Source organism: Dioscorea cayenensis, chromosome 6, assembly GCF_009730915.1.
Source record: "Dioscorea cayenensis subsp. rotundata cultivar TDr96_F1 chromosome 6, TDr96_F1_v2_PseudoChromosome.rev07_lg8_w22 25.fasta, whole genome shotgun sequence".
Classification (NCBI taxonomy): domain Eukaryota; kingdom Viridiplantae; phylum Streptophyta; class Magnoliopsida; order Dioscoreales; family Dioscoreaceae; genus Dioscorea; species Dioscorea cayenensis.
Genome location: NC_052476.1, coordinates 19520684 through 19592772, shown reverse-complemented (window position 1 = coordinate 19592772; position 72089 = coordinate 19520684). Strand labels below are relative to the sequence as shown.

Here is a 72089-nt window from a genome sequence, read left to right as displayed (position 1 = left end):
TCACAAACTGACTCTTTATTGAACTCAGAAAGACAAGGTAGATTATTTTTGCTAAAGACTTTTGCAACAACTGGAGTGGATGGATGACCCAAACGACTATGCCACCTTGAGAAGGATGGCTTGACCAAAAACACTTGCTTTGCCGATGCAGAAGGAAGGGAATAAAGACCTTGTTGGCATTTCCCCCTAAGAATCGTGCTCCTCGTGGCTCGATCCTTAACCAAAAAATATTTGGGGTGAACTTCAAGGAATACAAAATTATCCATGGCAAGGCGATGAGTAGATATGAGATTCTTTTTAACTTGAGGTACATGAAGTATATTCTTTAGATATAAATTACAGCTAGGGGTAAGAATAACAGAATGACCAATATGCTTAATCTCCATACCTGCACCATTTGTCGTGTGGATCTGATCCTTTCCCTTGTACTTTCCTCGAGCAGTCAACTTGTCCAGTTCACCGGTGAGATGATCGGTTGCGCCTGTGTCAATATACCAATTGGTATCTACTTTATAGGCGTGGGTGGCAGCAGCGACATGCCTTTCGTCAGGCACGTAATTTTGGTCAAAACGATGCCAACATTTTGAGGCCATATGTCCTATCTTGTAGCATACTTGATAGATGGGTCGATTGTCGACACGCTGCTGGTTGCTGCCGCCCATGTTGCATCCATCATTGCCGCGGCCATGTCCAGTACGGCTGCGGTTGGACGGTTTACCACGCCCACGACTCGCGGCATTCACCGAGGAGCCACTGCTGCGAAGGGCTTGCCTGTTCTCAAAATTTAACAGCTGAGAGTATAGATCCGTCATGGTGATGGGTTTCACCCTTGCCACCAATACGGAAACGACAAGTTCAAAATCATCATCTAAACCATTTTGTATATAAGCCACCAGATCTTCTTCATCCATTGGTTTGCCAGATGCAGCAGCGATCTCATCTCCTAAAGACTTCATCTTGCCAAAATATTCGATGATGGTCATATTACCTTTGCGTGTCGTCGAGAGGGAGAGTCGAACGTTGAGAGAACGTGCGCGCTATTAGGATGTGAACATGCCCTTTATGGCGCGCCAGGCTTCGACCGCCATCTTGGATGCAGCGATCTGGGTGAGCACCTCTCGTGACAATGATGAGAAAAGAAAGCCAAGGACCTGTTGGTCCGTAGCAAACCACTTCTGGTAGGCCAGATTGGGGATCATTGTCACCTTGTTATCTTCCTTCCGCTCGATCTCCGCTGGTGGAGCCATGGTCGTGCCATTGATGTGGCCGTTCAATCTTGCATCGCGTATAGCAGCAAGGACCTGCGCACTCCATAGCGTATGATTCTGCTTACCCAGCTTCTCAGAAATCTGGAAGCCAAGCAAAGGATTGGAGGCAGCGATGGCGGAGGAACATGCTATGTCGAAGATTGATCTTGATCTAAGAAAAGCTTTGATACCATGTAAAAACCAGAGGTCAGAAGCTTGATAGGAAGAACACCTTTTTGATTAGGCGTATACATGTTGATATTTATTATATCACACTATGACAAGAGAATATAGGTATATAAATATAGATGAGATGACGTGACTGGCCACCCTAATACATAGGAAACAAAGCTAACCATTCTATCTATAGCCATCCAAGTTTATCTCTATCTCTATCTATATTTGTTACAAGGATATATCTGTTATAAGGATATATTTAAATATCTAACAACATGCACCGCATTTAAATCTAAACCTTTCAATTATTTTCAACACGGTAATTCCACATATCACAACCGTTGAACCCTATTCCTACTAGCATTTACAGTACAAAATCTAAAAATAAAAACACCCCCAAATATCAGACTGTTACCAACTGCGGACGTCCGCAAAATCCTTTTCTCATATATATATATATATATATATATATATATATATATACAATAAATTATAAAGCTACATTCAAACAAATAATAGCAATATGGTAACTACGCTTTTAGTCTATTGGCATTGATATCCCTGCGTAGGGTATGTGTCGTGTTGAGAAAACAAGTTTGAATTTTAGCTCACTCTAGATGATAGTATAATTGTGTTGAAAGATTAACTCGAAGCTTATACACATTCATAGTGTGGGGGAAAAAATAATGCCAATATGTTAATATTTTTTTAATTTTATATAAAATAAAACAAAATCATAAATTATTTAATGGATCGAATTCTTCATTTGTTGTAGTTATGTGTCTAATTTTTTCTCTTGACTATTTATTTATTAATTTTATAAAAATAAATGAGCTACAATTTTTTTTTAAATAAAACAAAATAGGTTCCAAGAAATAAACATAATATGAGAATAAAACTAATATATATATATATATATATATATATATATATATATATATGTGGCTACAGGTTCCACCAGTGGTGAAAGGATGACTCGACAAAATAGATATAAAGTGAACTATTCTTGTGACATCAAGAAAACATCGGGGTTAATTATATGTTATAAATGGCATTAAAGAAGCCAGAATTTATAAACTCCTTGACTGGTTATTATTGTTTCACTTGGATCAATGCTAATTGAACTAAAAAAAGTTGCTTGTGGAGACAATTATTTTACATACAATTTAATTCCTTCTTGAATAGATTCATTATTTACAAAATATCTTAAATATGTAAAATATTACAGTGAAGTAAAATAAAATAAAACAAAATAAATTTTAAGATAATAGATTATTTCTTATTGTGTAAATATATATATATATATATATAATAGTCATGCTGACATAAAAAGATTGAGACTTTTGAAAGCAACACAATCCCATCCTTCAAGTTGCAATCTTTCATCATTTTTATTTTCCATTTATTTTTGCGTTCAATAATTGAATAGAAATTGGAAATAAATCCTTTGCTCGCCTCAGCCAAGTGACATGACTACATATACAATCAATAAAGATTACTCCTTTCTTCATGTGATCAGGTCTAAACACAAAGAAATGTTTTGCAAAAATCTCTCATGTCTCATTGTCTTTGAATTGACTACATTTCTCATGGTTCTTTTGTTTTTTTCTTGAGAAGATCAAATGGAGACATCACACTGATGTTTCGGTTGAAAAGATGAAGCAATTCTATTATTAACCTTGAAACATGCATGCTTTTATCATTATTTGAAAGTAATTTCAATATTTATTAATATTAATGTTATATTATTATGTTATTACAAAAAAATTTATATTTAAAGATAGACAAATGCAGATAGTTACATGTTAAGTATCATGTTATCATCGATGCTTATTATATATATATTTTTTAATGCTAACTAATCAAGAGAGTGGAAACTAGAGATGACACTAATACCCAAACCCGATCCTACCCGACCCGACTCGAGTTTTGACGGGTAAAACCCGATTTGACCGTGTTTCGGGTCGGGTTCGGGTAAAACCCGATTTGTATAAAACGAATGCGGGTGCGGGTATGGGAATTCTAATACCCGACCTGTATCCGAACTCGTACCTGACCCGAAATTAAAATTACTAAAATATTTATATAATATATATATATATATATACTAATATGTTATACAACTTAACAATTTAGAATTTTTTTATTTTTTTCCTCTTTGTTTAGTCTTGTAATTTTACAATAATTTTATTTTTATTTTATAAAAAAATTATAATTACTTTTAAGTTATTTTTCTATAAAAAAATATATATATTTTTTTATTAAAATTTTTAATATGTGGCGGGGGCGGGTATACCCGCGGGTACCCAATTACCCATCGGGTGCGGGTGTGGGTTGAGGTTTTTAAAACCCGTCGGATTTGGGTATACTAGCAGGGTAGCGGGTACGGGATAGGTATGGTAAAACCCACACCCGACTCGACCCGTTGCCATCCCTAGTGGAAACTCTCATTTGACAGCCCGATGGCTAACTTCAAATTACATGGGCTTCAATGGACTATTTTGACCAGCCCAATCAATTCGGCCTCTTATTTATTTATTTTTATTTTTTCAATGTTTGAATATTATATACCTTCAAATTTTGAAATTATATATATATATATATATATATATATTCCACTCAATTAATGTTTGCTGAAAATAAATGTGGGTTTCATTAGTGTAATATTTACATAGAGGACACTCATATGGAAGTCCAAAAATTTTGAATCTGCGAATGCCCTCCAAAGTTTGTTGGATCATCATCCAACGATCCCCATTCTCCCACCTTTGCGCACTCTCTCTAAATACCAACCTCATCAGTCCCTCTCAACCTTTTTCTCTTTCTTGGTTTTCACCATTTATGGAGTTTTATAATGTTTCTTAATATATATATATATATATAATCATATAGATTAATTATTTTGATAAAAATTTTATTACGACTAAGTATAAAAATAAAATTTTAATATTTGCTAGTATTGAAATTTATTTTTATTGAGTAAATAAAAAATAAAATCTATCGCAAACAAACATAAAAGGCTTATAATATTTTAAATCGCTCACTTTATAAAAAAAAAACTATATACATATACACAAAAACAATAAATTATAAGCGGGCAACACATTCAAAATCTATTAACATTGAGTCGTTGTGCAGAGATGATTAAAGGTTGAATCCTCGCTACGTCATGATCATTATATGTAATAAATAAAGCCCGTGCAGACTTAAGATACATACCTAGTCTACATTTGTCCCAAAAAAAAAAACTACATCCAAGCAAATAATGTCTATATACATGTTAAATATTTTTATAACTTTATATAAAACATAGATAAATATTATATTTTCTTGCTAATATATATTCATAATGAAAATTAAGACTTTAAATAATCAGTGAATAAAGAAGTTAAACAATTCGAAAAAATCTCTCATATGTATTGAAAGAATACTCTTACAGTATATATATACACCAAGGCTATCTATTGCTATCTAACTAACTATAGTAAGCTACCAAATCACTCCTGAAATCATGTACTTGACCAGAAATACATTCACCAAATATCTCCTAACCAAAAATACATCTAACCAAATATACAGAATATCTCAGGAATATTTCATAAGATATTTGGATATTCTCAATACTTCCCTCTCAAGTTGGCGCATGCACATCGTGAATGCCCAACTTGCCCATGAAACGTCGAAAATTGTGGACTATTGAGAATAAATCCACAACGAAACGACGAAATGGATGCACAATTTCACACACACAGAATTAGGGCAACAAACATTCACAAGAACACAAAAGAATATACGTGGTTCGGCTATCCAAGCCTACATCCACGGGCAGAAGCAATGAGAAAGTTCCACTATAACTCAAGAATGGAGATTACAAAGCTTCTCAAATCTTAGCCTAACAATGACTTCACAAAAGAAAGCATCAAGAAAGATGGAACAAGAAATGCCTTACAAACTTGGAGATAAGAAACAATCCGGATCCTTGAATAACCATCAAGCCGGTCTCAACCCTTCTCTAGTTAATCTCAATGCAAAACCTTCTTCTTCTTCATCATCTCAAGAGCTCTCATCTCTCCCTCCTTTCCAATTCCTTGAACCTCTTCGCCCTAATTTTCTCCTTTTTCAAGAAGATGGGTATTAGATAAGTTTAACAGGCTATTCAAGTGGGCTCAAAATGAATGGGCCCAATAGCTTAAAAGAAAAGGGTAAAAAAATGAGATGAGCTGGCCCATTAGCTTAATCAAATTTGGAAGACAATATTTCAACATGGACCCCCAAGTGCTTTGGTGAATATGTCTGCGGGTTGAGAATATGTTCTGACATGACGCATGACAACAACCCCAGCTTGCACCTGCTCTCGAACGAAGTGGCAATCGATCTCAATGTGTTTGGTGCGTTCGTGAAAGGCTGGATTTGCAGCGATGTGGATAGCGGATTGGCTATCACAAAATAGAGTCATGGACCTCGATTGTTGTATTCCGAAGGACTCAATAGAGTCTTCGACCAAAGAAGTTCACTTGTCACTGCAGCCATCGCCTGATACTCTGCCTCCACTGAAGAACGAGAGACAGTGCTCTGCTTTTTGGTTTTCCAAGAAATGGGTGAATTACCCAGCATAGTGAGATAACCTGTGACAGAATGACGTGTGATCAGACAACTTGCCCAATCCGAATCACATAAAGCATGTAGGTTCAGATCACTATCGGCGCGCAAAAGAATACCTTGCCCCGGATGACCTTTAATGTAGCGAACTACCCTTCTTGCTGCCTTGAAATGTTCTTCTCGTGGTGTATGCGCAAATTGTGAAAGAACATGTACGGCATAAGAAATTTCTACTCTAGTAATCGTAAGATAGATAAGACGACCTACAAGCCGTTGATATGCCATCGCATCTTTGACTATATCACCTGCGGCTAGTCCTAGCTGATGTCCATGCTCCATAGGAATGTCGGCTGGATAACACCCAAGTAATCCTGTTTCAGACAAAATATCTTGGGCGTATTTTCTTTGACAAAGAAATAACCCTTTTGGTGAACATGCCACCTTAATCCCCAAAAAATATTTCAGCTTCCCAAGGTCCTTGATGTTAAAACATTGGTGGAGGTATGATTTAAAAACAAAACAAGCTTAGCGATCATTGCCTGTCAAAATGATGTCATCAACATACACAATTAATGCCAAGAAAATAAAACCTTGGCGAAAAGTGAATAATGAATAACCGGCATATGATTGAATAAAAACCATATTGTTGTAGAACTGTTCTGAGCTTTGCAAACCAATTCCTCGAGGCTTGTCGTAAACCATAAAGAGACTTTCGGAGGCGGCAAACCTTGCCCTTGTGACCTGCAAGTAATCCCGGTGGCAGCTTCATATAGACTTCTTCATCTAAGTCTCCATGTAAAAATGCGTTGTTGACATCCATTTGATATAAGTCCCATCCTTGCGCCACAGCGACAGTCAAGAAAACTCAAATTGAAACAAGTTTAGCCACCGGAGCAAATGTCTCATGAAAGTTGAGGCCCTCCACTTGAGTAAAGCCTTTCGCAACCAAACGCGCCTTGTAGCGTTCCACGGTACCATCAGATTTGTATTTGACCTTGTAGACCCATCTACAATCAATTAGTTTCTTCCCAATAGGCAAACTCTCTAAGGTCCAGGTGCGATTCGCCTAAAGTGCCTCAATCTCTTTCGCCATTGCTTCACGCCATCGAGGGTTTTTATGGCCTCATCATAACTCCTCCGCTCCTCATTTGAGATAATGGTTCCCTAAAACACTTGATGACTTAAAGAAAAATTATCAAACTTCACAAAACTAGTTAAGGGATACGGGGTACCTGCGATGCTATCATGAAATGAGGACTTCGAGTAGGGGGGTCGGTAGTGCCATGATGAACAGTACTTAAGCAAATCTGATGCCGTCGTCGTTCCTTCAAGGATTCCCCAAAAACTTGATGTTCAGAGTTCACAAAACTTCCATCCTCATGATTTCTGTCCAGTTTTTCTCGAGGACATTTTTGTTGCTCCCAAGATCTTGCTGGAATCTTTTCACTTGCTGTTGGTTTTCTAAACTCCAACTTATCAGCCCCATGGTTCCTTTTGACATGTCGAGATGGTTGTAAAGTGGCTAAAAATACAACATAATCTTCGTACTTTGCCGGCATCTTGGTCACACGTCTTGGCCGAGATTCTATAGCTGTGAGATGTCTTCCAACTTCCAATATTAGCTTCCCACCATCATTTGAAATAGCCCCATTCAAATCACTTGCACTCTCAACAGGATTCCCTTCAAGATTCGGTGCATTTGTTTCCAAAGGAATACTACCCCTTAACTCCGAAGATGTGCCCTCTTCGTCTTCAATCTCATCATTCACCACATCGTCACTGATGTCCCCTCCAACTCTACAAGAAATGAATGTAACTTTTGGTGATCTCAAGGATGTGTGTTCATCAAAGGGAAATGTACCTTCATGAAAAACATCTCGAGAATAGAAGAACACATGTTTCTCTAGATCATATAGTTTCCATGCTTTCTTAGCATGTGGATATCCAACGAAAATACATCTTCGACTCCTAGAGGCAAATTTATCTCCTTCTTTATAGTATGCATAACAAAGGCAACCAAAGACATGTATGTGATCATAAGATGGGCGTACCCCAAAAAGAATTTCAAATGGTGACTTACCTTTCAATCTAATAGTGGGTGTTCGATTGATCAAATAGACGGCCGTCAAGACACACTCCCCCCCAAAAGTGCTTAGGTTAGTTTGCTTGAAATCGTAATGCATGAGCAACTTCAAGAATATTTCTGTGACGACGTTCTACCCTTTCCATTCTATTGAGGTGTATTTGTACAACTAGTTTCATGAATCATCCCTTGCTCCCTATAAAACTGCTTCATTGGGCCCGAATCGAATTCCAAACCATCATCACTTTGGATGCGTTTAACAATTTTGTTGAATTGAGTTTCAACGAGTCTACAAAAATCAACAAGATATGTGCTAGCCTCTCTTTTCTCCTTCAACAAATACACCCAAACAGACCGACTGCAATCATCAATAATAGTCAAATAATAATATGCGCCACAACTAGACGCTTGACGGTAAGCACCCCATAAATCACAATGGATTAGATCAAAACATTTCGCAGCACGTTTATTACTTAATGGAAAAGAGGAACGTGTTTGTTTTGCCCGAAAACAAGAATCACATATGAAATTTTCTTGAAAATGCAAACGACCAACTTTAGGAATAAAATTTAAATGTTAACTTGCTTGATGCCCCATACGCCGGTGCCAAATTACTGAGAGTCTCCATTTCCAATCTTCAAAGCCGTATGTGACCTTGTTGATCTGAAGTTGTAGGCCCTTCTAAGATGTTTTTACCCATTCCAATCAGAAATCATCGAGATGTGGTCCTGTATCACACAAAACTGATTTGTAAATAAAATTTGACAATTTAACTCTAAGGTCAACTGAGGTATGGAAATTAAATTGCATGCTAAATTCGGCACAAATAAAACATCGAATAATGTTATTTTCTCACATAATGCCACCCGACCCTTCTTGGTTGCGGTCGTTGTTGTTCCATTCGGTAATATAACCTGTATTAGAATTACCTCCTTTACGTCATGCAAAAATGCTAAATCACCTGTCATGTTATTCGAAGCACCGCTATCCAATATCCAAAAGAATTCATCTAAGACCTTACTAGAAAGCCATTCGGAATTCTCATGTTCCAAGAAAGTTAACAACCTTTGAACTTGATCTCCCATCAGATTTAGAGTCATGGAGTTTCCATCAGAATGATCCCCAGTTGTGGATGGCCTTCCAACAGTATGAAGGGCTGTTACACGACCCTGGTTGCGGCTCTTGTTGTTCCCAGGAAAAGCACCACCGCGGGGAAGAGCCTGGTTCTTTTGATTTGGCTGATTTTCCCAACCATGTGGTCCCATCCACCATGGTGGATATCCGATTACCTCGAAAACAATCAGATACCTCGTGTCCTCATTGGTTGCAATTGGAACAATGTCGTTCTCCTTGGCCACTGCTTTGCTGTTATCCGTGAGTGGGTGGTGCTGTTGCTTTCGGTTTTGCCATTTGAGTGGTAAGCGCCACCACCTCGACATGCTCTTCTTGTTGTCTGATATTAGTACGGTGACTTTCTTCCTTCATAATCATCGAGTAAACCTTGCTAATGTTCGCCAAAGGATCCATGTTTAATATTTGTGAACAAGTGGTCCCGAAAGTAGCTTCCTCCAACCCCATCAAGAATTGATGAAGTTTCTCCTCTTCTCGCTCACATGCATACTCACGAGCCTGCCCACAAGTGCATCCTCCACAGTTGCACTTGGGTACCTTTGAGTAAGCACCCAGTTGATCCAATATAGTCTTCATCTTGGCATAATAAGATGCAACGGTCATCCCCCGCTATCGTAAAGAACTTAATTTCCCTCCTCAATTGCTGAACTCGAGGAGCATTACCCATCGAATAGTGATCTTGGAGATCCTAAAGTTCTTTCACCATCTCATGACAATTCACACTCGGTTGAATGGAAACATCAATCAAGTTCATAATCCAGGACTTGAGAATCAAATTGCAAGCCTTCCAATTGACCGCTTCCGGAGTTCCATCCTTAGGCTTCATCACTGACCCATCAATGAACCCAACATTGTTCTTCACCGTCAAGGCATTGGTCATTGCCTTCTCCCACATATCATAATTCCCTTCATTCAATAAACAGTTTGTGATTGTCATTCCCAGGTTATCCGAATGAGACAAGTCGCCTTCCTTTTGTGCACCATTCTCGGAAGCCATAAGATCAATCTTGCTACTGTTGACGAGATACTGTTGTGACAATATACTTCGGCCAATTAAGCAACTTCAACAAGGATGGCGTGATTTAGAGTTTTTGGTATTTTTCCTGCTCTGGTACCATAAAGAAGTGAAACAATTGGAAAAATCTCTCATATGTATTGAAAGAATACTCTTACGGTATATATATACATCAAGGCTATCTATTGCTATCTAACTAACTATAGTAAGTTACCAAATCACCCCTGAAATCTGGCACTTGACCAGAAATACATTCACTAAATATCTCCTAACCAAAAATACATCTAACCAAATATACAAAATATCTCAGGAATATTCATAAGATATTTGGACATTCTCAATAGTGAATAATAACATTAATAATAACAAAATCACATTACTGTTTGAAAAAAGATTCTATATATCATTGACAGGATTTACATTATAAGATCATGACCGTTCATCAAGCTCTTTATATAAATCACGGCCTTTCTCCTCTTAGGCTTTGGTGTGTCGAAGAAGTAGAGTTGGATCCAGTGGCGGAACCAGAATTTACTAGTAGAGGAGACTAATTCAAAATATATATATATATCTAAATAAGCATTTGCCTAAAATGTAAATATTGAGATAATAAAATTTTTTATTTAAACAACCACAATTTGAATATATAGTTAAGAAAAAGCATATAATAAGCATAGACCTGTTTAACATAAAATGTTCGCAAGCATAAAACGAACTAATAAAAATAATGAAATTAAAAAAAAATCAACGAATTTCATGCTACAGTTACATACCACGCTCGCTCAGGCTTAGCCCTTGATGCACCTAAAAGCAGAATACGAGATTTTGTTAGTACAATAATATTGAAATGTGTCAAATAATGGCCGTGATAATTTTCACTAACATTCAAAACTTTTATCCAAACTTTCCGTCATCTTAAAAAGTTGATCATAGTGAGGTTTGCAGTACAAAACACCTTCAAATAATGGCCGTGATAGTCATTCTTTAATTTACTAATGCAAACCTAATTCTCAGCAACACTACTATTGAAGTTCCCCAGACTCAGTTTCTGCAAGACAAAATGAATAAGAATTATATTAAAAATACAATCTCAACAAATTCTTCATCTACTCAAGAAATATTAACATTAGTTCCAACTAAAAGAATGTGTTCCTCAATTAACAAATCCACTAAGCTAAAATGCGAACTAAAGATTTCCATCCACTAAACACTGAAGACAAATTGAAGTGTCACATACCTAGCAAAAACAACTTCAAAGTTACTCAATTCAATTAAAAAAAGCTTGAGGCAAACTTGTTGCCTTGATTAATGGTTGCATCAGTTTGAATAGCACTTGTTGTATTTATCTGTGGGAGAGTTAGACCTAACAGTAAAATAAAAAATTACAAGGAAAAAAGCAAAGTAAGAACCTATAAGTACAAAATTCTTGTATTGGCATGTTCTTTTTTTTTTGGGTCTCAAGTTTTTACATGTTCTTCGGACAAGCAAACTGTAATAGGACACGGTTGAGTTCTTTTAAAAAGTAGTAATATGCTAGCTTTAATATTTAATTCTGAATGCTTTTTCTTAATATAAAATAAGACATGACAGAACAATACAAACCTTGGATGAGCCAAATATCACCTTCTATCTTGAGCTTTCATGCCTATTTCAAGTAACTATTCATGTTATATCCAATCCATTGTTAAGAGCTTTGCTTGGATTGGAGTTAATTAGAATCAACTCACAATATAAGTTACATAAAAAAGCTACTTGCAAGCTATAATAAGCTAAAATAAAACACTTCATCAAAACAAAAGTAATTTTGAAGCAGATTAACACCAATTATAAGGCATTAATCTTTGATTATACAAATGTACAGACACATGGATGAGCCTAATATCACCTTTCAGCTTTAGTTTTCATGCCTATAGTAACTATTCTTGTTATATCCCACCCATTATTAAGACCCTTACTTGGTTTGGGGTTCATTAGAATCAACTCATAATTTATGTTAGAACAGGCTAGTTTGCTTCAATCCAAATATAACGAAAGACGACTAACGGTGATTTATTTCATAACAACAAAGTAATTGCAAAAATTTAGTCTAGCCTTTCTTGCTCTTCCATCATCCATATTGCCCGACCACTTGGAAACCTTCCATGTCTCCTTAGAGAGATTGTTTGCATAAACGGAAACCATAGAAGTATTGGGGTTATTTATGAAATTGAAGTTATAAAAGAGGAAAAACAAATGCCAAAAATTTCATAAAATGTTTAAATTTTTCAGAAATTATTAAATATTTTACATTCACAATTAAGTTTGAAAACAATCTGTTAATAGTAAAATTCTTCATTAAGTTCTTCAAAGTTCATATAATTACTGACCATGATAATAACCCATTAATTCTTTTTTTTATATATATAATTTCAACCTATGTAGTGATTCTTTCGTTTTATATAACTTAAAACTAAAATTCAAACAAAAAATTTCCTATAAAAACAAAAAACCTCCAGACTCCAGTTTTCACTAATAGGTACTAAAACAGAAGAGAGGTGTCCGATAATGTTTTTGAATGAGAAAATTTGGTTGTACCAACATTGGTAATCATGATATTAACCACAGGACTTCATAGAACAATAGAAGTTTGTTGTCGAGATGTCTGAGTTCGGTACCATATGTAGTTAATTCTACAGTTGGCGCATCTAATGATGCTCTATTGGAACATGGTATGGGAAAAACCAATCTATTTGGCAAAAGATCATGGGCAAAATTACCAATAAAGTCCTGGACAAGAAATCATAATTGGCTACAGATTGAACATGCGTCTTTGAAACAAACATGACTTTGACAGTCTTTACTAATAGCTTGATGTTCTTTGTAGGTTTATATCCTTTCCTAAAATGAAAGGCGATAGTACTAAAAAGGAGAATTTAAAAATCAAGAAAACGCTTATTTCAAATCAAAGAATGGAGAAATGATGGTAAGTTCCAATTCTTCTACCTGTTCTGTTGACATGGTCCCAATTCCAACAGCTTAGATTCTTGGACCAGCAAAGGATGAAGAGTTATCGTCCGCTTGGACCGCTTCCACTTTGTCCGAAGGGGATTTTCGAACCTGTGGCAGGGTTAAATAGCCCGAGTGAGTCAGTGCTGGTGGGTGGAAGCCGATGATCCAGATGATCTGGGAAATGGCAATGAAGATTTATGAGTAAAGAAATTTTCCAGTCATGTCCGATCTCGTTACCAAGATGGCACGGTTTGAAATTTTCAAAGATTAGAAAGGTTGAAAAGACAGGAGAAAGAGTTTTGATCGAGCACTTGTGCATCAAAACACCAAACAAGAAAATAGAATTAAAAAAAACTCCACGCCATGCAAAGAGTGAGACGTGACCTAATCATGCACCAGTGCTTCAAAACACCAAATAAGAAAAAAGAATCAACAAGAAGGCAGGCAAACAACACAAAAATCAAAGCACCAAACAAGAAAATAGAATAGAAAACTCCAAACCGGGCAAAGAGTGAGAAGATAGTATATACCTAGGGTTCTTCTTGAATAGCCAAAACAGGATCGTGAACCTGTGCTTCAAAACACCAAACAAGAAAATAGAATTAAAAACTCCACACCGTGCAAAGAGTGAGAAGAGACCTAGAGTTCTTCTTGAACAGAGGAAACAGGATCGTGCACCTGCACTCCAAATTACCAAACAAGAAAAAAAAAAAGAAAAGAAAAGAAAAGAATCAACAAGAAGGAAGGCAAACAACACAGGAATCAAAACATCAAACAAGAAAATGGAATAAAAAAATTTCCAAACAGTGCAAAGGGTGAGAAGAGACCTCGGGTTCATCTCGAATAGCGGAAACAGGGTCGTGCACCTGTGCTTCAAAACACCAAACAAACAAGAAAAAAGAATCAAGAAGGTAAGCAGCACAAAAATCCAAACAACAAACAAGAAACTTGGATTTAAAAAAACTCCACACCATGCAAAGATGAGAAGATACCTAGGGTTCTTCTTCAATGGCGGAAGATCAACGCAGAGGAGACCATCAGGGAGCCGCTGGTGAGCTTGACAACGAAGAATCGAGAGAGTGGGATCTCGATCTCTCGCCTCGCCATGGCCACCAGCGATCGAGGAAGCCCTCCAAGCTGTGCTTCTTGGGAATGGAAACAACGACGTGAAGAAGCTGATGTGTGATTCATTCATTTCACTATATTACCGTATTATATATATATATATATAAAATTTATGCTCCTTAATTGAAAATTTTAATTATTTCATAAAATTTTATAAAAAATTAATTATTAATAATTTATTATTTTTTATTTTTTTCATTTTTAATTTAAAACAATAAATAAAATATTTAAAAAAATTTAAAAAATTATTTTTTTATATTAGAAAATAAAAATAAAAAAATATGAATTTATGAAAAAAAAAAGAGAGTACTAATAATTTAAATAAACGAAAGGAGTACTAATAAGTTTTTAACGATTAAAAGTGACATACAAAATTAAAATTATTTAAAAATGTCTAAATTTCTTAGTATATATTACATCATAAACCAAAAATTATAGGGAAAATTACTGTTTACTCCTCGTGAATTTCAAATATTCCCAAACAGCCCCTCCAAGTTTGGCAAACCTCGGACAACCCTTTTGTTATTGTTTAACTTCCCTTTTACCCCCTACCGTTCACTTCAAATGGGTCCATGTTGTGAAATCTCAGTTTTGCCCTTGAAAATGGTGGGAAAAAAAGCGTCCAATCACATCATGTCCAACCTTTATGTTGGGCTTTCTGCTTGCTTTCTGCTTGCTTTCTGTTAGACAATGTTTAGAAGTTGCATTACATCTTCTTGTTCTTCTCCTCATTTGGTTTGTTCGATTTCAGTTCTGCCGGTTTCATAATACGGTGAGAATTTCCTCGTTGCTATCACTTTGACCATTCTATTGGAGGGAGGGAGTAACAGAATTTATAAACAATGCATGTTTATTATGGAGAGTTTTTGTGCTATTGATAGATGTAAATCTGTTTCAGAAAACGAGTCAGGGTGAAGTTTATCATACCCGAGAGATATAAATCGGTTTGTCCAACAAAAAATGAAGTTGGCTTCCAGCGGATTTGTCAAGTGCACTCCATCTTCAAATGAGCTGTAGTCGATCTTGTTGTCGAGACAGACGATGTGCCATTGTCGAATCCTACTAAAAACGATTTCATTTCGTTGTAAAGTTCTTCTCGTTTATGTTTATCTAGTTGTATATGTTAAATATTGTTTAACTATGCTATTCTATGTTTAAATATATTACATATTTGTTTAAGAATTGTTGTCTCCGTTTAAATTTGTCTTTATCTGTTTAACTATTCATATTAACGTTTAAATATTGACCTAACGTGTAAACTCTTAAAGTCTCTGCGTAAAATATTGATTTTTTTCGTTTGAACTGAAGTGTTGGCATGTGGCAGATAACAAGTTTATGGTATCCTGTGTAGAAGAATTAATGATGGCATTAAATTTTCTAAATTTTAACAAAAATATCGGAAGACCCGTTCGTCGTGATCAGTCAAGCTCGGTCCACCGTGCGTATCTCTTTTTTTGTCGAATCTGAAGCGTCAACCGGCTTGTGGACTTCACACCATAAATGAGAAGGAAGAACCCTTCCCCTGGACAACCCCTCCTCGTCGTCGTCATCGTCCTCCTCCTCTGTTTCTTATCTATGATATTCGCTGGAGTTAGACCAAAATTTGAAGATCATCTCTATCTTAAAGGATGTCTCATGATCCTCCTCATCTTGAGAATCAATCAGTCGTAATCACGCAACAAGTTAAACTATCTTTTCTTGGCCAAGTCAAAATTCTCGCATAATTGCCTGAATGTGGAGGATTCTCCAGCGGTGGATGACGGGCAAGCAATTAAGCGGGCATTTCGACTTGGGCGAGAAAAGAAAGTTTTCACTTATTGCTTGATTGCGGAGGATTCTTCAGAGGAGGAAGATCATGAAACATCCTTCAAGACGGGGTTGATATTTATCACTTGAGAATTGTTCTCACCTTTTAAAAACTTTTCGTCAGTGTACAAATATTATTTTCTGTATTTAACTCTCAGGATCTTCACTTAAGTCAGACCATGACACATTGATTAATAGACGTTTTTATCAATGTGTTTGCTTAACCTTTTTTAACGTGTTGTGTTCTACGTTGTGCAGGTTCAAGTTGATGCGCATGTTATACAACCGCCGTGAGCATTCCAAGGTACAGATACTTGGTGAGTCAAACCGAAATCTTAATAGACGAATGAGGGTCGACTTGCGAGTGTTCGAGGTCCGAGAAGATGTTGTAAATATTGTAAATATTGTAAATGTTTTATTTTAAATGAAACAAACTTATTTGAGTGTGAACTTCTAATATTTAACCAGAGGCTATTGTAAATGTTTAAATATTTTAAATCAAACAAACTTATTTGGGTGTCAACTTGTGATATTTAAACAGAGATATAGTAAAAACAATTTGAGAAACAAAAAATGGCATAGTAAACAAAACAAAATGTTAAACAAAATCGATTTACTCTTTAAATAGTGACAACGGTGTTTAAGCAAATACATAAAGATGTTTAAATAGTGACATGATAATTTAAACACTATATACCGGCCATGCATATTGTCCCAGGGCAGGTAACTCATGCACATAGTCAACTCTCCAGTTCGGATCCGAGCAGGACGTGTTTGGGAAGAGGATTGTACCCAGGAGGTTTTCGAAAAATATGGTAGGTTTTGGAAAAATATCCATCTTTAACGCGATGTCAGTGAAAGCATTCAGTTTAAACAATAACATATATTTTAAAATAGTTAAATCACTATATTTAAACGGTTTACATATTTCTTTAAATGATATAGAAATTATTTAAACAGTTAACCATTAGTTTAAACACTATATGTAATGGTTTAAACATAAAAAGCTTGACGTTTAAACAGAGACTCATGATAAGGTGAGAACTTTCCTTCAAGCGATGACAATATGGTTTCCTCGCGACAATGGTGGAAAGTGGAGTCCAACTTCCATACAAGGATGCCCGGCCAAAAAGAAAAGATGAAGATACGAAAAGAAGTGGGAAAAAGTACAATGGATCCAGTAATATTTGTCTCTAGGGATTACCCCTTGTCTGTCAGTTCAAGTGGGTCCACACTAGTTTTTCTTTTTTTGCCCTTGGGATGGAGGGAAAAATACCGCCCAATCACATCATGTCTAACCTTTATGCATACAACTGTGCACTTTTTTGTTTGCCTTTCTGATTGTTGTTTGTTTTTTACATCTTCTTCTTCTTCTTCTTCTTTTTGTTCTTCTTCTCTTCATTTAATTTGTACGATTTGGTTTTCAGCCGATATATTATGGAGAGTTTTTGTGATATTGCTAGATATAACGGGGAGGGAAGAGTGCTAATGTTCACGGCTCAGACTTCTTGGGAGTTGGTGTTAGCTGAAATATGTGAGCGATGGGATCTCGAAGTTTCCCTTGTCAGGGTGAAGTTTATCACACCTGATGGATATAAAACAATTTGTCCAATAGAAAACGATGTTGACTTCCAGCGGATGTCACGTGCACTCCATCTTCAAATGCGCTATAGTTGATCTTGTTGTCGAGACAGACAATGTGCCATTGTCGAATCCTACTGAAAACGAGTTTTTCTCGTTGTAAGTTCCTTCTCTTTTATTTGATCCAGTTGTATAGGTTCATTATTGTTTAAGTATGTTAGTCACTAGTTAAAATCTTGTATTATTCGTTTAAGTTAATTATTTACTATTTAACTATTTAATTTAACATTTAAATTTTTAATTTATCACTTAAACAGTTTATTCTCTGCTTAAAATATTGATCTTTTCATTTAACTGAAGTGTTGGCAGGAATTCAGATTCTGCGAGCGCTCCCGTTCAACCCCATGGTGACCATGACGGTGTGGGATGTCTTTCTTCCTCGTCAGATCATTCTGAAGTGCTGTCATTGGATATCGGACAACATTTTGACAGTGTTGAACATTTCAGGGACATACTTCAAAATTTTGCAATCAAACGAATTTTCGACTTCAAATTCATAAAGAACGAAAAACATCGGGTGACTATGGAATGCGCTGCCGATGGTTGTCATTGGCGTCTTCATACATCAAAAGAGTATAATAAAAATACTTTCAAAATCAAGACAATCAACTCGTCAACCACTTACGGTGGTGGAATATGTTCGACATCACATCCGAAAGCGTCCAAAAAATGGGTAAGCGCACGAGTGATTCAGAAGCTCAATGACCGGCCCTTATACAAGGCCATCGACATTCAGAAGGACATGTTGCGAGAACATCGTGTCCACATACCATACAAGCAAGCTTGGTTGGGAAAAGAGCATGCCCGGGTGTTCCTCGACGGTAGTGACATCTCCAACTACGATTTGTTGCTTTAGTACGTGGATAAGGTGGTTGAGATAAACCCCGACAGCATTGCGATCGTGGAAAGAGACGTCCCTTCTTCGCCACATGCATACTGTCTTCGATATTTGTAGGCCAATTTTATGAAAGCCAACGTCAGATTTGGGAAGGCATTGAGGGAGGAGTGCTGGTCTATATGCTTTCGTATTGCGTGGGCATCCACGGCTAAAAAATTCGATGATACCCTGAATGAACTGCAGGCCACATCACCCGAAGCCCATCACTGGTTGATTAATAAATCGGATATGGCACATTGGTCAAATTATCTGTTCAGAAGTGATCGTTGGGGTGAGATGTATTCAAATGTCGTGGAGTCGTTCAATGCTTGTATAAAAGAAGCTCGCCATTTACCGATGACGAAAATGGTAGACTCTATAAGGTCTTCGAATGTTGATTTACACTTAACATTTGGTGTTATCCTTTAAAACGTTTCATAATTGTTTAAATATTATTGTCTGACTTTAAATATTATTTTCATCATTTAAATATTTATCCTACTGTTTAAAATAGTTTACCAATTATTTAATCATCACTGTCTTTGTTTAACCTTGTTTGACAGGTTCAAGTTGATGCGCATGTTATGTAACCGCCGTGAGCAAGCGAACAAATGGGAGACCTACTTATGCCCAGACATACATTTGAAGGTAGAGATAATTGTCGAGGATAGCCAAAATCTTCGTGTTGGTCGTTGTGTCGATGATCGTTACGAAGTGATCGACCAATGCAGCAACTCTGTAGATCTTGCCATCAGAACTTGTTCATGTCGAAGGTGGCAAGTTTATGTTATCCCTTGCAAACACGCTTGCGCTGCAATAATGCAGACAGACACCAACGTTCATCGATTTATTAGCGGCTACTTCACCATCGACAATTACAAACTGGCGTATAAGAAAGCTATATTCCCCATACCCGACGATGACAAGCCTTCAAACGGAAATCGTGAGCTTCGTTTGCGACCGCTTATGACGAGAAGACAACCTGGGCGTCCTAGACGAAAGAAGATCGAGTCGCAATTGTTTGATGTCCGTGAGTTACATTGCAGCCGCTGCCACGGATCCAGTCACAATCGTAGATCTTGCAATGAAACTATTGCCGACTAGGCATTGTAAATAAGCTGATTTCTAAAGATAAACAAATTGAATTGAGTGCCAACTTTTCATATTTAAACAGATAAACTCTTATTCTTTAAAGTGAACGCATTTATTTAAACAGAGACAGTGTCATTTTAAACAGAGAAACTATAATTTTAAACATTTAACACTGATATTTAAACGATGATTGGTAAATTTAAACAATGAAACTGAAAGGTAAGCAATGACACTGTAAGTTAAACAATGAAATGAAACTGAATTGAATTTAACCTGCTTTACAATTGAAAACAAAAAAAATTTACATTGAGAAAATTTGTCATATTCTTCGAAAACAAAAACAATGAATTGCATTTGACCTGGTTTACATTTGAAAACAAACAAAAAACTAGGAATTCTATCAACCCGCTTGTGACGACCCCCTTTTTTCATGGACGCCGGATGCCCTCCCCTTAAGTATGCGGGAAACATACTTTAATCTCAGATAAGGGACGTCTGTCTGCTGTAGTCGTAGCTTCTTATCGGCGAGTAATTGCTCGATAAACCGCATGACATAGACGGCACAATCGACACTTCCTTGTTTTTGTCGTGGGGTTTCCATATCATGAACTAGTGGGTACTTTGAGGTCGCCGACTCGCCGAACTCCATATCGACACAAATGTCGAATAGATTCCGCTGTCAAGATATACAAGTTGAGATTAGAATACCGATTAAATACCAAACACTATTAATCAGACATAATTTATTAAAGAACTTACCATGTCCAACACGTCTTTATCATACCCCGCGCTTTGGCATGAAGAATAATGCATGTATTCTTGTTTATCATTGTCAAGGACTGACGACATGGAAGTGGTCATTCATGATTATCGGGAGGATGAAAATTTTAACTTCATGCAAGTTGCGCACGGCATCTCCGATCATAGCCATGTGGTTTTATGTGCGTCGTCTTGCTTTGACATAAACAGCGCCAACGGTCGTGATGATGGAGGCGCGCTTCTTGTAAGGATATGGCACTTTGCTCAGCGACTTTTATATTATGCATACGAAAGTGTCCATCACATCATCTGTGACCATCTCCTTCCCCTCTAGTAGAGTGTATAGTTTATCCCGTGTGGTGCTGACAGCATCATTCTTCCACACGACAGTGCTGAGATTAAACGATAACAGATATAATTAGACCATATTGTAACTATTTAAATGATATAGACAATTTTCAAATGATATTATAAATAATTAAACGTTAAATAGATAAATTAAGTGATCATACATAAACATTTAAACACTATCATAAAAACTTTAAACTTACCTGTCCATAGGGCAGTTGAGGAAGATCCTTATCAACTCCTGCTCATATTTGTTAAGACGCGATTGACCAACCCATTTTTTCTTCTTCGGAACAAAGACTTTCCGAGCTGTCTCATCTAATTTTTGATTGGCCTTGATCATATCTCTCGTTGCTTGGTTGAGGTAATAATGCGGCACTGTTGTTGAGCCTTGACGGTGTTCAGCACCAGCAGCATCTTCCTTTGATGCGGAGACGACAACAGCATCAACCGCAGACATATCCTTACATGGTTTTTGTTGTTGTGGGATTGTGTCTAGCTTTGATGCGGGGACGACGACAGCATTAACCGCAGACATATACTTACATGCTTCTTGTTGTTGTGGGATTGTGTCTTGCTTCGATGCGGTACTGTCGGCCACGGCAAGAGATTCAGCGATCTTCTCAACCGTGGCCACGGCAACAGCATCAACGGGAGACACACCCTTAGCTTGTTCTTGTTCTTCAGGGATTGTGTCTATCTTTGATGCCGCACTCTCGGTCGCCGGTTCCACCGGGTCGGGGATTTCGTTAACAAGAGAGTAAACGATCTTCTCAACCGCAGAAATGGCAACATTATCTATGATCTCCTCCCTCGTCACGGCCATGTCATCAACGGCGACAGACTCAGTAACATCATCAGCCGTTGATGGTGTTGTTATTGTTTCATCGTCAGCCGGCGGTGGAGACAGAGGCAGTATTGTTCTCCTCTTTTTCGCAAGTCTCTTTGAATGTATCCGTCTTGGAATAGCCACCCCGATGATGTCATCGTCGTCAAATTCCGACGGCTCGTTCGTCCCGGATGCTTCATTTCTTTGGAGGGACGACGCAGTCGATTGTGAACGTCCTTCCAGTGTCTCAACCCGAGCGACAAGCCGAGTAAACTCGGTCATCAATATCTAGCACACCTGCATAAGAGTTACAATGACATCTTCACCTAATGCCGTTGGTGGGGCTGCCACGGTCGGAGGGGTTGCCACAATCGGGGGGACTATCGTTATCGTGGTCGGGGGGACAGGGTTGTTGCAATATGGCGGGGTAGGGGAGGGCTTCTCCGGCGTCGAGGAATGCGTGCGTGTGGTGGGATGAAAGTAGGAGAACGGCGTCGAGCTCGCACGAAAGAGGCTGCCCTCTCATCCTGCCTCCGAGCAAGTGGTTCCGGAGCAATAGCATCCATCCGTCGGTTGGAAGCAACAAATATATCTTCTTCAGCATTCGCCGGAACCAGCTCAGGAAACTAACATATGTAAACCAAACAATTTCAGCGAAATCATTCAGTTTAAACAATAAAAACTATAGTTAAACAAAGTATTTATATATTTAACATTATAGAATATATTTAAACGGAGAACAAAATTTTTAAAATTTTATGAATAAATTTTAAACTGTAAATAATAAAGTTAAACGTTAAATAATATGTTTAAACATTAAAGACTTCCATTAAACATTGTCCATGATTTATTACCTCTTTTCCTTCGAGCTATGACAAGCTGGTTTCTATCGTCGCTTGCTTTCGGTAAGTACTTTCACCATAGCACAACATTCTTGGGATCTTGCCGAAATGGACTTTCTTTTCAGTTCTGGTCAGCTCTTAAAACCAGATGTTAAGCGCGATCGAGCAATCCTTAATGTATCCTGTGTTGGTCTTCTTCCCCGCGCATCTATCTTGCACTCGAGCGGCTGCTTGTGGAATGTCCTCCATAAGCCACTTGTGCGTCGCCTGCGCCCATGTGTATCGCCCCATGGCGGGTAAATCATCGACATAATCAATGATCCAGTTCAGAATCGAGCATGATGTATTTGGGAATATGATTGTACCCATGAGGTACACCATCAAGAGTTTGACAAAATTTTCTTCTTCTCCCCTCTGTCGAACAAGTTGCACAAGAGTGCTCTTGATGGAGTCTCTGTGTCTCTCGTAGGTTTTTGATAAATACCTCCCTTGGAACGTTGAGCGGGTTTTCTTCTTCTGAAACACGACTGCGTCGCCATCGCAACACAGACCAAGAGCGAGGGCCACATCTTGAGGCCTGAAACTCAGCAGGCTTTCCCCGATCATGAATTTATTGGTACGACCATCGTACCTTTGCAATAGAGAATCAAGAAGGGCGCTCTTTTGGAATATAGCTTCCAGCTCAGTGAATGCTGTAAATGGTGTCCTTCGGATGATCTCCCAGTGTCGAGGGGTCATGTGATCTTTTAATTCAGCCAAGGTCTCCACTACCGGTGTCAAATAGCATCGCCCATTAACTAGGTTGCCCGTCATAATCACAAGCCTGCGACAATAACAACACATTCAACAAACAGTATTCACAAATGTTTAAGCGGAAATATAAGGTTTTAAACGGTAACATCTCAATTCTTAAACAAAGATATCAATTGTTAAACAGAGACCTAGTTTCTTAAACATAGACAACAATACTTAAACAGAGACAACAATATTTAAACAGTAACCTCTCATTTATTAAACGTAGACCTCATTTGTAAAATTGCAACCATATCAAATGAAAGGGAAAACGTACATTATAAATATTACACAAATAATAACAATCGAAAAATCTATTTCGATAGTGTATACAGTCGAAAATGCAAAACAAAACAAAACCCTAGCCGAGAAATTGCCCTATAGACTAACAAACCCCACCCGAGAAATCCCCCTGCATACTTCAACATCTTCCAATAAAAACAGAACCACAAAACAAAACCGAAAAATCTTTCTTTGTAACAGAATAGTTAACATAAAACCATAATCAATATCTTAGATTGCAAACTGATGAAATGCCGAATACTTGAGCGAGACTTCTCGTTCGAGATACTCGGGTGAAAAAGGGAAAAAGTCGAAATTCAGGAGGATGTCTGCGTAGAGACAACTTCGGAAAGGGAAAAAGTCGAAGACGCGAGTTGAGAAAAAAACAAGTATACTGGCTCCGATAGAATTGCCTCTTAGGGGTTACCCTATGGAAAACCCCCCACTTCCTCTCAAACCGCCGAAATGGCTGCAGCCACGACTCCCCATGCGAGGGTATTTTCGTCCATAAAATTTAAAAATCACTCTGTTAACCACCGTTATATGCTTTGGGGGTTTGAAAAACATAGAGTTTAAAAAGAAGAGGTTTTTAGAGATTGCAAAATTAATGGGTGTTTTTGGTAATATTGCAAACTTAGAAAGGTTTTTTTTGGCAATTTATTACTTTCAAAATTCAAAATTTAGTCGTCTTATTAAGAGGTCAATTTCATTAAATAGGAGGGGGTTGCTGCCAAAGTGCCACGGGTTTGTGAAATTTTATAGAAAAGCTCTTGTACAAGTAAAACATTATTAACAAAAACTTTTGGTATTTTCTGCAAAAATAACCGGAAGTTTGGTCATTTTGCAGCAAACACCACTAAATAAATTTAATTGTAGAAGGAGTGTTTCAAAAGTCAACCATTGGATAGCTTAATGGTATGACATCAAAGTGTAAGGGGGAGGTCATGGGTTCAAATCTCTCCCCAACAAGATCGTTCTCCCATCTGTTCATACATTGTTCATCCGGATTTCATAATATTCTCATCGTATATATATAGACATCGGGGTCAAAGATCTTTAGTATCTATTTATATTCATAAAAAATGACGCTTGTCGTCTATTATTCAAAAAAAAAAAAGGAGTGTTTCAAAAAGTTTACATGGAACTCTCGTCAAAAACCAAAATTATTATAAGATCTTCCTGAGTTTTCGGATGTAATAATCACGAAAAAGATGGTTAACTTGCAGAAAACCCATGATTTAATTTGTATTAAGGATTGGGAAACACCCCTAGAAAAAAGCATGAGGATTCCATATTTTCTAACAACCCCTTGAAAATACTACATAGTTAAATATTTATGTAATCTCCGAAAGAAAGTGTTTAATTTTTGAATCATTTGTTTCTCTGAGAAAGAAATTATGTTTACTTTTTAACTCTATTGAAATGTCAAGCCAAAAAATCCAAGAAGTCAAAACCCAAAGTGCAAATATTTATTTTATTAGTATAATTAAGAGACTAAGCTATAATTTTGTACAATTCAAAGACTAAAACGACACATTTATAAGCCTATGGACCAAAATAAATAAGGACCACTAGTAGATTTTCACCCACCGAAATAGTAGTAGTATTATTATTAAGTTGTTATCCCTCTGCTCCTCTTAAAATTATTTTTATTTAAAATATGATTTCATAAAATATGTAATTAAATATAATTTATTAGAAGTTATATAAAAATATATTATATATAAAAAATAAATTTGGAAAATAATATTTAATAATTCATATATTTTTTAAATAAAAACCAAAAAAATCTTTAAAATTAAACAAATAAAAATGACAAAAAATAAATAAAATATAGATGCATAGAATATTTGTCTTTAGAAAAGATACTAGTATCGTAACTTATGTTAAGTGACAACACAAGTAAATTGAGATATTAATTCCTTAGTGACTTGGCTTATCCTTGTTCACCCGTGTGAGAATATATATATATATATATATATACCCTCATTCTTGAAAAATTGTATCAGTACCCCTGTATTGCAATCATGGTTTCATAAAATAAAGATAAGAACATCCAAGACCTAGTAAAAAATTAAAATTGTTTAAACATGAGTTGGCACAATGTTTCACCTTTAAATTTTTTATCTAATGAAAAACACCTCTTCAAACATTTCGTAAATAAATAAAACAATCACTGTATAAATATTACATCTAAAAGAAAAAAAAAACCCTCTTAAAGTTCAACCTCACATTTAAAAACAAAGACGATAATAAAAATCTCTAAATAAAAAACAAAGGTACACCAAATAAGGATCTGTTCAAAGATGATACTGCATTAGTTCGAAAAAACGTAAGGAATGAAAGAAGGAATTAAAGGAAAAAAGGATGACATTATGAACATATAAGAGACAGATTTCTAGCCAGATTCAATCAATAAATAAAATGGAAGAACAAAACAATAGGCACAGCACATGGATTTTATGGGGCAAATAGCAACCTTTGTATCGTTCACCAGAATGTCCACTATAAGCACCGATACGCAATGAAGATGAAAAAAAAGACAAATTTACAAGAGTAAAAGGTAAGGGCATAGCGCAAGGAAGTTTTAGGGCATAACTGATGCCCATGTTCTTTACCATTTTATGTTACCGTTGCAATGGTGAGAGATTCCATTGCTACCATTGCTATGCACCTCTTTGCACTTCAGGTTAACTTGGTTTACTCCCCATATGCGAATGGTACGATCATCACTGGCTGATGCTAACATGTGTGGGTTTGTCGGGTTCCAGCTGACACAGTTTACGGCACCAGAATGCCCTGGTAAAGCCCAGATCAGGTCCCCAGTGTTCCGATGCCAAATGTATACCTGATGTTTGGGCCCGCCAAACAGGTCATCAGAGAATTTTACTATACAAGTGCTTTGAAAAAAATTTGTGTTCGTAAAAGCAACATGACAACATATGCTCTAGTTTGGATGTGAACCTATTTGAATATTCAGGCTTCATTAATTATATACACCAATCATCATCATGATGCCGTGTTTTCTTGGCGTGTATATGTTCATTTTCAATTTAGTCTATAAAAGAATAAGAATCATATCAAATTGGTCAGGGATGAAGTAATTGAGTATTGTCATCTGATAAAGAAGTAAATTTCATACCTGTGAATCTTCACTTCCACTGGCAATGAAAGCTTGTTCAAACCCACCAAAGCAAGAGGTTACCAAAAACCGGCTGCGCTTATGACCTCTGTACTTGATGATTAGTTCCGGATCCTCCAGTATGCTCCACAAATGTATCTCTTGATTTATTAGATTTACTAACAAGTATTTATCATCTTTTGATAATGAGAACGAAGTAATTATTTGATCCTCTTCAATCAGTTGCTCAAGTTTGGTTTCCTTATCAAGCAACAAAATACCAGTTTCTCTACACAATATTATGATCCGTTTGCCATCCTTTGTTACAGCCATATCAGAGGTCTTAGTTGTTCTCTGCCCTTTCCAACATTCGATTTCTTTCCCATCCAAATCCCACATACAAATGGTCTTGTCTGATACTCCTGTAAAAAAGTGTTCTCCATCTGGAAACCAACCACAGGAAATTAGGCCAAGTCCACTTTTGCCATAGATATGGAGACAATTTCCGGTGTGGACATCCCATCGCCGAACATTTTCTTCCAGTCCACATGTGAGAAGCTGCTTGTCATCAGGGCTCCATGCAACCATTGTAACAGGTCTATCATGACCATTTAGTGTATGCTTCAACAAGACTCCCCCATCTTCATGAACCTAAAAGGTCATGTGATAAGAGTACTTCCTTAGCAAAGGTTAGCATATGCTAAATTCCTTCCATGAATGTTAAACAGATACTTGTCTTCCATAACATTATTAAGGATTTACCTAATTCAAGGAATTAATAAAGGAGAAAGGCACCCTTAATATTTCAGAAGCTAGCATCTATATATTTTTAGGCAAATAAGTTTCACTAGATCAGTAGAAGGAGAGCAATGGATTTGACAAATTTGAGTGAATCAACTTTACAATCAAAGACCATGGTTCATCATTGAAAGAACTATATTTTACAAAATTCTTAAAGTGCCACCAAGTAGAACGTGAGAGATTTGCAGAAATTTTCAGATCAAGAAAGAAATCAGGGTTTTAGCGTGTCCATATCAACTCAAATAATCAGAGGAACTAACACATTACCATGACACTAAATGCTACCTATGATCTAGAATGAGTTTGAAAGAATCTGGTTTTCCTTTTCTTCATATCAAGTTCTAACAAACAGTCAAATAGGATGGTCTTTGCGTCGAATTATTTAACACAAATCCTCATCCTATAAAGCATTTCTTGATAAACACTAGCTTGTCTAAATTAAATCACAAGACTACACCCATGAATGTGCAACTTGAAAACAAATGGGCACACTAATATACCCTTACCATACCAGAAGCAAGCTGTACTTGAAATAATATGTTTTAGATTTTAAAAAAACAGTTTTTAGTCCTACAAATACATGCAAACTTTAAGAAGAAAATTATATCTATCAGGGGAGAAAATCCTCCCATTAAGAAAATTACTTTACCTCCCATATAATTGCAGTTTTGTCAATTGATGATGATGCAAGAAATCTACCATTATTTGAGAATTGTATGAACCACACTTCATCATTGTGCGCCTGCAATACCTGTTTTTTTTTCCCAGGATAAACAACATTAGTAGAAGGCTATAATAGACTTCCAATCACAAGAAAAGGAAAAGAAAAAAAAAATAAAAAGGGAATGCCTGATTGACAGCTAAACTAGTAAAAACAAGATCAGAACACCTGGTATAATTCACACAACAACAAAAGTATACTTCATAAATAAGTCATCTCCCTTCAGTAAAGTAGTCTCTATTGTTGCTAGCAGTGGAATTAATAATTAAATTGTAGGCTATGTTCATGGAAAGCAACACTGACTAACAAAAATACAAATCATGCTTCAGACAAACATCAATGAAATGAAGAACTTGGAAGTCATGGCAAATGTAAAGTTAACTAAAGCTTGAGTTAATAAACACCACAAAGTAAAGATAGAATTAGAACTCAAAAACTAATCTGTTAAAGTTGGAAGTTTTGATAAAATAGAACGATTCAATCATTGTGTCAAGATTAAGGGCATGTCAAAGAGAGTAAAAATTTATTTGGAAAAGCATTAACCTGCGCTGTTCGAGAAGGTATTTGGTCTTTCCCACAGTGATGATCAACAAACAATGACAATGAACTATCCAAAGCATTGTGGAGATAACAAGCATTTCGTTGTACATTGAGTGCCTGCTCAACCAAATGCTCCAGCCTCCTCTCAGGAATCATAACACTAGGGGGGAGTAATTTTTGCAGTTCCTGCAGAAGCTCCCATCTTGAATTTGTAGCCTCGCCACTCAGATTGTCGAACCCTAACAAACCATGCTGAGAGGGAGAAATCATACAACTGCAAAGTTCATGCATCCGCTTTTTGTCAATGTTAAGAGGGGCAATCTCATATCTCAACGTATTTATGGCATCCATGACCTTATCCTTCTCAACAAGTTCTAAGAACTTCCGCTCCAAAATCTTAAAAGAGGCAGATCTCAAAATATTGTCATCTGAAAGACCTATCTTTTGCAAAGCAGCCACACTTCCATCCCAGTTTCCATCAAGTACTTGTTTTCTGAACAGTTTTACAGCAGCTGAATGCATATGTATTCCAGATTCTTCTTCCAAGAGTGCTCCAGTTCCCTCATAACCAAGAGAATAAAGAGCCTTGGTGATGATCCTTACAAATTCCACCCTTTTAATGAGTCCTTTAGAGCCAACCATATCTTCATTCCCTTGGGATGGCAAATGCCTGGCCATTAGACCACCCAAAGGACCTGTGGGCTCTAAAGGAGACAGAGTATTTGAAAGACTCCCCAATTCTAATGAGGACACTTTCACACGTTTTGAGGGTGGTTCATCAACGTCTACACCTCCCATGAAAGGATGGAATCAGCCCATATATATTTGAAAACAACAGATGAATTTTAGCTGAAGAAGAATGGCTTCAGTAGAAACTGACTGTATGTAAAAATCTTCCCTGCATAAAGTAATAAACAAATTAATGATCTAACCAAGTGCAACAACTTAGCTTAATGTCCAGCAGGCTAATGCAAATAAGCAATCATAAGCAAAAACTAATGACGCTAAGAAAGAAAAGAAAATGGAAAAGCAAAAGATCACAATTCACATGCATAATCTAGCAAAAACATAAAACATGAAATAATACTTTATTAATTAGAAGATACTATCAATATCGCTCAAGTCCTTGTGATATTTTGATGCATAAATTTTTTATCAAGAAATAACAGAAACAGTACCAGCATGCTTCTTAAAGAATGACCTATTAGCTCAATTGGCAAACACCATTTGGCCAACGACAGCACTTATTTGGTTGGGTTTGACCGTGTTTGGCAAACAACTGGAGATTTAACCAGAGATTTGTAATACTGATACAGATTGTCGAAGTTGAAGTAGGATTAAACAATGGATTTAGTTTATTAAATAAAGAAATCATATTACACTTCCTTTCAAAGTTGGGCTTTCTAAGAGTAAAACCTATGTCAATTCAAATTAGTCATTTGACCATATCATGCTCCAAACCTGCTAAATACTAGGGCTAAATGTGCTGCTCCAATTTACCTAAAAATGACAAGGAAGAAAAATACAAACACAGTTTATGATTTGCATACTGATCCAAGCGAAGTTATACTAAACACAACAAATTTCCATAACAGTAGAAATTTCACCAACATCTAGGACACGACTGCTAATGAACAAATAGCACATTGGCCAAATGATCCAAAATTTACATGATGATACATAACACACGAAAATGTCGCATTCAAATCATCAATCAACAAGTAACATAATATCCATGCAAATGATGACTCTGAATACTCCATTCAGAGTTATTTGCACCAATAAGATACTAATCAATTGCATAACCTAACCTCTAGTCAGACCATAAATTAGACACATAAAGCACAGCCTAACTATTCTCTTCTCATACCAAATAATCAGAATATACCAAAAAAGCACATTTCAGGCCAGCCACAAAACCTTCAGCCTTCCAGGTACAGGCTATCATATTAGAGTTTGCCGGTTTATGCCTCAATTTCAAAGTCATCAGTGTCTGCATGCCAAACAAGATATCCTCCACGTTATTATCCAGGAACCAGTAAATTAATAACAGTCTGTTAAGGACCACTAGATGCATGAAATGCAGCAAAACACATTTGATTTCTATGGTATTGACAATGCAATTGAACAGTTGAAGAACAAGAAACCTATTGAGAAAAATTCTCCAAACGTGTAAAAAATAGTCATCATATTCTTCCATCCGAAAAAACAAAAACCACAATGATCAGGATGAAAGCTCGTCAAATCAATTGCTAAGCTATTTTCCACCTAACCAAAAAATTATGGGATGAAATTTCTTCATTATCCAGCAAAATATCCAAAAACTACATTAAAGCCAGCATGCAAAGACATTCAAGTTCATGGACAGAGTAAACAGTTCATATTCTTATCCACGCGCGAGCGCGCACACACACACACACACAAATATATAGAATTTAATAAAATAAACAACAAGAGGATTTGATTTCCAGATTCACATAATCTGTAACCACATTATCCTCCATGTTCCTGTCACTTATTGCTCCTCCACAGGTCCATGGCTGTTTACCCGGCAATCACATTAAACAAGCATTGCTTTCCAAATATAACAAGATATTTGGGGAAAAAATGAACAAGCAGGCCAACTGATGATCAGACAAACAAAAACCATGAATAATAGATTTTTTTAAAAAAAAAAAACTTTCAACATAATTAAGATCAAAAATGGAAGTTCCAGATCATTGCAGCAAACACAGACAAGGATAATCTAACACAACTACAAAGCATCTCTCAACTCACATCTTCAATCTCTAAAAACGTGAACAGATTAGAGAAACCATTGTTAGAATCCAGCATTAACACTAGAAGACCATCAGAAACAACCCAAAGATATCAACTTGTGATCAGTAAAAGGATCACTACCTCAGCAAAACCTCAAAGAACCTATGCGGCGCTCCCAAACCCAATCCACAGTACCCATACCGCCGCTCCTGCAAAACAAGATCCAAAATCCAATCTATTTCACAAAAATTAACATAAACCCACAAAATGGCAGCCAAAAAAAAAACCAATCCAAAACTCTAACCGGCTAAACCTCCAGGGAAAAAGAAAAAAAGAAAACCCTAAATCCACCAAAATGGTGAAAAATCGCAATCTCAATTAAGCACCCAAATCCAACCTCAACGAGCTCCTCTACCACCGGATCGGCATGCGTCCACGTCCAAGCTCACTCCACCGCCACAACACAAAGATCAAAAATCACAGACAAAAACCAATCCGATCTGAGAAAAAATCCAGCACGGATCAGTGAAGCTCGAGCCAGTGTTCCTCATCAACGCTCAGCACATCTCCCAAGATGGTTCCCGTCGGAGCGTGGATCGGCTCAAAGATATACAAGCCAAGAAGAAAGAAAGAGGATGGGAAGGTAAAGTACCTTCAGAGGATGGATGGAGACGATGACTTCACCGCCGCCGGAGCTCGCCGGAATCGGAGGAGAAGAGAGAATGGAGAGATGAAGGAGAGATGGGAAAGAGAGTTTGCTCTCATGAAAATGCTTATATACTATCAATATTATATCTATTTTTTTATATATTATATTTAATTTATAGATAAATTTGAGGGATTTTTGCAATTTAACCCTTTCAAAACCAGCAAATAATATTGGTCTAAATGGGTTGAAAAAGTTTGAAATTAATTAGATTAATTTTTATTATTTTTACTATATCTATTTTTTTGTATATAATTTATAGATAGATTTGAGAGATTTTTGCAATTTAACCCTTTCAAAACCAGCAAATAATATGGGTCTAAATGTGTTGAAAAAGTTTGAAATTAATTAGATTAATTTTTTTTATTTTTACTGTATCTATTTTTTTTGTATATAATTTATATATAGATTTGAGAGATTTTTTCAATTTAACCCTTTCAAAACCAGCAAATAATATGGGTCTAAATGGGTTGAAAAAGTTTGAAATTAATTAGATTAATTTTTATTATTTTTACTAAATCTATTTTTTTATATATAATTTATAGATAGATTTGAGAGATTTTTGCAATTCAACCCTTTTAAAACCAGCAAATAATATGGATCTAAATGTATTGAAAAAGTTTGAAATTAATTATATTAATTTTTTTTTACTATATCTATTTTTTTGTATATAATTTATAGATAGATTTGAGAGATTTTTGCAATTCAACCCTTTTAAAACCAGCAAATAATATGGATCTAAATGTATTGAAAAAAAGTTTGAAATTAATTAGATTAAATACTATATCTATTTTTTTGTATATAATTTATAGATAGATTTGAGAGATTTTTGCAATTTAACCCTTTCAAAACCAGCAAATAATATGGGTCTAAATGTGTTGAAAAAGTTTGAAATTAATTAGATTAATTTTTTTAAAAAAAAATTGATAGTAGAGTATCAATACTATATCTATTTTTTTACATTATTGTATATTTTATAGATAAAATTTGATGAAATTTTTTGCAATTTAACCCTTTCAAAAGTAGAAAATAATATGGGACTACATAGGATTGAAAATTTTGAAATTAATTAGATTAATTTTTTTTTTATTTTGATAGTATAGTATCAATACTATATCTATTTTTTTACATTATTATATATTTTATAGATAAAAATTTGAGGGATTTTTGCAATTTAACCCTTTCAAAATCAGCAAATAATATGGGACTACATGGATTGAAAAAGTTTGAAATTAATTAGATTAATAACTTTATTTTTTTATTTTAATTTTTGATAGCATACTATCAATACTATATCTATTTTTTTTATATTTATATAATTTATAGATAGATTTGAGGGATTCTTGCAATTTAACGCGTTTCAAAACAAGCAAATAATATGGGACTAAATGGATTGGAAAGGTCTGAAATTAATCATCTTAAATTTTTTATTTTTGTTTAAATTTTGATAGTTGCTTACTTGTTAATTGATATTTATTAAATTTCAAATTTTAATTTATTGTATACTTTAATTAATATATAATGTAAATGTTTTGAGTATTTTGTATTTTTGTAAAAAAATTTAAAATATATCTTTTAGTTTATAGTGATTAATTAGAAAAACAATAGTTTAGATATAATTTTTGGTTTATGATGTAATATATACTAAGAAATTTAGACATTTTTAAATAATTTTAATTTTGTATGTCACTTTTACAATTATGCCCAATGACTAGATTTTATTATCTATAAAGTCCTCAATAATCAAATTGAATCATTTCAAGCGGACCTACTCTCATAATCATTCTGTAAATCATGAAAAGTGGAAGGATTTTTAGTACAATTTTTCTTGAACTAATGAAAATTTAGGCATAAATTAATTCAACCACTTGAATTGAATAAAATAAAAAGCATTTTGAGATTGAGTCATGATATCCGGAGACAGTGGGCCTCATGAGAACCATGACATATTCTATTAATTTTAGAAAAATTTAAAACCAAATTTATAACACAAATACATTCTTATCATAATTTCTTTTCAAGTTAAAATTTTTTTACTTTAAATAATCTAGAAAATTTGCATATACACCCTGTGAAGTATATATTTACATTGCTATTAAAAAAAATGCTATTTGTTTATATACCTTTGTGATTTTAAACCAATAAAAAAATAATAATAATAATAATAATAATAATAATAATAATAATAACATCATAGAATCACTTGTTCCTCGTTGCATTACAACTTAGATGATGAGATTCGTAAGAAAAATGAGAGTACAGAGGTATTTCAAAAATAAAACTCAACTTTTAACCATTAGAGGTATATTCATAAATTTGAATTTTACAATGGTGTATACAAATTATGTATTGTTTAGGGGTTTATACAAGAATTCTTCCAACCACTACTTCATGTGATAACAAATAGAGATGGCAAATCCCAACCCATGCCGCAGTTTCCTCCCATAGTTTTCGCCTGTAGTTTTCAACCTGATCTGCCAAAAAACAGGGATGGCAAATCCCACCCTGTCATGCGGTTTCCTCCAGTAATTTTTGTAATTTGCCCAACAAAAAGGAATGCAAATCCCACTCCTCTCCATAGTTTTCTCCCGTAATTTTCACCACGATCAGCTTAGTGGTTTTTTTTTTAAAAAAAAGAAAAACAGAGACAGCCAATGACCATTTGGTATATTGGCATCGGGTCACTTGCGTAAGGTGTTCGCCTCGAGTGTCAAGCGTAGCTCTCCGAGTTCGATCCCCATCTCACGCAAGGTGAGGGTACGATTCGGCGATGAGCGCGGCCCCCCTACGTGTTCATCCCTGGGTTCCGGCATTTGTTCCCTTTCTCAAAAAAGTATATATTAGATATATTTTAGAGTTCCATGATTTTATTTTTAATGTTTTTATTTTACTAATAGTTAAATATTTTTATAAATAATAATAATAATAACAATAACAACAATGGGCAAAATGTGAGGAAAAACAATGGTAACTATTGTGGTACTACTTAGACAAAGAGAAGCATGACACAAAAACAAGAGATGGTTTAATGGAGGTGGTGGTGGTTGAAGCAATCTCTATCCGGCCTAGGGATGGCAACGGTAGGGTATATATAAGGTATGCCAAAACCTTTTACCCGTACCTGTAATCCTTATCTCATACAAGTACTCTCCATGGTACAAAAAATCATACCCTACCCGTTGCTCAAAGTATCGAATTAAATTTAAATAATAATAATAATAATAATAATACAATATTTAAACACATATCCATAAATTCAAAATTACATATTGATATATATATTTGTTTATCTTAAATTATATAATCACAAAAAAGTTATACGTAACAAATTAATTTATACAAAATAAGAAGTTTGTAGATTTTCATTGGCGTCTATTTATGATTTAATGGTAATTCTACATTTTTTTTGTTTATGTTTAACTATCTTGGTTTTTGTTTTAAATTTTTTCATATATCTACTATTTATATTTTATATAGTTTCAAATTTTATAAATGTCTAGTGAGATTTTGAATATAAAAAACATTATAAGTAATTTTCATAATCAATTGATTATGCTATACAATACATATAATGTTAAGATGCTATTGATATATATTTTCATAATCATATAATGTTTAATTTTTTAAAATTTAATTGTGATTCTTAATATTTATATCAAAAAATATTATGATATATCAAATATAAATATAAAAATTAAATAAAATTTAAAACAATATATTAAGAGAAAATTTAAAGTATTATTTTCAAATTAATCATAATGAAAAATGCATCTTGAGTAAATTGTGGGTAAATGTTTAGCTTAATAAAAAAATTTTATATATATATATATATATATATAGGGCAAGGGTACGGGTACAGGTAAAATCCATACCCTCTTCAACGGATAGGGGTACGGGTAGGGTAGGAGCATATCCTTACCCGAACCGTACCCACTCAAAAAAATAACGTGTAATACCCTTATCCGTACTGTACCCTCTTTGACCAGGTACATGTACGAGTATACCTATTAGGTAGGGTATAAATTGTCATCTCTAACCCCGCCTTGTCCTATTGTCATCCCTAAATTAACAAAACAAAAACATAAACAGAGAACATAGGACAATAAGTAAAGGGTAATTTCAAAATAAAAAACAAGATTAACTTTCATATACCTGAATTTTTTAGGTTCAAATGCAAATTTTGTTCTCACTTAGGGTCATAAATGCACATTTCTCTAACTAGGGGTGTAAATGATACACCTCTATCCGCAAGCTATTTAGGCTCGACCGCGACCGAGCCGAGTTCGAGTATTGTGATACTTAACTCGAGTGCTCGTGAGCCTAATCGAGCATATATGTATATATATAATATTCGATTTATCATTTATTTGATGAAAATCAAAGGGAAAAACTTTCGAACTCGAGCATAATATTATTGATCATGTTCAACCTTTTCGAGCTTAGTCGAGCGAGCATGAGTAGCTCGATTTGTGTTCCAAGTCGAGCTCGAGCTAAATGAATACTCGATCAAGCTTGAGTCGAGTATTGAGTACCGAATTCTCAGTCGAGCTCAATCGATTACACCCCTATACCTACCAACAATTATTTATTCAAACAAAAAAGAAATATTGATTTTTACTTTTGTAGGGGCATCAATAAAAATATTCACACAAATATAAAAAAAGCAAAAACAATCAGCCAGTTACTTTCACAGTTTCACCATAATCCAATGAGTGATATTCATCTGCATTTGATTATTAAATTTCCACTGTCAATGTATAAAAATAACAAATGATCTGTAGCTCTCTATCCTTTGAACTGCCTAAACATCAAATATCAATCTGCAAAAAAAATTGCAGTAGAATTGGAAGCTCTTTTCTCCTACTTTTAAAAACCGGCATTCTCGATCTGCAATACGATATTCAATCGAATCGACACGATTAAGAATTAAGATGCCGTCAACAAGGATTGTCCGTAACCATTCCGATGATTTTTCTGCCATTGCCATGCAATTCGAAGGCTCTTTTCAAGATCAGTGTACTGAGCTGTCCAGTTGAGCTCGCGGTTGATCTTCGAAAGGATCACTGTAAACTTCGGCGTAATCTCCAGGACGGCGATCAAGGTACTCGACTTTAATGTCGACTCCAGTTGCTTTCTTGCATGCTTTTACAAACTCATTCACTGATCGGCCTGAAAAATATTTGCAGTATTTCGTACCTTTAAATGGAACTACTTAGTTTCTTTTCTGAGACATGTATTGATGGTTACCTTTTCCGGTGCCGACGTTGTATATTCCTACTTTCTTCGGTTCAGCTTTGGCTAAGGCTTTGACGTGAGCATCGACAAGATCGGTGACGTCAATGTAGTCTCTCACACAAGTTCCATCAGTTGTTGGATAGTCTTTTCCTTTAACCTACGAAGAAGTAAAGAAATAGAATTGCATTTCTATTAGAATCTTAAATATTATAAGTTCAACCGAAAGAAGAGTGAGTACCTTTAACCCTGAAATAATTCCCGATGCTGCATCGAAGCATGCACCGGATATACGACCATGTTCCCGTAATTCGGGTCTCGGGGCCTCTCCTAACCTTCCCTCTGGATCTGATCCAATGACATTGAAATATCTAATAATAATGGGAAACTAAAATTAATATCTGGTGACTGTCGGAGATAAATTGAATACCATATGCAAGAAGCAAAAAACCTTAAGATCATGACAGCCATATCCGATTTCTTTGAGAAATCTAAAATGATGTCCTCTGCCATTTTTTTCGCCTTGCCGTACGGGTTAATTGGATGCTGCATATGAATATAATATAAAGATGTTTACATTATCGCTAACTTTCAGCAAAGAAAACAAATGCAATATGTTATCAAACCAACCTGAGGAGTTTTTTCGGTGATGGGCATTTTTTCAGGTTCACCATATGTGGCACATGTGCTGGAGTAAATCAAAGTTTTAACGTTGTTCGCCGCCATAGCTTCCAGAACAATCAGAGTGTTTGCAGTGATATTGTGGTAATACCTATTCATGTTCAATAAGTAAAATTTAAGGAATGTAATTTCAGAAGAAAATAACATAGTGTAACTCTACATTGCAATAGACAATTATGATCTCCGAGGCCAACAAAATGAACAGAAATAACATTTATGCTTGAGGGTGGTCTGTGGGATTTCCGTAAAACAGATGGAACAATCTGTATGTAGTGTCTGAGCATTTGACACTTGATACAGAATGTCACAGTAAAAAGATATAACTGAAAGAAAGTAATACTCTTTTCTCTGTACAGCAAATTTTGCATTAGAAATATCCGAATGTAGTGTGGATTAAAAGTTTGTCATGATTTCAAGCAGCAAATCAGTTCAGCCACAATCAAGATTGATTAGTAATTTCCCTTTTTATTACCAGGCTGGTTGCCGGTTCGAGATGATAACTGTAAACTCAAGCAAACATATGGAAAAGAGATACATATAGTATACATACCGAAGAGGTTCTAGGGTACTCTCTCCAACATAAGCAACAGCAGCAAAATGCATGACAGCATCAAATGCATTCTCTGCAAATATTTGTTTAACCTGAGGAATATGTTAAAGAACAAAATAGCCTTCCACCCCTAAATAATTTCGGTAAACAAAAAGAAAGGACATTGAAATTCAATCAATCAGGATACGGCTTGTGCATCTCCTAAATCTGCATAAATGAACTGTAGTCTACCGGGCTCGGGAAATTGCTTTTGGAGGACCTTCACAGCGCCCATGTTTCCTCTTGAAAGATTATCCTGCAACATTGTCAGAACAAAAAAAAAACATGGTTATCCTACGAACATATTCTTGTCGTTTCTTGTCGCCTTTGATATTTATCAGATTCAAATCGGGGTATTTACCACTATGGTTACTCGATATGAGTCCTTTAGGAGACGAAGTGTGGCATGGGAACCAATATAGCCAGCACCACCAGTAACTAAGACATGCGTTACCCCAGGTTCATGCCGAGAGAACTGGAAAATTATGAAAGAGAAATAATTTTAAGTTGTGCAAGAAAAAAAAACAAAGAATAGATGAAATTTATAAAAAAAATGTAATTAATTTAGCAATGAGAATATCAAGAGCCTTAATAAATAGGGAAGTGTTTGCAAAGTAAAGGCTTCTAAATTATAAACATATTTCCATCCACAGTTTTCTTTAACTGTAAAATCAAACAGTAAAGACAAACCATCATGCCGAACATCATATGACAGGGATGCTGCATAGACTATAGTTTCAAAAAAAGAAAGATAACCATAATACGATACACTTTTATAAAAAGTTGGAAACCATAAAGTAATGATCTTTGCAAGTTTGTCAATCAATTTAACACAAAAGAGAACATCACATGAGAATGATCAAATAAGCATTGTTAAACCTAGTAAATATACTGCAAGAATGCAATAAGATTAATAACTACATGCATGACGCATTATACAAAAAGATGCTAACTGAAATCAACTTGATATGAGGCTGAGAAAATTTACCGCACTGGTGCTCGAGCTACGGTGAGTAGGAGATTGTTTCAGTGTAATAATGCAAAAGACTATAAGAATAAAAGCTACAAGAATTTTTCCAAGAATATAAGGCTTCCGTCTTTGCGAATAATCCATTCCTGTGAAAAGGAAAAAACAAGATTTAGATACATGAATTAAGAAAGTGATTTGAATATCTAAGAGAACAAAAAGGACATAGGTGTCTTAGAAATAAATATTACAAACCTGAAAATAACCAAGATCTGCCGGACCTTGGCTGACTTCTGGTCCCTGTTTATAGGTATCATGTGAGAAAGAATTCACTATGGAAATCAATGAAAGCGTTGCACAAGTTTATCCTCCCCAACAGCAAATAAAAGCTGTGGGCTTTGATACCTACACAATTAAACAGTAATAAAAGTTATAGCTGTACATTCCAAAGGATCAGCAAATCAACCAAAATTGCAGCAAAGTATTAGATCCACTAATTTCAATAATAGCAAGTTAATTAGAACACACATAAAGGCAAATTTACAGCACACAAAGCACTGAATTTACTGAAATATTATCATCAAATCAAAGTCAACAATTTAAAAGAGACAAAATTCAAAACGAGTCAACAATTTATATAAGGAAAAAAAAAGGAAGAAACTCCAAGAACAAAGAACAGAGACGTAGAAAGAGCAATCAATCAAAACGAGTTGGTTTCGTTAAGTCCGAGAGAGCAAAAGAAACCATAACGTACCAAAGAAAAAACCAAAAAGAAAACATTATCTTGACTACAAATTTTCAATAAAACAAATCAAAATTATACATGTATACTTAAACTGATGCCAAATCAAGATCATAAACCAAACATTAAAGAAATTCAATTAAATTGAACCGAAGGAAAACGGCTGTTTTGAGTAATGAACCACAAAGAAAATAAAAAAAAGGGAAACCTCATCATCTACAAATACAAACCAAAAAATAAATCAAAGAAAACCCATCAAATTGCAGGAAATACGCTTCCTTCGCCATACCTAACATCGAATTAAATAAATATATAAATAAGATGAACAAGAAAATGAAATCAAAGCTCACCATCAAAATCATGAATTCAAAACCATACCAACCATCAAAACAAGTTAAAAATCAAAGAGAACTTATTGGAATTACATCAAAGGCGCTTCCTTTCTCCTACCTCGTAAATGAACAAAATGAAAAAGGAAAAAAATAACACACAAAAAGAGAGAGAGAGAGAGAGAGAGAGAGAGAGAGAGAGAGAGATCAAAGTTGACAGTCAAGCTCATCAGCTCAAAACCATGAAAATCATTCAAACAAGCCCAAAATCCAAAGACAACTATCAAATTACAATAAAGGCGTCACCTTTCACCAATCTCGTAGTTAAAGAAGATGAGTTAAAACCAAAACACAAAACACAAAACACAAGGAGAGAAATCAAAGCTCACCATCAAACTCATGACCTCAAAAACCATAGAAATCATCAAAACAACACCCCAAAATCCAAGCACAACTCTTCAAGTTACATCAAAGACCCTTCCTTTCCCCTACCTCGCAGATAACCAAGATAAAAAACAAAAACAAAAACAAAAACAAACCCCACAAAAAGAGAAAGAGAGAGAGAGAGAGAGAGAGAGATGGACCAAGTCGTGCGCTTTTGAGGGGCTGAGAGCCTGAGAGGAAGAGAGAAGGAGAGAGAGAGGAGTGGAGAAGTAAAGGGAGGAATTTTCTATAAAGATGAAAGTCTGAAATGGCGAGCGTTCCCATGTTCTTCCTGTGAGACCTTCACACCCCCCTCAAAATCAGGGTCTACGTTTCTAACAAAATTAGGATTTTTTTAAATGTTCATTTGTGATTTATTCTTAATAGTTTTTAAATGATAATGTGTATATATGTGTGTGTTTTCTATTTATATTTTCAAACTTCGATTAAAAATTTGATTAAAAAAAAAACTAAGGCAAAAAATATATATATATTTGTCACCCATTTATAAAAAAATAAAACAAATAAATACATAAATAAAATATAGAGAGTTGGAGAGGGTGACTATGATGACTTTGTTACCTGATTGCTGGAGTGGGAAAAAGCACTAGAACCACACTGCTTTGTTGGAATATGGAATTCGAATATATATATATATATATATATATATATATTGTAATTATTATAATAATAATTATTATTATTATTACGCTACGCGTTTAGGTTGTCCAAATTGGAATTGGTTGAGTACTAAGATTTTGTTGAGATGGTATTAATTTTATATTTTAAAATTAGTATATACTATAATATGCATGTATGGTAATCTATGAAATACATACCTATTTAGAAATCAAATTTAGCTGTCTACATATGTGATAAAAAGAAAAATCAAAATTTCAAAAATATTTTTTAAAAGATATATAATATATAAATATTTATTTCCTTGAAAATATGTATCGTCATGTATATCTACCAAAAAAAAATGTTACTAGTTTACTTGTAATAAAAGCAATAATTTGGAAATTTTATTAAAGAAAAATAGTTGTAGGACTAGCTTAGGCTAATTTACAGCTCTAGATTTAATCATATCACAACATAATTAAGAACAAATGCTGGTTAGATTTGTACCTTACTTGGATGATTAGGTCTTCCTTTTGTAAGGAAAATTTGCAAGAAGCCCTTACATTGACTTTTATAAGAACCTTGTATTTCAATTTCTTGACATTTTATTTTTGTCATTTATTACCAAAATATTGTCTCATATCATGTCTTTAAATAATAACACTCATTTATTTCTACCAACGAAAAGATTTATTATTATTATTATTATTATTATTATTATTATTATTATTATTATTATTATTAATTGCACAACAAAAAAAAAACATTATTATTTGTAATGATAAAAAAATTATTAAAAACTTGTAATTTCCCAGTTTTGCAAAATGAAAGAATTTTTAAACTATATTATCTCTTCATCTTAAAATAAATAAATAAATAAATTTTATTAAGAATGTAAACTTTTTCCTATTTGGCAATAGCAACATTAACTTAAAATCACAAAAACCAAATGAAAATTATATATATTTTTATATCTTAAATAACGATTTTACGCTTACCAGATTTTACTCTTACCAGATAAGAAAGAACTAATATCATCAACAATTTTTTCACTTTTTGTTATTTATTAGTTGGAAAACCATATAATTTAAAAACCAAGAAAAATCTCCATCCCTATTTGATAAAATTGGAAAACCACAAAAAAAAAAAAATTTAATTTTTTCAAAATAATATGCTACACTCCTTATAATACAAGAGTTGATCCAAATAAAAAAAAAATTGCATGAATTAAATAAGTGATTTTAAATTTAAATTTTTATATATACAAAAAATAAAAATAAAAATAAAAACTATCAATCTTTTATAGAGTTTTCAGTATCTCGTTCGGACTAGTTTAACTTCGGAAAAAATAAAACTTTAGTGGGTCAAATAATAATAATAATAATAATAATAATAATATACAAATTAAAACCAAATTCACAGTGATTAAAAAGTCTAATCCTTGAAAGTTGAAAGTTCACAAAATACTCAACCAGACTTGTAAGAGATGTATGGCCTCTAAATAACTAATTTTCTTCAAATGATACTCATCATGTCATTTTCCCACTTGATGAGAAGAGAGAGAGAAAAAAAAAATTAGGCAAGAAGATGGCACCAAACAATTTAAAGGACATGTGATTCTTTTAAACAGTTTATCCGTACTTGTTAGCTTTCCACCAATACAAATTGTTCATTTAAATAATTAGATATATCTTAAAAAAACATTCAATAAACATAAAAAAGAAAGCAAAGTGACCCTATGTTCATTATAATATTCATGAAGATGACTTAAAACTTGTACCATTGGCAGTGGTTGATTGGTGATTAAGATAATGAGTTGATTTTAATAGTTAATTGTATACTATATAGAAATAAATTAATATGCTTTGGTTAAACTAAGCTATCCATGAGTGCATGACATCTGTCTGGTTATCCATTTGAATCTTCTGACTATCAATTGAAAACAATTGATCTTTTCAATTGATAGTAACTCATTGATGGAACTTACCAAATCCAATGGAACTTACCAAATCCAATGGAACTTTTTCATCCATTCTATTATTCAATTATTCCCATCTCTCTCTCTCTCTCTCTCTCTCTCTCTCTCTCTCTCTCTCTGTTAATTTTTTTTGACAAGGTGATAAACTATGGCTTTTTATCATTTGGAGTCCAAACTTCAATTTGAAACAAAATAATTACTTAACTTTAATTTTATTTTACTGGGTGATTACCCAAGAGATTTCTATGTATGATGTAGATGCTGAAAATTCTCTGCCGAGACATGACACGACATACTGTCCGCCAATGCTAGCATTAGTTTATTTTGTTTACAAAGAATTTCCAACATCCTATCATAAAAAATAAACCGGATTCCCTAGACTGACTACCTTGTGAAATAAAATTAAAGTTGGATAACTATTTTGATTCAAATTGAAGTTTGAACCTTGAAATAAAAAAAGGTCATAGTTTGGTGCCCTATCAAAAAAATTTACCCATATACATAATCAATGACCCTCTAAAACAAATATTAGAAAATAAAAGGATCTTATTGTATATCTTTAAAATATAAAGATCAAAGTGAAGAATACATCAAAATACATGAACCAAGAATGTACCTTAACCCTATGAAAAAACAGAGTGGAACATGTGTTGTTCCATAACAAAACCAAAATTTAAATTTTAAAGAAAGATCAGAAGGTTTGGATGTTATAAATGAATGTGTTTTGCCATTAGAGACTTTAAAATATAACATTCACTTTAATCACTTTATATGCATGCTAATGTAACAATGCACCATATGGACTCTTTAAACACTAAACATATACATCATTAAAATTATTTTTAATATTTACATGTTTTTTTTAAACAAAATTAAGGGTTGATAAGACATGCAAATGGATTTAATTCAAATAATATATAAAACTAAGGGAAGTTGTCAAATTAGAAGTGTCTTCCTAACTCCCTGTCTCTTTCTAATTAACATTAGATTTTCAAAGTGTGGAAATTGTTGAAGGGTAAAATACAAATATAATTAGAACAAGACATGTTACACAATTGATTTTTGTTTTCCTTCTTTTCTAAGTAAATGGTAAAGTACACAAGCACAATTATTATTATTATTTTCCTTCTTTTCTAAAAGAAGGAAAGAAATCAATTGTGCAACATGTCATGTTCTACAACTAAAATCAAATAATAAAGCAATATGAGAGGCTTTGGATGTTCTAAATTTTCCATTCTAAACATGCATCACTATGTTTTCTAAGAAAAAAAAAAAGTAAAGATAAATACAACAAAGATGACATATAACAGGTACAGATGAACCACATAATACCTCTATTATCATTACATTATTTTGATATAAAATACCCATTTAAGGAAGGAATATATTTCTATTCATGAAAGGAGTATCTTTCCTTCCGCTTATTATATTCTATTAGATTTAAAAATAAATAAATAAATAGTAATGTTTTAACAGAAGTAATAAGGTCACAATCAGAATATTATCAGCTAAATACAGAGTTAGGTTTGATCAAGAAGTCCAACATTTGACCCATCCAAAGAAAGAACAAGGACCTTGTACCTAACACTTATTGGATGGATTAACATCAAGAAACCTTCTTTAGTCTTTTGCATCTTATTGCAAGCCATTTCAATGAATGGCCATCAATGCCAACCCTAAAACCCTCAAACCCTAACCCTGTCAAAAATAAAATACTAATACCTGCTATCCATTCAATTTACTACAAAGATAAAGAAATTACAAGAATAGTAAATTAAGGTATGTCAAGATTTAGTTGGGCAAAGAGGAAGCAGGGAATGGAATGGCTGGGGACCTCCATTTGGCATCTATCTATGAACATAAATATGATCCTTTTGAATATAAACAAGAAGGAAAGGAATCCACACAATGCATCATTCAGCAGCATACATATATATAAAACAGCCAAAAATAACCTGCCTCATGAATTTAATTTTATTATTACATCCTTTTGAGCAAGTAAATATGCATCACAATATGGATATTCTCAAGTTTATAAACTAGACATATGCAGGAAAAAACAAAAAGAAAAGTAGCGAGGAACTCTATGAACTTTCACGAAAGTAATGAGGCAAAAAATTTGGTACCTTAGAATCAAAACCTGCCGACGAAATTCATCTATCTTAGACCAGATACATTGATGGTGAATGATGATTGAATATGGGCTGCACCACGTCACTGAAAAGAGTGAAGACGAGAAAACCTGAGAACAAGACCGGAGGAAGCATCTGCCCAACAAGTAAATGCAATGTACTAGACAGTTATATCTGAAAAAAGTCAATTTATTCACGGGAAAAAAAAAAAAGGAAAAAAGGCTAAACAAAACAAAAACAACTCAGATTCCATTTTCGATCACCTATACTCATCAAGTCAGTGACCAAAACAGAAGAAAAAGAAAAAATATACAGTGACTTAGCAGGCAAATATGTAGAATTGATCATGCAGAATAACCAACATATCAAATTTACATTGATCAGCCAGACTAATTTGTATATCCATCACATTGTACTATAGTAACCTATTAGAGCCTGAAAGGACAATAAACAGTCATCTTAGTTTATTCATAGACATCAATTGTCTTCAGTCAACATCAAAAATAATTCTTGTAAACAGAAAAAAACATTAAAAATAATTCATAGCCATAAATCTCTAATGCCTCTTCCACCTATCAAAACATGAATTTTCACAAATTTATGACAAATTTAGGCCCTACAAACAACTGACATCATGCTTAAAGCTAGTCTTTAACCTAGATAAAATTTGATGCACTGATGTTGACATATTGAAGAATTTTCCAAACTCATTTCATCTTTTCCACCAACAAAGAATTCCACCACATCAACCCTGAGACAAACACCAGAGGCAGATACCACTACAAAAGCTATATATGAATATTTTACTCTCTGATATAAGAGATCAAACTGGTCATCAATCCTAAAGATTTGAGTTTGCTTGGTGCAAAGCATGATATGACAATATTTTCAGCATATTTACTTCCAGTGATAGCAATGAAAAGCACACTGATAAAGCGGTAATGTATGCATAAGGTTTGTAATGACCTCAAAGCTGCTGTCAATGCTGAACAGACATGCAGGTCATGTTTAAAATAATACCTAAGGTTTGTAATGACCTCAAAGCTGCTGTCAATGCTGAACAGACATGCAGGTCATGTTTAAAATAATACCGGAGATTCATAATGAGGAAACTTCTTATTATTGAAAATGGATACAACACATAGAATAGAATACAGTTTATTATACAATCCATAAGAGAAAAGTATTCCAGAACAACCTGCACGCTGAAAGCAAAGCTAGAAACTGCATCAGCTTTTAGAGAGCAAACAAAGTCTACTGACTACATTGAGTACGAGGGCAGAAAAGACATCAATGAACCAAAGAAGGAAAGATGCATCCTGCAGACATCAAGTTTATGTGGTGACGATCACAGGTCTTATGCCTCACCAAGCAAGAGCTACATAAACACTTACATTCTTGTGGCATTCCACATTTCCTTGAAAGAACAGTGGAGTAAGGACTCCAGAAAACAGAACCTGTACAATTTCTATGGCACTACTTTCATCTGGAGTTTAAGATGGAGCACCAAAATTAAGCTCCTTGGAAGAAACTTCCACTCACAACTCCCACAAATTTCTAGCATAATATGTATATAGCAACTATAAGTTCATCGAAGGGAAGACGAAACAAATTCCTTAGAAGTGATGGTAGTAGCATCAAGTAGGTTACCTGACTTCTTAAGATGCTAGGTATCTACTGCATTACTTTGCCAACTGCAGCACATCCTTAAATAAAATGATTCGAGTAAAATGTAAGATGGTTGTGGGATCCCATGAAAATAAACCACACCCCATCAAAGTAACCAAGTGGCTTTAACTTGGCACTGATTCTGAAGTCATTGACCCTGCGCTACTCCCATTAGCATTAACACCAGTGACTGGCATGGATCTCTGAGCAAAATCAAGCAATTGCTTCCGTTGTTGTTCATCAGTATGAGGAAGGCTTGCTCGCAACAACTCCACAGGCATTTCTCTACTTATGGCTCTTGTTGCTTCTGAGCTAATGGCAGACACATTTGGTGCCTGGATAAGTAATGATTGCATTATAGTTTCATATTTGCCTAGACAATACTTTGTAAGAAGCCCAAAGAAAGTATCAAAAGATGCCTGCCATAAGTTTCGGTTGGCTATGGTGTACTTGCTTGCAGCCTGGTTATCAGTGAGGAGTTCCGTTGCTCTTTCTAAAACAGATTTTATGATCATAGAGGCACCATCACCAGCAGAACTTCCAAGTGGACGAAGAGGTGGTTGTTCTAATGAACAAACCACAGCAGCAAGACATGCACTAAGAGCACTCAAATCCATACCTTGTACACATGAAGAAACCATCTTTGCAAGATTGATGGTTGTTTGTGCTGCACCTGCGTCCGAAGGCAACCCACCAAACAAGAACCTCAAGTGGCGGAAAACAGCCATGGAGACAACACGTGTAAGCTCACTGCCAGGAAAAAGAAGCTGAAGGTAGCGTGAAAGAAGTTTACGGCCTTTAGGAAGCGATACAAGACGAAGGAACACAAGGTCATCCTTCGGGGAAAGCCCAACAGAATGACCAGCTTTGCCAGGGCCAAGTGGGTCAACTAGCTGCAGTGATGCTGCAAGCCCCTCAAGGAGGACCTGTCGCTTCCGCTTAAGCTGTGAACCAATATCTTGTGAAGGGTTGAACTGCAACATCCTATCAATATCATCAACATCAAGAAGAAGGCAAAGACCATCCTCAATGGCAATTCTTGCAGCCAGCATTGGCTCCTGCTCAAGAGGCTTCACAGAAGACTGTTGGTCAAGGACATCACCAGAATTGGACAATGACCCAACCTCAAGAAGAGGCCGAGGGCGTCGAATAGAGGAGAATGAAATCCTTCCAAGAGCATCAACCTGCAGATATGCATGTGGTTCGTTATTGGTACGAGCTCGAGAAGAATCTCTAATGGTAGAAGGGCAAAAATGGTGCTTTAATCTTGATCCAGCAGATTTCTTTGCCAGACAGGCTTGGTGATAGTAATCATCTACATAAGGATCACTGCTATGGGTTGCAGCATGCTGCATTCTCAGTATGCTTTCAATCTCATCAGCAGACATATACTGAGATCGGAACTTTGGCCACACACTCTCACTTTTACTGTTGCTGCCCTCTGAACCCTGTGGAGGAAACCACAAATTCTGTCTTCCCCTCAGTGCTAATTTCATTCTCTGGTCCCTGATATTATTTGTCCCAACCATTGCTTCAAAGTTGTTCATCATCTGTGGTTGTGGTTGCGACAGGTGTGGGCTGAACAATTGGGGCTGCAACTGTGAGAAGTGTGGTATAGGTGGTTGCATATGGTGCAGCCTATTTTGTTGGTGTAGCAAAAGTTCAGAAGACATCAGACCATTTGGATGAGGAAACTGTTGCTGTAATAACAAATTGGGACGCTCTCCTGGAAAAGGATTGGCTTTATTCAACCAATGGTTCTGCTGTTGGCTGCTAGCAGAATGTCCCGCAGGGGCAAATTGAGCAATATTCCCACTATGGGGCAGGCCATGAGGCATTCCAGCCAGATGATGTTGAGAACCAGAGAAATGAGAAAAATTGGGTGCAGAGAAGGGGATTTGCATCCCACCATGAGGAGAAGAAATACTTGGTTGATGTGATTGATTTGGAGGAACCTGTAACCGCCCACCAGGTGGTGGGTATGAAATAAAAGCTGATTTAGGAAAAATAATTGGTTCACTTATGTCATTTTCCTGCTGAGGCTGTTGAGGATATGAGGATGTTCTGGATATTGGTTTGGAATCTGCAAGAGATAATTTGGAGGGATGAGGTAATGACCATCTATTTCCATCATGGGCATTTTCAGCATCAAATACTTGCTGATCTAGCAAATTTAAATCCAATTCCCTGGTCCCATCTGCAGTGGAAGAACCTAAAAAACAAAATAACCACATCAAGTCAAGACAAGCAGAAAACAGTGACTAGCTTAGGAAATTCACAACCAAACATAGAAGAATCAAATTAGCAATAGAAATTTTCTAACATTTAAACCAGAGGATAGCAAAGTGCACAAATATTTTGAGGGGTAATAGAAATTATAGCATGAAAATAAATCAGACGAGGCCAAAAGATCAACAACCTATAATTCAACAAGTGGCAAAATAACAATGACAAAGCTAAAAGGAAAATAGAAAGCTAGCCATTGCTCTAACCTCTTTGTTAAAAAAGAAAAAAAAAACAGAGGGGAGAAAAGAACAGAGAGAGACATTATCAGGATGAAACAAAATAGAACATGCAGCAGAAGCAGATGCATGTACGACCTACCTCTACAGGTGGCCCATTTTGATCATACAGAAAAATGAAAACAACAAGAATGTAAAATATAGTTTCTGGACAGCGCCATCATGGTTATTAACACTTTTCCTTGAGAATCACAGGTTGATCACACTACAGAAAGAAGAAACAAACATTAACTCGAACACTGATCTCAGTGAGGTGACTTTTGATCAGCTTAGGAATTTGTGTCGAATAAAAGACACATGTTTCCACATAAACATAATATCGGGTAAAAACATTTCATTAGAACGGAATTGCACCTTCGGGTAAATGAAATAAAATTTTGCACTGAAAATTTTGCTGATTTTTTCAATTCAATCAACATTATTCAAGCTAAAGATTTTCATATTTTATGTCCTCAATAATTATAATAGCTCCTTTTCCTTGCACAAGATTTTAAATGGATGGAGTGAAAATGATGATCATGCTACAAAGTCCATCCAGCTTATTTTCTACCTACAGCTAGACAAGAACAGATCAATGGACACAGAAAAAAAATTTGGCAGGTCGGATTAACAGAAAAGGGGTGTTATAAATGCCTTTGTGGGTAAGACTTATGAGAGATCAGGATAAGGAGATCATAAGCTTCCAAGATAGGAAGGAAGGCAAATAATTTCATTCCTAATTTGAAGAATCTCATTTTGCAAGCAATACGCCAAAGATAGGAATGAAGACAAGCAATAACTTTATGCCTTTTAAATAGAGTTTGTTTTAGCAAGAATTTCAATTTCAATCAAGAGTCCTTAATTTCTGTCCTTAATTCTAGTTTCATAATTTCTAATGTAATCTCTATTTAAGAAGATGATTTGGGAGAATAAAGATAAGCTGAATTTGATTATATCTCTGGAGGTTTAAGACTCTCCATCTTAACGAGTCTAAGGTTAGGAGCTCCCTTCAACGAGTTCCACATTCATCATAGGTTCGTCACGAGGAAGAAATCGCAATAAAGGGAAGACACTGGCATTCGAAGTGGATTTTCCCATTCATCGCCCGGTGACTCAATCCATAACCCGAGACGTGACAACTTGGTACCAGAGACAAACACCATGGGCAGTCCCAACACAAAAGAAGACTTATGGGCGTCTCTACAAGATGCACAAGCAACAAATGAAGCAAGATTGGTGGAAGCCGAGTCTCGAATGGAAGCAAGAGTGGCCCAAACCGAGTCAAACTTGGGAATTCAGCTACAACACTTGTCACTGCAACTACAGGAGCTTCTTCATGGTTCCCATAGAAATCGTGGTAGGGAGTCGGATGGAGGTGTAAGCAGCAGTAACTTGGGAAACCGCAACTACCATCGCTCAGAACCATTAACGGGATCTGGAGTGATGCCGTGGTACACAAAGCTTGATTTTCCAACCTTTGATGGATCGGATGATCCTTTGATATGGCTACACCGGTGCGAGAAGTTCTTTTCCAATCAACGGACCGCTGAAATAGATAAAGTTGGTTTGGTAGCTTTCCACATGTTGGGCGAAGCACAGTTGTGGTATTATCAAATCGAGAGGGAAGAATCAAATCTCACATGGGGGGCCTTCAAGGAGTGTTGCACTCTAAGATTTGGCCCACCACTCCGCAATAATCCGTTAGGTAAAATTGGTTAATTTGAAACAGACAAGAACGATGGAGGATTATCAACGCCAATTTCAAGGTCTATTAGCACGTGCCTATTCAGTGCGAGTAGATCAATAGGTGGATTTATTTACTGCAGGATTACTTGATTCTATTAGGTTGGATGTGGAGATGCAAAATCCTCCAAACCTTGTTCAAATTATGAACTTGGCACAAGCCTATGAGAAGAAACAACAACTAGCGAGGGCGACAATCATGCGAAGAGGGCCTTGGCAAACCATCAGTTCAAGCACAAAAGGTACCAGCATGGCTGCAATAGCTTCCTCTTCTATTCCTAAAGGAAGCTTTGGGCTAGGTGGGGCACTAGTGGCAAGTTCAAACTTAGGGAATGTGCCTACTCCTTTTATCAAGAAGTTAAACCGTGTTGAAAAGACGTAACGGAGGGCAAAGGGCCTTTGCTACAACTGTGATGAACCATATGCATTTGGGCACCAAAATTATTTTAGTTGGAAGTAGAGGATCATGATGACCTTGCGCAAAACCAAGATGAAACGAGGGAACCTGAAATATCTTTGCATGCTATAACAGGAAAACAAGATGCAAGGACTATGCAATTACGGGCTGTAATTCAAGAACATCTTGTACTGGGTTGGTGGATTCTGGGAGCACACATAATTTCATTAGCTCTACAGCAGCCCAACGCCTCAGATTGATTGTTCAACCTCAATCAGGTTTAAGTGTATCTGTGGCCAACGGAGCGAAGGTTTTTAACAAGGGAGTTTGCAAGGCGGTATCATTTCAAGTTGTTGACAATATTTTTACTACTGACTTTTTTGTTATTCAATTGGATGGTTTTGACATTGTTTTAGGAATCAAATGGCTACAAACTTTGGGACTGATCCTATGGGTTTGTCTCCCTTACTATGAGCTTTGAATTGGGTGGTGCCACCATCACTCTTCAGGGACAACGACTTCTAATGGTGGTTGACTTCATTTATTACATGAATCATCTATGTCACGCGCCAAGTTAGACAAGATTTTGGGCAAGTTTCATGATTTATTTCATGAGCCTACAGGATTACCTCCTCTATGCAATTGTGATCATCGCATTTGTTTGCAGCCAGAATTGGGGCCTGTGCTGGTCCGTCCCAATAGGTATCCACACCCAAAAAAGATGAAATAAAAAGGCAATGTGAACAAATGCTTCAGCAAGGAATTATCCGACCTACTCGGTCATCATTTTCTTCACTTGTGCTATTGGTCCGTAAGCCAGATGGTACGTGGCCATTTTGTGTGGATTACATAGAGCTTAATGCTAAAACAATCAAAAACAAATTCCCTATACCAGTGGTGGAGGAACTAATATATGAACTACACGGGGCTCAATTTTTTCACTAAACTTGATCTCGAGTCAAAGTACCATCGAGTCCGCATGGATCAAGATGACATTGAGAAAACCGCCTTTCGGACACACCATGGCCATTTTGAGTTCTTGGTTATGCCGTTTGGGTTAACCTATGCACCATCAACCTTTTCAAGCCCTTATGAATGAGGTATTTCGCATACACTTGCGCCAGTTCGTTCTTGTTTTTTTTTTAATGACATTTTAATTTATAGTAAGACATGGAGTGATCATTTGCTCCATGTTTGAGTGGTATTTAAATTATTGCGAGCTCATCATCTTTGTTTGAAGAAATCTAAGTGCTCATTTGGGGAAATCCTAAGTAGCATATCTCGGCCACATTGTGTCTGTTGCAAGTGTTTCGGTTGATAATAGCAAGATACAAGCTGTAATGAACTGGCCTCAACCACAATCCTGACTGCTCTACGAGTATTCTTGGGATTGGGGCTATTATCACAAGTTTATTCAGGATTATGGTCAACTTGCAGCTCCTTTGACTAGTGTGCTCAAAAGAAACTCTTTCCAGTGGACTGATGCGGCGTTAGCGTCTTTTCATTCACTCAAACAAGCTCTGGCAACCGCTCCAGTTTTGCAGCTACCTAATTTTGAAGATGAGTTTGTCATGGAGTGTGATGCCTCTGGAGAAGGAATTGGTGTTGTCCTACAACAACATGGATATCCCATTGCTTTTTTCAGCAGATATATTGCAGCCCGACATTTCAAATTGCCAGCTTATGAAAGAGAATTGATTGGATTAGCGAAAGTGGTGCAATATTGGCGCCCTTACTTGGGCAGATCTTTCATTATTCTTACCGATCACTACAGCTTTAAGTATTTGCTCGAGCAACGACTCACAACATCTCCTTAACAACACTGGATAAGTAAACTTATAGGATTTGATTTTCATGTGGAATACAAGGCTGGGAATTTAAACCACGCTGCTGATGCGCTATCGTGCCAGATTGTCAGTGAAGGCTTGCTGCATGCGATTACCCAACCTCGTGTGCTCTTGTTTGATGCTATCAAAGCAGAAATTCAAGAGATTGCATCTTTGCGACAACTGCGCGATCAAGTTCACCGTGGAGAGGTAAATGATTGTTGGTCATTGCAAGATGGGCTTCTTCTCTACAAAAAGTTGCATTTATCTGTTGCCAACATCTTCCACTATTTCTTCCATATTATAAGGATTCTATGATGGCACACATGAAGATGTTCAAAAAACTTTACAAAGGGTGCGTTGTGACTTTAATTGGCAAGGCATGAAATCAGCAATTAGGGAATATGTGGCAGCTTGCCCAATGTGCCAGCATAACAAGGTTGAGCAATTGAGCCCCTCTGGGTTACTTCAGCCGCTCCAATTGCCTATACAAGTTTAGGCTGATGTTTCGATGGATTTCATCGATGGATTACCGAAATCAAGTGGCAAAACAGTCATATTTGTTATTATTGATTGGTTCTCCAAATATGCCCACTTTCTACCAATGGCACATCCATATGCAGCTACAAGTGTGGCCCATATTTTCTTTGAGCAAGTGGTACGCTTGCACGATATTCTTGAATCTATTGTATATGATCGAGATGTTGTCTTTACTAGTAATTTTTTTGGAAAAAAGTTTTTTCGCCTGTGAAGGACTAAATTGGCCTTCTCTTCTGCCTACCACCCACAAACCGATGGGCAAACAGAAGTGGTCAACAAAACTATTAAAATGTACTTATGTTGTTTTGTCGGCGATCAACCTAAGCAATCAGTCACTTGGATTTCTTGGTGTGAATACTGTTATAATACTTTCTTCCATACTTCTCTCCACACCTCTCCTTTTAAAGTTGTTTATGGCCGAGATCCACCTCGTTTGTTGTCTTATGTGGCTGGTTCTTCGAAAGTGGATGCAATAGATCAAGCATTGCTTGATCGGGATTAAGCATTGCAGGACATTCGAGTTCGGCTTCCACAGGCTCTGCACCGCATTATGGAATATTATGATAAAGGTCATCGGGATGTGGAATATAATCCAAGCTCACTTGTTTGGCTACGTTTACATCCTCATCGGCAACAATCGGTGACCGGAAAGCTTTGCCATAAGCTTACCCCCAAGGTCTATGGGCTTTTTACAGTGTTACGCAAGATCAGGCAAGTTGCATATCAATTAGAGTTACCATCTAAACGTAAAATCCATAATGTCTTCCATGTTTCTTTTCTCAAGGCTTTCCGCGGGGCTATCCCCAACTACTCCACCCACTCTACTGCCGATAACGGAAGGCAGACTCATTTCTAATCCTTGTGCTATTCTGCGCTCACGTCTTAACCGTGGGCATTGAGAAATCCTAGTCCATTGGTCTGGCTCCACACCCAACAGATTCTACCTGGGAAAAAGTTGATCATTTCCATGCTGCTTATCCATATTTCGAGCTTGAGGACAAGCTCTTTGTCCAAATGGGGGGTAATGTTACGGATGCCTTTGTAAGTAAGACTTATGAGAGACTTGGACCACAGGATAAGCAGATCACAAGCTTCCAAGATAGGAAGGAAGGCAAATAATTTCATTCCTAATTTGAAGAATCTCATTTTGCAAGCAATATCGCCAAAGATAGGAATGAAGACAAACAATAATTTTATGCCTTTTAAATATAGTTTGTTTTAGCAAGTACTTCAATTTCAATCAAGAGTCCTTAATTTCAGTCCTTAATTCTAGTTTCATAATTTCTAATGTAAGCTCTATTTAAGAAGATGATTTGGGAGAATAAAGACAAGCTGAATTTGATTATATCTCTGGAGGTTTAAGACTCTCTCCATCTTAACTAGTCTAAGGTTAGGAGCTCCCTTCAACGAGTTCCACATTCATCATAGGTTCGTCACAAGGAAGAAATCGCAATAAAGGGAAAACGCCGGAGAACGTGACAAGGGGCCACACCAAGCCGCTATACGGATAGGCGCCAGCAGCTTTTATGCCCAATGGCCAATGCCATTCTCCAATCATAATGGTAGGAGAGCAAGACAATCGGATGGCTGCAATGAATACTTTTCAGAACACCAATAATTAAATCAATTGCTCTGGGCAACTGTCAAATAACCTCTTCCAATGAATTAAAGAAAATTTGTTTGGATTGAGAAACAAAGAAAGGAAATCAAGTAGCAAAAACATCCTACATTAAAAAGTGCATATTGCTTCCATCTGCAAAACTGGCCCATAGAAGGAACACAGAAGGAACACATCATTAAAAATAAAGTTGCAACAGCAAGATGCTCCTAATCCTATTAGGTTGGAGAACAAAGAAACAGAGAAGAAGCAGTAAGCTAGTTAAAACATAATCTTTCTTGAAAAATATAAATGATTTTGAGTTATTTGCTGATATAAAATCCTAAAACCACAACAAAAAACAAACAATTTCTACACGTACTCAACTTTAGCATAATTTAGATTAGACAAATGGAAAACAAATGTTAAGTTCCAAGTATCATAAAGCAAGTTTTACAGATATCTCAGTTGTCAAAGAACCTAGAAAAACAACTAGTCAAAGGGAGTTGAAATGACAGAAAACTACTCACTTTCTCTAGAAATGGATCCTCTATAACCAATGACACCAACACCTCTTGCGTCACTAACAACCCTGTTCAACTGCAAGTGACAAAGGAAACAAACAAGAATCCCAATATGAAGATCGCATGACAAGCAGAAAGCAATTACAATATCCAGGACATCGTGATCCTAACTAGATTAACAATAAAATGAAATATTGTAGCAGTATAATGACAAAGTTAAGGTTGAAAAAAAAAATGAAAAGATGACCGAAGTTCTATAAAGTTGTGTTTGGTTGGTAAATAAAGATGTTTGTTTAAGGAAGTCTTTTTTGAAAATTGGTTTGAAGGAAAAAAAATATTAATTTAAGTTGATCACACTATGATAATTAATACCAATCCAAGCATTAAAGTTTCAAATTAAAATTTTATTTTTAAATCTCGTACAAATGGGTTGATTGAATAAGTTATGGTGTGCCATAAAGACATTCCATGAGATCAAACGCATGAATGTTTTCCAATGTATGACATTCAAAATCTTCTTTTCTTTGCATTGTTGATATTTTTATCAACTCCAGAGGGTTCCTCCCGTTCAAAAGTTTTTTATCTGACCAGTAACTTCATAAAGGAAATGTAGCCTGATGATGCATTATGCATGAACCTATTGAACAAAACGTACATACGCCAATTTATTACACACAATTCAAAATCTTCCGCAACTCAGACAAGTAGCAGGTGCTAAATGGCCATTATAGAGGGCTAATCAAATGTATAATTTTCATCCCAATACAAGGTGGACTTTTGAAGAAATCTAAACCTATAGTTCTCTCTGTCATTTTAAAGAGATATTAACGCACATAATTTATGAAAAAATAAATTTATTGCTCCTCATTAGAATGCTGGAATTCATCATTATGACTAATTCGTTGAATCGTGAGAGATGACTAATAACCTTAAATAAGTTGAAGGGAACATTGGAAAAGGGGAATTTGTAACTAAAATGAACATTATAAAAGTTTTTCATTTACAAATATCGAGAAGACTGACTAAAATTAATGACCAAGACTAAAAGGACAAGAACAGATACAGTCATACGAGTGAGCGCCATTGAGCAAGAACGCAAGTGTTGATACAAACGAACCAACTTTAAAAGAAAGGATAATCCCTCACATGACCAATTGATTTGAATCATTTTATCACATTAATTGAGATGTATAGAAAAGGCTAACCTTTGAGAAAGTGCTTGCAAGATCATCCATATCAGATAAAGTCCCAAACGCTTCACACTGAAAAAAAAACTTCTGTTAATAATATCAAGTAACACTCACATAAAACAGAGAACTCCAAGTGAGAAATTTTCCATACATCATAAAAAAAAATAGGTAGGAATAATGAAGCCAACTCCCAGATAGGGAAATAAAAAAATAAATAAATAAAAACATAAAGTCTAGAAATACATGTATAAAAGATAGATTAATCAAAAGAACAAAAGAAAATCATAAAGATTTTTCTTTTAAAGCAAACAAAAAGATAACTGCTGAAGGAATCCAAGGCCAAGCAAGGAGAAAAAGAGATTAAGAACATGTATATAGCATGATGCTAAAGCATGGAATACCACCTCTTTAGGGTCCAATTAACAGGGACGGGGAAAAAATTCAAAATATAAATAACTTGGAACAATCTGCAAAGAAAGATTGAAAACCCCACACATCCATTATCAAAGTTGACAGAAACAACAATATGTACAGTGAAAAGAGACATCCAATTACTATCTTATGTCCATTTGAAATCACCTCTTCTCTGTCCCCAATAGCAGAAAAACTGAAGTCTTCATCATCAAGATTAGCAAAGCCATCATTCCCAATATAATCATCCTCTTCTAACCCTCCTAACTCAACTTCCTCCACAGAACCCTTATTAAAAAATGCATACTGTGAGGCATCGAATTTCACACCTGCAAAGACCAGAAATCCAATTTAAGCAATAAATTATCTGAAGAAACAAACCCAAAAAAAACCAATGACAGCAACTCACAAACATAGGAATGACCACATAATTTGTTTGCACAAGGGAAGAAAACTTGATGAACATACATACATGTTGAACACAGGATAGAAAAACTTAAACAGGCATTCAAAATAAGAATGAACCAAACTAAATACATACAGAAAGAAGCCTTAGCTTAAGCGCTCGTCACAAATTACCAATAATGGCAAGAAATATCAGCAATGTTCCATGTTAGTAATATCACAAAACATAAATCAGCTCAGTTTTCAAGCTCAGCTGTGCATATTCAATGCACCCAAAAGACCTTGAGAGCATGCATCCATCTAAATGATTGGACTTGAGACAATAGTGACAATGTTCAGCAATCCTCCGGAGAAGAATTCAATTCGATGGCAGTGAAACACCTCAATAATCAGCCACAGGAAACCAAACTTTCATACTAGCACATTAGAACTGCTTTCCAAGACAGAGATATGATCGTAGCACAACATCAATAACAAAAATATTTTAAGGATCCAAGTATTAATTAATCCAAGCTCCAACATCCTTTACCACGAGCGACAAAGACTAATCTGAGTCTCAAAATTACTGAAAAACGGTTACAATAAGAATCAGAAAAAGAAATAATTTCTATAAATTAAGCACCTATCAAGCTACCTCGAGACTCTATCCAATCCAAATACATACAAAAAGAAGCTTTGGCTTTGAATCCTATCACAGAACACCACCACCAACAGCATGAAAAATCAACAAGTTCCTATGATAGCAGTATTACAAACTACAAATCAGTTCAATTTACAAGATCTGCTACACAGGCTCAATGCACCCAAAAGACCTTCCAAGGATACATTCTCCTCATCAATCTAACCTGCACAAATCTCTCCAAGTGCAAAGCAGTAAATGAGAATCCAAACAAGAATTCAATTCCATGGCAGTGACATAAACCCAGATTCTCACACTAAAACAGTAGAAGTGCTTAACAAAAAGCCATTCCCATCAATATGAAGCAGTCCAATCCAAGCAATAATCCATCACCAACTTCTACACAACCAACAACCTCTAAATCTCAATCTCGACAGCACCAAAACCAGATCACACCACAAAACCAATAAACAAAAACACGAATTCCTACCAAATAAGCAGCATTCCAGCTTCCTCCAGGCTATCCAACAGCTAAAAAACTCAACAAAATTCTCATCCAAACCAACAACACAAGAAGATCTACAAACCGATTCACAAACAAAATCAAACACCCAAAACAAAGTAAAAAAAAAATTCATCACCTGGCTGTCGAACACCATCGAATCCATCAAATCCCATACCAGGATTAGCGTTATCGTCCTCCACTTCAAGCCCCTCCATCCAAAATCAAAACCCTAGCTCTCCCCAAACCCTAGAAAAGATCGAAAGCAAGAGAAACCCTCGCTGAGATCCGAGAGCTCTCGTGGCCTTTGAAGCCCTTCGCACGATAAATATAAAAATAAGAAATATAAATAAGTAAATAAATAAAATTTCAAGGGCTTTTTCTAAATAATTCTAAAGAAAAAAAAAAGTTTAAAAAGGATTTGTAAATAAATCAATCTTTTTCGGGGGACCTAGTTAAAAATATTTAAAGTTTTTCTTTGGATGCTTTATTAGTTAGTGAGTGTTGTTTGGCTAGCATCATCACTCAACCCTTAAAATAAATTTAAATTTGAGAAAAAACCCAAAAAAAAAATTATAATTATACCTAACCCCCTTAAATTTAGATAATTGCATGTAGTTTTATATATGCCCAAACAAGCCAAAAGAATAACCCCAACTTCAATCATTTTTAATTAATATATAGAACTTAATATTATTTCTGTAAAATTTAGTAAATATATTAATTTTTTAATATTATGAAAATAAATGTAAAATTGAGAAAGAACCCAAAAAAAAAAATAATTATAATTATACCTAACCCCCTCACATTTAGACAATTGCATGTAGTTATATATTTGAATTTTATAAAATAAAGACCAAACACAAGCCAAGAACTTGTCCTGCACAAGATGAGGGCACGTGGGTCAGCGTTGAGCCTTACTCCCCACACGTGCACGTCCCTGGAGTTTTGGTGCTTGTCACCTTTCTCACAAAAAAAAAGCCAAGAGAATAGTCCCAACTTCAATAATTTTTAATTAATATATATAACTTAATATTATTTCTGTAAAAATTGGTAAATATATTAATTTTTAATATTATGACAATTATGAGAAAAAATAATTAGTTTGGCAAAACTTTTATATAATAAATTTTTTTCAAAAAAAATGAATGGTTCATATTGGAGTGCTTAGCCCTTGAAAATATTTAAAATTAAGTTTTAAGCATTAAATGGAACAATTGAAGGGATTTTTTTCAGGGACTAAATTGTAAGTTCCAGAGAGAAAAAAAAACAGAGAAACATGGAATTATCTAATTTTGAAGGTTTAGGTGGTGCAAAAGGTAAAATTGAGGGGTGTTTATGAAAATTTGGTAGTGATGTGAGATGTGGATGATTGATTAAAGTTTGAGAATGAAAGAGGGATATTCCTTTTCAAGTATGTTTGGACTTATGTTCATATTTATACATTTTATATAATATATATTTTGGAATATTATAAGGCATCACTAAAGTTTTTTATTCTTTTTTCAAATGATTAGAGGGAGCAGTTGTCTCAAATAAGTTCACTAAAAAAGCACAAACATGATGTTCATCCATTTGAGCTTTGAAGCACTTTCTTTTCTTTTATTAAAGATTAGAGAATTTTTAGGGAAATTATTTTTGTTATTATTATTTTTTTTAACAAATGTGAGCAGTGGCGATGTCGAGAATGACAGCAAGTAAAAGTTGAGACTCGAACACCCTGCGCCTTCACCAATGTGAGCCAAAGTTGAAGCTGCTTCATTAGCGAAAACGAATATATTATCTGAAAAAGCGACTAATGCGATAGACCAAAACAAATTGATTAGCTATGTTATTTTTTTATTCAATGTTAATTTTTATTTATGTACTTTTAAAATATTTAATATAATAATAATAATAATAATAATAAGCCATTACTATTTGTGATAAGCTGCATTAATTTTTTTTTTGATATAGCATTTTATTAAAAGACAACCGAGTAGATAAATTAAAACTAAACATTATTTTTCAAAAGTCTTTTCATAAAAATCTCTGTTAACTCCATTAAAAAGTTTTCACATTTATTTAATGGGAGTATCTGCTAATTATCTAAAGCCATGTTGATATCATCTTATTCTATTCTTTTTTTAATATTTTTTAAATTTTTATAAAATTTGAAATAATAATAATAATAATAATAATAATGTGCAGCAAGGACACTAACACAAGTTCTAGTTTTTATGTTATCCAAAAAATTGATAAAATAATCATATATGTAGAACATGCATCAAGTAATAACTTCATCAAATGCCATTTTAATAATACAAAAATTAAAATAAACATTAAAACAAAGTGTTTAAAAATTTAAAATTTAAAAATGATGGATGAGCATCATCATCATCATAAAATAAATATATGTGCAATCAATCTACATCCCTTTTACATGTGCTTCCAAAAGATGGAATGGCACCAAAGATAGCACAAATCTGGTGACAATGTTCTTCTTTCTTCTTCTTCTTCTTCTTCTTCTTCAATCTTTAGCTTTAGTTTTTAACTTAGTAAAGTGAAGGCAGGTAGATGAGCATGGTCCAAAAGCAGCCAGGTGGCACTTCATCTTCACAAAGTACTCAAAAAAGAATTTAATAAATAATAAATGGACCACCACATGAGAAATCTCATATATATATATATATATATTGAGAACGCATCATTTAAGTTCTTATTTATATGATATTTTCTAAGTATGTTTGAGTGTGCTGATTTTTTTTTTTCTGTTTTATATTATTCTGAACTGTTGTACACTATTTATTACGGTACATAAATGATGTGCCCCCATATATAAATATTTTTTTTCTGTAGAAAAAAATGAGGAGCTACATTTTTATAATAATAATTATTTTTTTAAAGGTTTTACTCATTTTCAGAAAACAAAATGCACCATAAAATGACAAAATTACCCCTATTTACAACAAAATTTAAATTAATTAAGCAAGGCATCTATTTTCTGAATTTTTTTTCTAATTATTTTAATATTTATAAAAATACATTTGTAAAAATTTATATATATATTTTTTTAAATAGAGGTATACATACCATAAACAGCGGAGTCGATTATTACTACCAACTAGGTTTGGTTTAAATGGTAAATTTACCTTTTATAGAGCTTTTAGTTCATGGCTAGTAGAAAATTGCTAAGTCGAAGATTTCGAGAAAAAAAAAAAAAGAAAATAAATATATTGTTACTGTTAAAATTAAAACGAGCATTTTAAAAAAAAAAACAAAAGATACATCAGAAGCTCATGCAAATCCAACTTTCATAGACAACTTCATTTATGGAAATCATATTACATTCAAGATCATTATACATTCATAAAAATTGCAGAATTTTTGCAAGTCAAAAAACAAATATACATGAACATGCACCATTAGAGTAAGCCACAGCAGCCACTATTTAACCATAAATGAGCTTTTGCAGCTGCAACCACCAACAGCGCTAGGATTTGTTGTCACCTGTAATACAAAGCTCAGTTTTCAATTGAAATCATCGGCGATGTAACAGCAAATCAAACACGTCGAGTTTAATGAAGTGGAGAGACTAAATTTGCTGCCAATGCTGCAAATTATCTGTAAGAGAATTGCAAGGCTTGTAGTGTCGGATTGCACCACCGTATTTGATCATTAGAATTAAGGACATGGAAAGAACTGAGCTAAGTTGTTAGCAGAATAAAATTTCTCTTGTGCTGTAAAGTTAAAAAAATGAATGATAAATCCCAGGTCTGCATTTTAAATCTTTGCAGTGATTCCATGAAAAAAATGGAAAGGCTCAGAGTACATTTTATTGATTTGTCAAAATTTATAACAATGATGGGATTTCAGAAGACAGCATCTAGATATATTTAAATCTCTAAACAAACATCATCTTCTCACATACTTCCTTTGCAATGAGAATGTTTAACTATGAGGTCATTGTCAATTGGTGTTATGTTATTGTTTCTCCACTTAAGTTGTTGAACTCACTAACAAATATCGGTTCTCAGGGTTTATGCAATCAAGTTATGTAAATAGACATTTTTATTTATCAAAAACAAGTGACAAGATAGAAAAGACTAACCAGAAATGCAGAACGGATCAACTCTTCAACATAATCAACAGTAGCACCTTTCACAAAATCATATGAGATGTTATCAACCACTAGCTTGGCACCATCCTTCTCAAAAATCCTACAATCATACAAGCAATGAATGCACATTGAATGCATTTCATACTTAATAAAGTCGAACTTGACCACATACCGCAATGAAATGTATGGAAATTCAAGTTCATCAAAGGTGATTGAATGCAAACCTATCATCAGAATTTTTCTTGTTATCCAACAAAAATGCATACTGAAAACCAGAGCATCCACCAGTTTCAACACTCAGTCGAAGCATCTTATCAAATTCGCCTTTTGCATGCAGCTCTTTTAATCTCTGGCACAGAGACATGTCCAATTAGAACTTTCAGTTTTTACTTTGAAATGATTAACTTCATGCAAGACCAACAATCGTAACTTAGATTGTAGAAACCCAACCAAAAAGTACTTTTTGGCTTCATAGAAGTTGCATCATAAACCAAAGGCATCAACTTCACTGTATGATACTGATTGCTAAAAACTAAGAAATTAAATTATTTACCATTTGCCTTACTTAGACAAACATCCTAGATTTATTTAGCTGAAATTAACAAATGACAGGATTCTAAATAAATTAGATAATATCATAATAGTGAAGATAAAGTTGACAAGAACCGTGAATGGCTATGGAAAATAGAGAAAAGGAATACCCGGATGCAATTCTCAGTCATGTGGACTGCTTCTTCAGCATCAAGTGATGAAGAGGACTCCACCGCACCAATGCTCAGGAGCCGGTGGTTTTGACCAATGCTGAAATAGATGGATGCTGTCATCCGCCGAAGCACTGATCTTGACATCCTCTTTCTTGCACTTTGCAGCTTCCAAAGTGAAGACAAAATGATCTGAACAACGTCAATTCTAAGTGACTCAGTACAGTATCAATCATCCTTAAATGCAGAAGAAATTCCATAACCACGTAACAGGCTAAGGCAAATCTTTGCCTCAGTTGGGCCAATTTATCCTAACCAAGAGTACCACTTTATATTTCACAAACCAGGTTGCCAATAGCATAAGCACAGCTCATGAACAAGTCTCATGATGTAATTACATCAATATACTCTATTTCGCCTATTTTCCCAAGAAAACTGGGCTATATTTACTCTATATATCCAAGCACTTGATTAATGTTTATTCTCTACAACATTTTTCAAATTTCAAATGAAAGGGTAACCTCTTGACCTGTAAAAACTATAAAAATTCACTATCACAAATGAAAAGTCTTCAATTTGGACTTTAGAAATTGATACTAGTTAGAATTATGAAGTTGTGAAAATGGTAAGGGCCAAAAGCTATCTCCGAGGGCAACACTCATAATTAACAACAGATCTATAACAAGATAAAAAGACTGTCTGCAATACTACTTTCGTATGCTTGCATGCCTTGTGTAACTATGGTTGACCAGTCCATATATGTTAATGATTTAGGTAACGCAACAGCAGCATGGAGTATACAATTTGAATAGCAGAGGAAGAAAAGATATAATCAAACCACTCATAATAACTGAATCGCAAATCTTTACCGTAAAAACAACATCATTTCCCCTATTGTTCAAAGTAAACAAACTAAGTTGATTGCACTTCAAGTTAATATGGAGCGTTAAAGCTTTAAAGCTGGAACTCTAATAATAATAATTATAATTATAATTATTATTATTATGAACATTTTTTTACCAATCACTTCATCCTTCACTACACTTTCGATAATTGCAATATTCCCAATGATTAGAATTCCAACCTCGTATCAATTATAAAAATCCACCTACTCTGAAGCAAGGGGAAAATGGTCGACAAATCTTAAACTAGAAAGAAAGACATCACTGTCATCTTCCCATATCCCAAAGATGACAACACTTTACATAACTAGCAAATCCATACTGGAGTCCTCTCTGACCATGAATAACTTAGTATGTAGTAAATTCTGAGAACCTATTACACTCAAAGTACTTTCTCTTCTACCCCTGCAAAGGAATTCCTTGCTCATATTCATATCCCAAAAAACACCATTACAGCATTGCTGATCTACCAAGAAATTAAATAATGAAGGATTATTATTTCTAGCTATCAAAAGATCAGTTTTCCCCAGCTGAATAATACACACAACAAATCAGACACTATCAAGCATGAATTTCCTCTGTTTTGCATGTTTCTTACATCAAATAGCATCAAATTCTAAACCCTAGATAACCAAGCAACACAAAACCTATCACATTATAAAAGCAGTTTCTCTTCAAAGGAAGTCCTTGCTCATATTCATAGCCCAGAAAACACCATTACGGCATCACTGATCTACCAAGAAATTAAGTAATAAAGGATTATTATTTCTAACTATCAAAAGACCATTTTTTTCCCAGCTGAATAATATGCACAACAAATCAGACACTATCAAGCATGAATTTCCTCTATTTTGCATGTTTCTTACAACAAATAGCATCAAATTCTAAACCCTAGATAGCCAAATCAACACAAAACCTATCACATTCTAAAAGTAGTTTCTCTTCAAAGGAATTCCTTGCTCATATTCACAGCCCAGAAAACACCATGATGCCCTTTTGCTGATTAACCAAAAAAAATAAGTAACAAAAGATCATAATCTTTAGCCATCAAAAGATCAGTTCTTTCTTGCTGAATATTACAAACAACAAATCAGACACTATCAAGCATGAATTTGCTCTGCTTTGCATGTTTCTTACATCAAATAGCATCAAATTCTAAACCCTAGATAACCAAATCATCATAACCCAATAAAAGCCAAATTCATCATGGAAATTAAACAAACAGATAAACTAATCAAACACAATTAAAAACACAATCTCATCATGATCAAATAAAACCTAAAATTCATCAACGAAATCAAACAACATGAAAATAATCTCAAGAAACGAAAAGCGCAAAGAGATTTACATCTCGTCCTCCCGCGAGAATCGAAGCACTTGCTCGCGCGAACTCCGTTCCCAGAAATAAAAATAAAAATGGAAAAAATAAAATCATCTTTGTTTATGTTTTCTTAACTATATACCCTTGGTTAAACCCAAAATTACATATATGGATATAACTAATGGGATAACTTTCCCATTTATATACCCACAAAAGTTTTAGGGTCATTTAATAAAATGGCCCTCCTTTTTTTTTTTTAATTAAACCAAAATGGCCATGAGTCATTTTAATTGTCAAAATCAGTAGCGACATGCGGTGATGCTGATATCTTGATCTGACACGTCATTGACGTGACGATTTTTTAAATAACAAATCCCTGATTTTTTTCATTTTAACCATCTGAAATTGTTTTCTAATCAATAAGTTACATTTATTCTTGGGTTTTTGATCAAATTTTTTTAAAAATTTATTAAAACTTTTTAAAAATTTTATTAAACTTTGAAATAATTTTTTTAAAAAAATATATAAGTGTGTTTTTTTAATTTAAATCCCTTTATTTCTTTTTTATAATTAACAAATTATCTTTTTCCCTTTGATTATTTAACCCAAATTTTATTTAAAAACAAGATGTATTTTTTTAATTTATTAAAAAAAAATTTAATTTTTAAACGAATATATTTGAATATGAAAAACACAAATTTTTAAAAATTTTTAACTTTTTAAAATTATTAAACCTTTTAATGAAACAACTTTTTAAGCAATATATAAGTGTGGCTTTTTTATTTGTATTATAATTAACAAAAACTCTTTGATTACTTAACCCAAATTTTGCTTAAAAAAATAATGTAATTTTTTTAATTTATTAAAAAATTAATTTAAAATAATATATTTGAATATGAAAACACAAATTTAATAATTTTAAAAGTTAAAATTTTAAAATTTGTGTTTTCATATTCAAATATATTCCTTAAAATTAATTTTTTTAATAAATTAAAAAAATACATATTTTTTTAAATAAAATTTGGGTTAAATAATCAAAGGGAAAAGATAATTTGTTAATTATAAAAGAAATAAGGGATTTAAATTAAAAAAAACACACATATATATTTTTTAAAAAATTATTTAAAATTTTAATAAATTTTAAAAGTTTAATAAATTTTTAAAAAAAAAATTGGTCAAAAAACCCCAAGAATAAGCCAACTTATTGATTAGAAAACAATTCAGGGGTTAAAATGAAAAAAATCAGGATTTTTTATTTAAAAATGCCACGTCAGTAACTCAGTCAGCATATCACATGGGTAATGTGATGGTCCTAGGGCCATTTTGACAATTAAAATGACCCTAGGGCCATTTGGTTTTAATTAAAAAAAAGGAGGGTCATTTTATTAAATGGCCCTATTAATAGGGGAAATTATTTATTAGTCTATAAAATTTTGTAATCATCTTAATAAGTCTCTTTGACAAAATAATACTCTCTCCCCTTTCTTATTCTTATCAATTTTACGCTATGTTTGATTGGCCATTTTTTCATGGAAAACTTTTTCATCAAGGATTTTTCAGTCAAATTGATTGTTTGATTGCAAAAAAATTTTCATGAAAAACTTTTCCACAAAGCTGGTCACGTGACCACTTTTGCCTCAATTTTGTGGAAAAGTTTTTCTCTCCCAACCCAATGAAAACTTTTCTATGAAAAATTGAGTGGACTATTTGAAAAAATAAATTGAGGGCAATTTGAAAAAACTTTGTTGGAGATGGAAGTCGTAAAAAATATTATTACATAAATAAATAAATACTTTGATAATTAGATTACTACATAATTGTAACTCATTAACAATTCTTTTCTCATATAATATAACATTAGATGTTTATTTATTAAAATAATCAAATTAGCAAATTAGTACAATAAGTTTGAGAACAAAGACATTGGTAAGGGCGGAGGGAGAGGGGGCAGGGGGCGGACGCGCCATCTATGGCCGGCGACCCCCCTCCCCCTTTTCATGCTCTCTCTCTCTCTCTCTCTCTCTCTCTCTCTCTCTCTCTATATATATATATATATATATATATATATATATATATATAGGTTTTTTCCCCTTTCTTTTGGTTTTTTATTTTTTATTTTTAAAAATATCTCTATCTTTTTTAGGTTTTTATTTATCTTTAATTTAAAAAAAATCAATTTTTTTTTTTATAAACTAGGTATCTCCATTTTACATTTTTATCTCTCTCGGTTTTTATTTTTCTCCTTCTCTCTTTTGGTTTTATTTTTAATTTTTAAAATATCTCTATCTCTCTTTAAGATTTTTTATTTTTATTTAAAAAATAATAATTTTTTTAACAAATTAATACCGATAATCTAAAAATTAATTTTTTTATAATATTTACTAAAATTGTTATTTTATCTATTGATATTTGAGTATTTTTTTTAAAAAAAAAAAATCTATGTTTTAGTTTTTGATTTTTACAAATTAAGTTATATAATATATAAAATTATATTTTTAGTAGATTTTTTGAAAAAATTTATTATTTGACATATCATTTTTTATAAACTAAAATAAATTAACATATGAACAAAATTAAAAAAAAATAATTTCCTTGGAGAATATAAAATATTTCTCATGGAAAATGTAATTTTTTTTCCTTGGAAAGTTGATGCAATCAAACAATAAATGAGATTTTTTTCATGGAAAATATGAGCAATCAAACAACAAAATAAGAAATTTCCATAGAAAATTGAAAATTCTTGATTTTCTAGCAAGAAAATAATGCCAATCAATTAACTATTTTTTTTTCCATGAAAAATTTTTCCATAGAAAAATATTCTATTAAAAATTTTCTTTTCCACCCATTTTACATGTTGTCATCAAACACAGCCTAAATTCACATAAATTGAGAAAATCGGTTGAAATTTATCGGCAATCTAACTTTTATAAAAACTTATATTAACTTTCCAATATTACCCTTATTCAAAATATATTTTAAAAAATATGTAGTTGAATATGATTTATTGAAAGTTGTAGAAATACATTAAATATAAAGGGTAAATTTTAAAAATATTTAATCCTTTACAAATTTTTTAAATAAACAAGTAAAAAGGACTTGTGGGAAAATTTGCTTGTTTTGGACTTGTGAGCATAATTCTAGCTAGATATCCATGTGGGAAAAGATTTATAGCTTTCATCTGAACATTGTTGATTTCTTAGTTTCTCCATTGAGACATATCCAAGAAACATTTTAATACTATGAATCCTTTTTCACAATGGTACCCTATATCTTTGTGGGCTAATTCTTTGAATACATTTTCCTGCTATTGCAAATCCTGCAGGAAGGCTTCTTCTTTTACCAATTGTGTAAGTACTTCTTGTTCAGAGATGAATTGCTCATACTGGGATGTCATTACTTTCTAAAATATAATTTGCTTGACTTCTTCAATAGGTTTTAGAAATAATTCCAATTTTTCCATTCTTTGTTTCTTTCTTCTAACATGACTTGTTTCATTTCTTCTGCTTCTTTAGTAATTTCTTTCAGTTGAGCTTGAATCTTCATTGCTTCTTTAGTTTTTTGAGAAATTTCAGTTTCCAAGGTTTTGATTCTTTTTTCTTGTTCAACCATATAGTCTAAAGATGGAGGTTTTAAGGAAAAAGTAATGCTGGGGTTTTACAATAATTGGGGATTTTGGGATGGAGGAAGTGGAGGGTGTTGAGATTTCTCATTGGTTTGATGAAATAATTTGGCTAAAGCATGTAGTAAAAGAATGAGATTTTTTAGTTCATGTTGATTGGCCCAAAGGTTATCAAGTATGGCATGTTGTTATAGGTTTAAATTTGCTTGAGTTCTAAATCTCAAGATTGAGGTTGGTGAAAATATGGGAAGATTTAATTGGGGTTCCAGAGAGGATTAATGGTTATAAATGTTTTTTCCTGCCATTTATGCATGAAAAATAAACTTGTTAGTTATATTTTTTTTTTATTTTATGATAAACAATTAGAAGAAATTGATTTAGAATAAATTATGATGAATGTAGAATCAAGATAATCAAAGAGCAGAAAGTTCAAATACTAGAACAATAGTAACACTAAAAACAATTGAAAGAACCAGTAGAACAACACAACTATTACAATTTCCATCCCAACATAATTTTACTTCAAATAATTTTATGAACAAAATTACAGAACAAATAAAAGAAAATCATACCCCTTAGAAGTTATAAAAACAATGCCAAATAAAACAATGAAGGTAGTATGTTAGTATTAAGTACAGTTTATCCCCAGAAATGGCCTGAATTAATAGATAGATGGGAATCAAATGCCATAAATGCATTAGAAGAATATCTCATACATTAGACTCAATTGGAACAACATTTTTTTTTTGAAAATCTTTTAGGAACCACTGCAAGAGATTTATTAACTAGCTGGAAAATTAATTATGCTGAAGAATATCAATATATGGTATAGATGACAGATAATCCTTATAATGTAACAGGACAAATCAAACAAATCATATTAGGAACCAATCCATCTAGAGGAGATATATTATTACAAGATGTGGCAGCCGGAGATTTAGAAAGACTCCATATTAATAATTTTGGTGAAATAGTACAATTTAGTCAAGCATATATCACCTTAGCAGCTAAAACAGGAAGATCATTCACAAATAATGAATTAACTAAAAGATGGTTTAATAAACTCCCTAAACCTTTAGGATATATAATTCTAAAACATTGGATAGATAGAGGACATGAAAATTTAACTGGAATAGAACCAACAATAATGTTTACATGCAACTATTTAAAAGATAAATGTTTAGAAGCAAAAGCAAATAAAGAAAATAAAAAACATAAAGGACTTAAAAGAAACCAATATTTTAAAAAAGGAAGACCTAAACAAAATCATATTAAAAAATTCAAAACACATAAACCCCCAAGAAAATGTAAATGTTATTATGCTAGAGAATGTAAAAATCCACAAGTTAAAAAAGGAAGATTAAACATGTATCAAAATCTAGAAATCCATAATGAAATAGACATAGTAAATGTTGACAGCAATGATAGTGAAAATGATAGTGATGTGTGTAGCATATTTGATGAAAATGAAGGACCAAACTTTTTCTTTGAAGATTTAATAGATTTTCATAATATAATATGATTAAGCAAACATATAATCTAGATATA

At 34.3% G+C, this 72089-nt stretch overlaps 6 protein-coding genes and 1 non-coding gene across 18 annotated transcripts; all 7 read right to left on the bottom strand.

Moving 5' to 3' along the window:
* Positions 1 to 775: 775 nt before the first annotated feature.
* LOC120264173 lies at positions 776 to 914 on the bottom strand. Its single transcript, XR_005537345.1, has one exon. It is a non-coding gene; the product is annotated as a small nucleolar RNA Z247 (small nucleolar RNA).
* Positions 915 to 6851: 5937 nt separating this feature from the next.
* LOC120263234 lies at positions 6852 to 9840 on the bottom strand. The gene is made up of 4 exons (XM_039271105.1): positions 9680 to 9840; positions 9068 to 9585; positions 7256 to 7884; positions 6852 to 7187 (listed from the first exon to the last, which is right to left on the bottom strand). Exons 1-4 carry the CDS (start codon positions 9838 to 9840, stop codon positions 7068 to 7070), a joined length of 1428 nt encoding a protein of 475 aa, XP_039127039.1. The 3' UTR covers positions 6852 to 7067.
* On the bottom strand, positions 8547 to 14435 carry LOC120263233. Its single transcript, XM_039271104.1, has 7 exons — positions 14233 to 14435; positions 14068 to 14106; positions 13880 to 13918; positions 13771 to 13809; positions 13235 to 13348; positions 8963 to 11056; positions 8547 to 8834 (listed from the first exon to the last, which is right to left on the bottom strand). Exons 1-6 carry the CDS (start codon positions 14433 to 14435, stop codon positions 11041 to 11043), a joined length of 450 nt encoding a protein of 149 aa, XP_039127038.1. The 3' UTR covers positions 8547 to 8834; positions 8963 to 11040.
* Positions 14436 to 26073: 11638 nt separating this feature from the next.
* LOC120263501 (WD repeat-containing protein 26 homolog) lies at positions 26074 to 32346 on the bottom strand. Of its 9 annotated transcripts, none has more exons than XM_039271426.1 (8): positions 32229 to 32346; positions 31974 to 32076; positions 31718 to 31785; positions 30687 to 30809; positions 28820 to 29714; positions 28205 to 28306; positions 26776 to 27405; positions 26074 to 26481 (listed from the first exon to the last, which is right to left on the bottom strand). In XM_039271426.1, exons 5-8 carry the CDS (start codon positions 29612 to 29614, stop codon positions 26248 to 26250), a joined length of 1761 nt encoding a protein of 586 aa, XP_039127360.1. In that variant the 5' UTR covers positions 29615 to 29714; positions 30687 to 30809; positions 31718 to 31785; positions 31974 to 32076; positions 32229 to 32346; the 3' UTR covers positions 26074 to 26247. The 9 variants fall into 9 exon arrangements, with proteins under 9 accessions (XP_039127360.1, XP_039127363.1, XP_039127361.1 ...); XM_039271433.1 differs by adding an exon at positions 26598 to 26691 and having other exon boundaries at positions 26347 to 26481; positions 31974 to 32346; XM_039271429.1 differs by lacking the exon at positions 31974 to 32076.
* Positions 32347 to 36983: 4637 nt separating this feature from the next.
* On the bottom strand, positions 36984 to 41565 carry LOC120263617 (probable UDP-arabinose 4-epimerase 2). Its single transcript, XM_039271580.1, is given in 12 exon segments — positions 36984 to 37337; positions 37339 to 37451; positions 37530 to 37674; positions 37756 to 37885; positions 37966 to 38060; positions 38145 to 38286; positions 38746 to 38837; positions 38933 to 39040; positions 39146 to 39259; positions 39773 to 39900; positions 40007 to 40156; positions 41407 to 41565. Coding segments are annotated over 10 exon segments (1194 nt in total). The 5' UTR covers positions 39899 to 39900; positions 40007 to 40156; positions 41407 to 41565; the 3' UTR covers positions 36984 to 37208.
* Positions 41566 to 45816: 4251 nt separating this feature from the next.
* LOC120263370 (protein PAT1 homolog) lies at positions 45817 to 60215 on the bottom strand. 4 transcript variants are annotated; one of them, XR_005537084.1, is made up of 6 exons: positions 60039 to 60215; positions 58542 to 58702; positions 57978 to 58034; positions 56779 to 56848; positions 47627 to 49856; positions 45817 to 46061 (listed from the first exon to the last, which is right to left on the bottom strand). XR_005537084.1 is itself a non-coding variant. In XM_039271237.1 (5 exons), the coding sequence occupies exons 1-5, from the start codon at positions 60115 to 60117 to the stop codon at positions 47770 to 47772; spliced, it is 2454 nt and encodes an 817-aa protein (XP_039127171.1). In that variant the 5' UTR covers positions 60118 to 60215; the 3' UTR covers positions 47074 to 47769. The 4 variants fall into 4 exon arrangements, 1 of the variants encoding a protein (XP_039127171.1); XR_005537085.1 differs by lacking the exon at positions 45817 to 46061 and adding an exon at positions 46092 to 46111; XR_005537083.1 differs by lacking the exon at positions 45817 to 46061 and adding an exon at positions 47074 to 47533.
* Positions 60216 to 63178: 2963 nt separating this feature from the next.
* LOC120263299 (iron-sulfur assembly protein IscA-like 2, mitochondrial) lies at positions 63179 to 67051 on the bottom strand. The gene is made up of 5 exons (XM_039271166.1): positions 66950 to 67051; positions 64700 to 64891; positions 64223 to 64347; positions 63990 to 64098; positions 63179 to 63388 (listed from the first exon to the last, which is right to left on the bottom strand). Exons 1-5 carry the CDS (start codon positions 67034 to 67036, stop codon positions 63326 to 63328), a joined length of 576 nt encoding a protein of 191 aa, XP_039127100.1. The 5' UTR covers positions 67037 to 67051; the 3' UTR covers positions 63179 to 63325.
* Between the last annotated feature and the right edge of the window lie 5038 nt (positions 67052 to 72089).

Coding starts and splice junctions, on each gene's coding strand:
- LOC120263234 (XM_039271105.1), bottom strand. CDS start 9,840: ATGACCGTTGCATCTTATTATGCCAAGATGAAGACTATATTGGATCAA. Junction 9,586..9,679: donor CTTCATCAATTCTTGATGGG/GTTGGAGGAAGC, acceptor ATGATTATGAAG/GAAGAAAGTCACCGTACTAA. Junction 7,188..7,255: donor ATTTCATGATAGCATCGCAG/GTACCCCGTATC, acceptor CAAGTGTTTTAG/GGAACCATTATCTCAAATGA.
- LOC120263233 (XM_039271104.1), bottom strand. CDS start 14,435: ATGAATGAATCACACATCAGCTTCTTCACGTCGTTGTTTCCATTCCCA. Junction 14,107..14,232: donor CCATTGAAGAAGAACCCTAG/GTATCTTCTCAT, acceptor TTTGAAGCACAG/GTGCACGACCCTGTTTCCGC. Junction 13,810..13,879: donor CTGTTCAAGAAGAACTCTAG/GTCTCTTCTCAC, acceptor TTTGAAGCACAG/GTTCACGATCCTGTTTTGGC.
- LOC120263501 (XM_039271426.1), bottom strand. CDS start 29,614: ATGGGAGGTGTAGACGTTGATGAACCACCCTCAAAACGTGTGAAAGTG. Junction 27,406..28,204: donor AAACTGCAATTATATGGGAG/GTAAAGTAATTT, acceptor ATGACCTTTTAG/GTTCATGAAGATGGGGGAGT. Junction 26,482..26,775: donor GTGGAAGTGAAGATTCACAG/GTATGAAATTTA, acceptor CCCAAACATCAG/GTATACATTTGGCATCGGAA.
- LOC120263370 (XM_039271237.1), bottom strand. CDS start 60,117: ATGGAGGGGCTTGAAGTGGAGGACGATAACGCTAATCCTGGTATGGGA. Junction 58,703..60,038: donor CGATGGTGTTCGACAGCCAG/GTGATGAATTTT, acceptor TGGTCTTTGCAG/GTGTGAAATTCGATGCCTCA. Junction 58,035..58,541: donor CTATTGGGGACAGAGAAGAG/GTGATTTCAAAT, acceptor TTTTTTTTTCAG/TGTGAAGCGTTTGGGACTTT.
- LOC120263299 (XM_039271166.1), bottom strand. CDS start 67,036: ATGATTTTATTTTTTCCATTTTTATTTTTATTTCTGGGAACGGAGTTC. Junction 64,892..66,949: donor TTCTCGCGGGAGGACGAGAT/GTAAATCTCTTT, acceptor GACGTTGTTCAG/ATCATTTTGTCTTCACTTTG. Junction 63,389..63,989: donor TGATCCGTTCTGCATTTCTG/GTTAGTCTTTTC, acceptor TTTGTATTACAG/GTGACAACAAATCCTAGCGC.